The 67,436-nt window shown below is 38.3% G+C and overlaps 2 protein-coding genes across 2 annotated transcripts in view; both read right to left on the bottom strand.

Annotated features, from left to right (window-relative positions):
• Window positions 1-9,146: 9,146 nt before the first annotated feature.
• On the bottom strand, window positions 9,147-35,498 carry LOC149144083 (SUMO-activating enzyme subunit 2-like). Its single transcript, XM_089452027.1, has 4 exons — window positions 35,083-35,498; window positions 34,893-34,982; window positions 9,602-9,685; window positions 9,147-9,410 (listed from the first exon to the last, which is right to left on the bottom strand). Exons 1-4 carry the CDS (start codon window positions 35,113-35,115, stop codon window positions 9,147-9,149), a joined length of 471 nt encoding a protein of 156 aa, XP_089308153.1. The 5' UTR covers window positions 35,116-35,498.
• A 31,884-nt stretch (window positions 35,499-67,382) lies between these two features.
• LOC149144082 (glucan endo-1,3-beta-glucosidase 3-like) overlaps window positions 67,383-67,436 on the bottom strand; it is a 2,685-nt gene continuing 2,631 nt past the window's right edge. The window contains exon 3 of the mRNA XM_089452026.1: window positions 67,383-67,436. This exon is cut by the window's right edge and continues 424 nt beyond it. The gene's annotated coding sequence lies outside the window, so the exon portion shown is untranslated.

Raw genomic sequence — 67,436 nt, 5'->3', positions numbered from 1 at the left:
GGCATTTTCTGTTGAGTGAGCCATTTCTGGCACTCACCCAATTGTATTCTGAAACTGCTTAATAATAAAACCCTCAGATAGCTGCACCAGCTTTCCTGCATTAGGTTTTTTCGGGACATTAGTCCAAAAATAACGGTGTCACTTGTGTGCTTGTTTTTCCTTCAGTTGATGATCTGTATGTGTTGAGATTGTACTTGTATTTATTTTCAGTATTTACATGGTAAATAACTTGTTAATTAACAGAACAAGTAGGAAGAAATAAATCAGAAAGTACAGGAAGGATTTCTCACAGTTAGACTTAGAAATTCCAACATGGTATCAGAGCATGGTTACAGATCACAAGATAACTAAGAGCATCAGCCGAGCTGAGCAGCAGCTGCAGAAACCGCTGTCCCGAGTGGCAGAAGCTGTTCTTAGCGGAAAAGCAACAAGGAAGGGGTGACACAGTTCCTGCATCATCACAGTTCAGCCGGAAGAGGATTGGCACGCGTGGCCAGGAGGTGCAGATTTTTCTGGTGTCAGGATTGCGCAGAGCCTAAAGGCTCTAACCTTCAGTTCACGGGGGCATAGGAGGCTGTGGGTAAGTTGCGGAGTGAAGCTGGTGGGCTACTGTAGTCAAACATTACCTAACATGGCAAGACCAAGGAGGAGGGAGTTGCTGCCGAGGATTTCTAGCCAAGAAATCTGGATCAGTGGTGCAACTGCACTAATGATCAGAGTAGGGGCATCTCGACATTGGCAGAGGGGTTTCCAGGAGGGAAATCGAGGCTCAAAGGGAGTCACACCGAGAACTTCCAAGAGGGAAGTAGAGAGACTCGGAAGAGTCGAATGAGGAGCAGCGAAATGGCAATGAATGGTGTAAGAGATCAGGACAAACTGGACAGAGCCTCAAACTTCGTAGTCTGGAAGGCCAGGATCTTGTCTGTTCTAGATAGGAATCATCTCAAGCACTTCACCTTGAACACGATAGCGATCCCAGTTGACCCGATGAGAATGAAAAGTACGAGGAGGCAATGGCGAGGGCCAAGAGCATCATCCTTGACGGGGTCAAGGACCATGTAGTACCACATATTGTCAAAAGAGACACGGCAAATGCGATGTGGGAGGCCCTGACGAAATTGTATCAGCATACTTCCATGCAGAGGAAGATGCTACTAGAAAATCAATTGCGGTCATACCAGATGCAGAAGGGAGAACAGATAGACACCTTCCTCAGTCGATTGAAGGAGATCCGGGATCAGCTGACTTCCATAGGGGCCACGCCGGATGAGGAGATGATGGTGAGTGTCGCATTGAACACAGTCTCAAAGGATTGGGAGGTATTTGTCCAAAGCATACTGGGCAGGTCGACCCTTCCAGATTGGGAGGAATTGTGGGTGGCTCTTCGTCAAGAAGAGATCAGAAGGCTAACCAATGCAGGAAGCAGCGGCAAGGGGGTCAGAATCAAGGAGGAAGAGGAGGATGCTGCCCTAGCATCTGAAGGAAAGCAGGAGAAACGAAAGAAGAAGGACCTCTCCAAGGTCAAATGCTTCAACTATGCGAGCAAGTGTTCGAGGAAGAAGAGCAAAGGAGAGGCTTCCGAACCAAGGCTACGCCAGCAAGGGCGAAGAAGGAAGTGAGACATATGATGACTGTGCCATGAGTGCTCACAGCCACTTGAGCGGAAGTGGGGAGACATCGAGTTGTAGTCAGACGACACTGCGGGCGATGAGGGACAAGATCCTTGAGGTACCCAACCTCTTGGATTATACCTAGCAACGGGAGCCCCGAAGAGGAGTAGCAGTACTGGTGGATGTCAGTAAAGAGATGCAGATGGAGCGTCAGAGGGAGCTACAGTGCAAGATTCCCAGGACATCGTGAGGCAGCAGTGCGAGATGCATAGAGTTGTTGCAGCAGCGCAAAGGTCAAAGAGGGAGCACTTGTCAGCAACAGAGGGAGAGTTTCAGCATCGAAGGTGTCTCTAGCCTAACAGAGATGTCGGAGTTGGGAGGTCAGTTACTTACTTCTCAGTAACTGAGTTGCAGTGCAGCAGTTAGCAGTGGCAGTGCTATGGGCAGCACGATGCAGCATGATGAGAGGGATTGCAATGCAGATGCAGCAATGGCAATGGTAGAGCCATAGGTAGCAGCAGTGATGCAGAGGGAGCTATTGTACAGATGTAGCAGTGGCAGTAACGGAGCCATGGGCAACAGTACAGGATGCAACAGCTTCAGAGGATGTTGAGCAACAGGCCTAGCATCAGCATAAGGACCGATGTCAGATGATCAGGGTGATGCTCAGTCAAGAGTATTATTAGAGCACAGTGCTCGCTAAGAGGGAGTGTTGATTTGGGGTAGCATCGGATGTGCTCTAGCCTCGAAACTTGGTGGAGAGGCTAAGGCACATGAGATCTCCCATACCCAGAAATGGTTTGAGTAAATTATAAACATTTTGAGAGATATTAAAATAATTAATATTTTTAATGGAGTCCCTAAGTCTAAACTTGGGGAAAATAAAATATTAAAGTGTATTAATATAAAACTGTGTTAGAAAGGTCCAAAAGTCAAGGATCAAGCCAAAATTAATCTTAGACGTTGAATAGGGACTTAATCTCAGCCGTTGAATTGTCAACGAGAAAAGTATAAAAGGAGGCTTGAGGGTCACTTGGAGAACACACCCAGTTGATCAAGAATTCGATTTTCTGGGGCAGGGCTTGCTGAGGAAATCGAAGGAGTGATCAGAGTTGCAGCTGAGTGGCAATGAATGCAGTAGCAAAGAGGTAGAGATAGTACTGGGAGCATCAGCGCAGAAGCCGGGAGAGGGTTGATGCAAAGCCAACTAGAGGCCACACAAAAGCAGCCAGAGGCCACGCAAAGGCAACCAGGAGCTGTGCAGAGCCTTAGGAGGGCCAGCGTGGGAGACGCAGAGGCTCCAGAGGTTGATGCAGAGCCCAAAGAGGCTGACGTTGGGCTAGAGAGGCTGACACTGGGTAGACGCTGGGCCAGAGAGGCTGACGGCATGACGCAGACCCTAGAGGTTGATGCTGGGAGATTTCGTGGGGCAAATTGGGGCTGATATTTGTCTCCGACTGAGAGGTACTACTGTCGAGGGCATTCTCTGTTGGGTGAGCCATTTCTAGCACCTAGATTGTATTATGAAACTGCTTAATAATAAAACCCTCAGATATCTGCACTGGTTTTCCCACGTTGGGTTTTTCCGGGGACATTAGTCCAAAAATAACAGTGTCACTTGTGTGCTTGTTTTTCCTTCAGTTGATGATCTGTATGTGTTGAGGTGTACTTGTATTTATTTTCAGTATTTACATGGTAAATAACTTGTTAATTAACAAAACAAGTAGGAAGAAATAAATCAGAAAGTACAGGAAGGATTTCTAACAATTGGACTTAGAAATTCCAACAGCTTCATGCGACATTGGAACATTCTCGATAACATCATTCTGGTTCAGGAGGCAATGCACTCTAGTAAAGAAGTAAGAGAAGTTGGAATGATTATCAAATTGGATATGGCAAATGCATTCAACCAGGTAATCACTCCTTTCATTTTCTTGTTATGGAAAAGTTAGGTTTTAGTAATTAATTCATTTTATGGATTAACACTTGTATTGGCTCCCCTTGGATTGCTCCATTAATTAATGGTCGTCTGGCCACCTTCTTCTCTGCCTCTAGAGGCCTTTGGTAAGGCTGCTCTCTGTCGCCTCTTCTTTATATTATCATGGCTGAAGCTTTGAGTTGTATGCTAGAAGCTGAGCGGATAGTCGGTTCTCTCCCGGGTCTTAGTCTTGCAAGGAATGTTCGGGAAATAAATCACTCCCAGTTTGCTGACGACACCCTCTTGATCGGAGGAGCCTCCCTGGCGATTGCATCAAGATTCAAAAAGATTTTGGATTGGTATCTTCTCCTTTCAAGGGGACTGATAAACAAATTGAAATGTCAATTGATTTGTTGGAATTTGTCAAGTGGAAATAGTGAAGGCAATTGCTCTCTTGATGGCTTCCCTGTGGATGCTCATCGAACCTCCTTCAAATATCTTAGGATTCCCATCTCCCTTAAGCAGGGAACAGGGGAATATTGGAGAATGTTCTTCAGAAAATAAGGAAAAGGGTACATTCCTGGGGAGTGAGATGGCTCAATTTGGTCAGGAGAGTTATCCTCATCAAATCGGTTCTCTCCTCTCTCTCCGGTGTACCTCGATGTCGGTCTTTTAGCACCAACATTCATTAACCAACAGAAAACAAGTTAATTCAAAAAAAATTATGTCAAAGGAGCAAGGGCAACGATCACAAATTCCATCTTGTCAACTGGAACTTGGTAAAACAACCTAAGAATACGGGCGGATTAGCAATTAAGAATCCAGAACTTATGAAGCTAGCTCTGGGAGCAACACTGGTTTAGAGGTTCCTCTCAAACTCAAACGAGTGGTGGAAAAAGGCCTTTACAAGAAAATACTTCCACAAAAATCGTCTCATCAGACCGAAAGGAGAATTATGGGAAGGTAAAGGCTCAAAAATATGGAGATTGTGCAAAGCTTCGTCATCTCTCATTCTGAAACATCTTGGCTGGCAACCAGAAAATGAGTAACGCATCCACCTCTGGACTGATTTCTCGTCGGACCTCAATCCAAAATTCTTAAGCTGGATGGTGGCACATGGTTTTCCTATCTAACAAATATTTCTAGTTGGGATGATCAAGGTCTGTGGTGAGGGTGGTTGCCTCTGGACATGCCCAATCACCTTCTCAAACATTGGCATTCCTTGATCAATAGTCACAAAGGGTTTTGCTTTGATCATTACAAGCAAACTTGACAATGCGCCTGGATGGATGGTAAATCCAAAAAATATTATGTTAAAGATGGCTACGCTCTCTTAATCAAGAATCCCTCCTCCCCCCTCCCATCTAAAATATGGGGGAAAATTTGGAATGGTGATGGGCTTCCTAAGATTAATATATTTTGTTGGGAATTGGTTCATGAGAAAATCCTTACGGCAGAAAATTTGAGGAAAAGGAAAATTAGCAGCCCCTCCCGCTGTGTACTATGTGGTAATTCGGAGGAAACTATCAAGCATCTATTTTGCCAATGTCCCTTTATTGTGGATACATGGAACTTTGCTTTAGCGCCCTTGGTTCCTGCCCCCCCCCCCCCCATCGTTGATGATTGGTGTGAGATGTTCATTCAATGGAAACATAAATTTCCCAATTCCTTGAACTCTCTTTTAAGGCAATGTTGGATGGAAATTCCCAAATACCTATGTTGGTCGATTTGGCTTTGCTGAAATCAGGCTATCTTTTAGAATAAGTGCCACAATCCTAAAACCACAGCAATCAAAGGAATGACGCTTCTCTTCGAGGTTATATCTTCCAAGGGATTCGATGTTTCGGATATGAAGGACTTATCTAGCTCCGAAAAAGAGTGGCTCAGAATCTCCTCTTCTAATCTCAAAGCCCCATTGTCGAAGCCTTATGTCGTCCCTTCCTTCTGTATCAGACTGAATGGGGAAGAATTTGTTGAATGGCAAAGAAAAGTCGGAAAGAGCCAACTGTATTTTGATGGAGCTTCGAAAGGTAACCTCGTGGAGGCTGGAGCGAGAGGGGTAATAGTAAACCTCGAAGAAAAGACAGAAATAAAGTTCACATGGAACTAGGCATCGCCACGAATAATCAAGCTGAAGCTCTCTCTCTTTGGCAATTTTTGAATATTAGCGTGGCTAACGGTATCAAAAAATTGATTATCACTGGTGATTCTATGATGGTAATTCAAAAATGTTTGAAGCTCTCCGAGAATGAGAACCTCCTCAATGTTGAAGCCTCTTCAATCATTACCATGATAAATTATTTATTAAAAAAGTTTGAAAAGGTTAAAATGTTCCATGTGTTGCAGGCTAACAACCAGATGGCGGACGCGCAAGCCAACATCAGTGTGGCCTTAAAGCAAGGATCCTTAAGTATCAATCACTCCGTTAAAATATGTCACATTCCTTGATCCGTATTAATTTCTCCAAGTCGGCGTTGTTCAAAAGGGCTACGAGTCTGCAGCACACCAAATTGGTAGTGTTTAAGGTTAGATCCCCGATGGACCTTTGCAGCGCGTTGGGAGCTAGGGTGGTTGGTAAGGAGTTATGGAATAGGTGTGGCAGTCATAGATCGAAGATCATCTGTTGTGACAAGTGGGTGATGCGTCCTTGGTTATTTATCTGGTGTTTTAATATAGTTTCATTCATGGGGTGGGCAGGTACCATCGTAATTCGCTCCAAGCTAGTTTTGGCAGTGGAGGAGATGGAGGGTAGCTGCTACGCCATGATGCTGAATCGCTTAGCATTTATGAAGGACAAGACAGGAAGGAATGTCGGAATTAACCAGGCCATTATTTATAGCAGCTAGTTGTGAACAATAAACCAAAAGATTTTCTCAATACAAGGTAGAATCGCCACAAGATGGCTTCTGCAAGCAACGGAAGTGGTGGGAGAACAAGGCAGGGACGCTCCGAGAATATAGAAGGTTTGGTTGACAGTTCATGCAAGCAGGTGGTAAAGGAAATTGTTAAAGATATCAATGAGAACATGGTGGTTTTGTATGCCCAATTGTCGGGACTCAGCAAAGACATGAAACTACTGCAAAAGACTATGGAGAGCATGTGCATTGACGTGATGAGTCTGCAACAAAAGGTGGAGAACATTGAAATTAAAGTGGAGACTGCAACGGTCGGGGTGTTAAAGGAAGTTTTCGGATTTGGGGACAGTTATGTCCCTAATGCTGTCGATGCTGCAGTCGTTGTTGCTATTCGGGACCTGGAATCTAGAGTGGGCGGTGCTAAAGAATTGGCTAAGACAATGGAAGAAGCTTCGGGAGAAATTGACCTTGGTAGCAACGAGTAGTTGTTTCTTTTTGAGTTATATCTATGTTTTGTCGATCTATAGAATATGGCGGGGTTTTTTGGAAATTTTACAGTATAGGCTATGTACAAAGCTCATATGTAAATAAGGTTGGTAGCAATAGGGTCCTTATTCAGTTTAAAACGATGAATATTTTTGAGAGCTTGCTCTCCAAGATTGTATGGGCCTGGCCCTTATCCAGATTATCTAATGAAAATGCTACCTGTTTCTTTAAAAAAAATAATAATAATAATAACTAAACCGATTTTTATATTTGTAATATTTAGATATATTACATGGATTTTGCATGTTCATATCAGCCTTTAGGGTAAATTAGTCCAAAAAATCCTCAAGTTTCCATATATAAGCAATTCAATATTTGAAAATAAAATGAATGAAATTTATGTTAGTGTCAATTAACAATAGTAGTAGGTCAATAAGCCTCACATTTACAGCCAGTCATGATGCAAGATAAATAGTGTCCAAGGAATGTCCTACCAAAAGAAAGAAGGAAGAAAGCACATATTTGAGCCAGAGAACCAGATAAAATAAGCTAATTTTATCATGGTCCAGAAAAGACCCAAAATGGGTCAATCGGACTCAGAAGTACAATCCAGCAGTAACATTCTAAAGGAGTGCCAAAGCATCTCCTATACGTTAAAAAAGTAAGGCATAAAATGAAAGAAGCTAAACTATTGTATGAGAAAAGTAACCAACGTTGTGACCCAAGATACAACCAGATAAGATAAAAGTCTACCTAACATCCAGTCGGTGCAAAAAAGGAGGGGGAAGAGTTAATTCCTACAACAACATCAAAAATACAGGTGGAGGTGGAAGTAAAGGAGGAAGAGGGAAAAATTGATGTTGCACGGAAGGAGCCAATATATTGTCTGATGATGCCTTCTGTGGAGAGACTAGGCCTGAAAGTGTCAGCTTGTGAAGCACTAGGAGGAATTAGAGATGAATTTGTTGAGACTCTCCTGAAACTCAAGGGTGTGGGAAAGAACCTGATGATAATAAACTGGTGTAAACAGGTGCCCTGAGGGGGCAAGCAACTAGCCTATGCCAAGAGCTGAGCTGTGATCTGCAAGGAGCTCAGGAGCTAGAACTCCTCAAAACTCTCGTGGGGGAAGCTCTGACAATTAAAGGCTGAGATAAGCCCCATCGTCTCCCAGTCAGAAGTATCTTGAGTCTATGTCTGCCACTTGCTGCCACCAGCAAACTGACTAGAAGAAACAAAAAAGAAGTGATCCAACTGATTGTGTTTGTCAACAGATGTCCCTTCAAGAGCTAACACCTTTGTACTAACATTTCTCACATAAAAAGAGCTAGGCAAATCTGGTCTATACAGAGGAAGAAAGCAGAGAGGATACTCCCAGTAAAGAAGGTGGAACTTCATATGATCTCCTACTAAAGGGGACATCCGAAGATGAGGTGTCCCTTCAACTTAACCTTTTACAAGTGACACAGATGGCAAATAGTCTCCAACCACAAGATGTGATGATCTGTCTCAATTCAAAAAATCAGTTTACTTAACGATTAAAAAGATGTTTTTTTGAAAAATCACAAAATGATCAAGTAAATGAATTTTATTCCAAAGGCAAACTTTATAACAGAGAAGTCAAATGCCTATAATCTTGAGTAACAAAGCAAAATCAAGCTCAATAACATAACAATATATATATTAGATAGAGCTTGGTCTATTCAAGCTCAATAACATAACAATATATATATTAGATAGAGCTTGGTCTATTCTACAAAGAGCTTTATATATTCACAAAAATATTTCATCTACAACATACATCTATTCAAACGCACTTGTCTTATATATACAGAATAAATGTGGTCTCTGACTTATGTACTCTGATGACTCCAAATTCTACCATGTCCAGTTCTTGAAAGAAATATTTATGTAGCGTCAATAATCCAGCTATAACCGCCCAAGGCATTAGCTCAACTGGCAGTATCCAATGTTGCTCAGCATTTAGCTACTTCCATGCTAGCAGGTGCCTGGTTCAAATACGTGTAGGATAGGCCAACTAGTCTACATTGACATGTTAAAAGGGACGCCATCCACAAATGTACGGGAGCATCCCTTAGGTTCCCCACAAGATTTATCTTGGAAAAGAAAAATCCAGCTATAACATTAACTTTGTATATTACCTAATAGTGAAAAGGAAAAAATGTTATAGGTAAATGTGAATGCTTTAGCAATGTAAACCAAATAACATGTAATTGCAAACCTAAATAATAAAAGCTTTTCAAAATATCATTACACGAGTTACAGATTGTACAATGCAAAAGTTCCATATAACACTTTCAATACCTGTCCTAAATACCCAGTAGTTCCACTTTCTACCAGAGGAACTCCTGCAGCCAAGCAAAGCCTGTTCACATGTCTGCGAGCATCCAGATTGTCCAACCCATTTAATACAACATTAAACTGCTTAAAAAAATCTACACCAAACTCCGGATCCTTGACATTGGCATGGTGTGCAGCAATCTTCATATCAGGTCTGAATTTTAAGACAGCCTCCCGTGCCACCTGCTAAGCAAAGCCTAATAAGATTTTTTTTTTATACAAAAATTCAAGAAAAGTTGCATTGCATAGATCACATCAAGTGATTTAAGATTGAACAATGAGACAAGCTAAAAACACTTAAGTTAGCATAATCATACACATTAGACATCTTTAAATAAGAGAAGTTAGAAGAAACAGCAATATTGAAACCTTACACTAGCTTTTGATTGCCCAACGTGGCATTTACGAAATAGAAATTGCCTGTTTAAATTGCTAACTTCAATTGTATCCATGTCAATCTGCAAGAAAACAACAAAAAAGGAACAACGAAACTTTATCAATGTCTTTGAAAGGTCAAAATGGACTGAAATAAACTAAATCTGTACAGAAGAATGAGGAGTACATAATTGATCTGTCTCCAATTTTAATCACATCAAAGGTAAAAGGTAAACTACACCCTCTAGTATCATTTGCAACAGCAACATTATGCATTATGTGTAACTAAAACTTCAATGCTGGTAAGAAAAAAAGAGCAGGTAAAAAAAATACTATGTTAGTGTATGTAGTCTTTCATCCTCAATGAGAATGGTTCTTGTTTATCAACAACAAGCCTTGGGTGAGCTTACCCTCTCTGTCCAAGTGTAGCAGAAGCTTAAAGCAAGGATCCCGCATAATAAATGCTCTAGAAAAGGTCAATGGTAATGTTAGAATTTCAAACCCTAGGTGATTAATGTCCTTATGATCTCAATCAAACAAGTAGATTGCTGAGTTTAATTAATGTTGAAATTAAATTTCATAGCATAGCATCAATCACACAATAGCTAGAAATTAAACAGCAGAAACATAAAAATTAATCTCACATATACACAAGTAATTACTCCTTCAAATCAGCTTTTCATTTCTTTGAAAAAACTTACAAGGAAATCTCCACATGCTGTCCAAAACCAGCACTGTACGGATACCAAAAAAACCCTGAATTGAGCTTGTACAGCCTGTTAAAAGACCAGAAACAGCAGAAAACTGTTGTACAACCTGCGAGACAGACAGTTTGTACAACTGTACAGACCTGTCTGTACACCAATACAGGCCGCTGTCTCGAACGGCATGCTGCCTGGGAATGCCTCTTCCCTAGCTGCCTGCACTCTTTACCTTTTTGTTTTGCTCAACTGCTCAAGTATGTGTATGATAAAAGTCTCTACCTTGCCCTGTCTTTAAGTCACAGGTTTTGCTGAACTTGAACATTGGGTTTCGAAGTTTGGCAAGCCTTAGAACAAATTTCAAATTCAGCTCAGGTTCAGCTAGTTCAATTCAAGTTCACGCTGTTCGGTTCAACCTATTCAACATGCCCTCAGACCTTGGGACCTCCACACAGCCATCAAATGTGCGGTCAAACAAATGTTAACGAATGTGCCCTCAAACCTCCATACAGCTGTTAAATGTACACCCAAACCTAATACATATTTGTGTGAGTTGAAAAATTCAAAGGCAGGATGTGAAACCTGCATAGCATTTTGGCCTCCGCATCAAAAATAACCAGTGAACCCTCTGGCAGGATTATGAGCTACTCCGAGATCAACACAAACAGGGTGAAGCCCACTAGCAGGGTTATGGGTTACTCTGAGGTCAAAACAGACAGGGTGAAGCCCGCTGGCAGGTTAGAGGTTTAATAATATAATGATTAATAAGTTATATTTTTACATTTTAATTTTTTATTATATTTAATATGAAAGGATAAAAATTTTAAATATATTCCACCAAAGTTATGAGTCATGACAAATATTTGGCTGACAAGTTGTGGGTTATTTATAAATTTATATTAACCATAAATTTCTAAATATCATTATTTCATGTATAAGGCATATTGTAAATTGATAAACGTTATATTTATAAAAATATTATGCACACACACATATATACACGAACTTAATGGAAAACCTCATTCGAACCTTATTGGAGAATTCAAATCAAATCAATCTTTAATTGTTATCGAAGCTGAACCGTGTAGCATAGCTACCTTTATAGTTTCAGCAGAGAATCTACTTTATGATTTATCCTAGTCTAAGCCATGCATAAGATACAATTTTAAATTCAATTGTTAAATATACCAGCCTAGATCCATTTTAACTCTGAATCTATCAAGCGCCAAGAGGGATCAAATCTCTCAAGGTGAAAACCTTGTTTTTTAGTGCAAAAATTGAGAGATTTGATCTCTCTCAGTGCTTGATACATCCAGAGTTAAGATGGATCTAGGCTAATTTAATACACACACACACACATAATGATAAATTTTATTTTTATTTTATTTCAATGACTATTAATTATTATTTTTTATTTTTTATTTTAATATTATTTTGATTTTTATGTAATTTGACCGAGTCAAAATGTTTACATAACAAAACATCACAACGTCGCTTCTATAATGGGCTGGAGAGCACCACTCGTGCAAAGACTTTCACTTTTTCTACCAAAGTGAATTACAAAATAAAATTACTTTTCCAACAATAAAATTACTTTTCGAGAATATCTTGAACCATTTCTCGCATGTTCACACTAAACATATGTGGAAGTTCCTATCCAAGCTATATTTCTCAACACTCACTCTTAGTGAGGAAAGGATTCTATACCAATCCAAGCTTGTCTTTGGATGTGCCTCAAACTTCCTTTTCACCAAGAGCTTGGTATGAATATCAACAATAAAATTACTTTTCGAGAATACCTTGAACCATTTCTCGCATGTTCACACTAAACATATGTGGAAGTTCCTATCCAAGCTATATTTCTCAACACTCACTCTTAGTGAGGAAAGGATTCTATACCAATCCAAGCTTGTCTTTGGATGTGCCTCAAACTTCCCTTTCACCAAGAGCTTGGTATGACTATCGACTACATGTTCACCTGTGTGAATATGTTGGAGCTTCATTTATCCCTTTTGAACCTTGCCTCGAATGAAGTGATATATGATCTTGATACACTTGGTCTTGTCATGAAACACTGGATTATCAAAGTATTTGATACAACTCTATTTATCACAATAATTGAATGCAGGCTCCAACTCCTTATCAAACAATCATGCAAGTAACTTGCAAAGTCAGATAGCCTCACAACTAGCAATACTAGTTGCCATGTATTTTGCCTCCACTAAGATAAGTGCCACGGAAGTTTGCTTCCTATTGAACCAGGATACCATCATTCATCCCAAGCAAAGTAGCAGCAAGTTGCTTCTCCTGTCTACTGCATTGCCTGCCCAATATGGGCCTCAATAACCCAACAACTTCACTTCACCATCTCTGAGATATCTCAAACAATACACCATGCCCCTCAACTGAGCATGTGTTTTGCTACTACCTAATCCTCTTTCCTTGGCTCCACCATGAACTGACTCAATGTGTTTCATTGCAAAATCTAAAATTTATGCTACCCAGAAGGTGTTAAAAACCTAGTTTATTATTCTTATTACTTATACATAGCAAAATTTAAATCTTCGGCTGAAAGTAATGAATAAAAACATAAATAGCACCATTCACCAAATAAAAACTCAATGGAATACAATAGAAATCAATCACACAAATGAAAAACCCCAATGTGGGGAAAATCAGTCTTCAATCTGAGAGTTTTATTAATAACTTCGACAAATTTGCTAATTGGAAATTACATAAACTACTACGACAAAACTCTGACAAATTTATCTTCACCACTGTTGATTAAATCGAATTAGGAAAACCCCATGGCTTCCTTTCTACAAATCGCAATGCCTCTCCAGCAACTCACACAACTTCCCTAGTAATTTGCACTATTTTCTGGCTAACTCGCACTACCTCTGAAAAACTCACGTAGCCTTTGGAAACTCGTTCTGGTAACTCACACTAGCTAATCTGGCAATTTGCATTGCCTCCGAAAAATAACTCGACCTTCTCTGCACACAATAAACTAGCCAGTAAAACTTCCTCTAAAACTCAAAAGTTGGAAGTCTTCTCGGATGAAGAATAAACCCTACAAATCTTTGCTCAATTACTGTTGTTGAAACTCTCCTGATGTCTTACTGAAAACTCATTCAACTCAACTTGCTTGATGTGTCTCCAAAGTTGCCCATTGACTTCCCTTTATAATCTCTCATTCACAAATGAATGGCCAAAATTAGAAGTTAACTTGATCCAATCGATGGCTAAGATCAACTTAGAAACTTTCTACAAGCTTCTAGAAACAAATCAATCTTATCCCAACTAATGTCAATTAATTATCCACTTTTCCTAAGTTTTAACTTAGGAAATATTTAAAAAATCACTAGTTGACTTAATTAACACATTTTCCCTAGGTGAAACTTAGGAAAAATTACATGAGCTTGGAGATAATTAATTCCTCTGAAAAACTCACGTAGCCTCTGGAAACTCGTTTTGGCAACTCGTACTGCCTCTAGCAACTCACACTAGCTAATTTAGCAATTTGCATTGCCTCCGAAAAATAACTCGGCCTTCTCTGCGCACAATAAACTGGCAGGTAAAACTTCCTCTTAAACTCAAAAGAGGGAAGTCTTCTCAGATGAAGAACAAACCCTACAAATATTTGCTCAATTACTGTTGTTGAAACCCTCCTGGTGTCTTACTGAAAACTCGCTCAACTCAACTTACTTGATGTGTCTCCAAAGTTGCCCATTGACTCCCCTTTATAATCTTTCATTCACAAATGAATGGCCACAATTAGAAGTTAAATTGATCCAATCGATGGCTAAGATCAACTTAGAAACTTTCTACAAGCTTCTAGAGGCAAATCAATCTTATCCCAACTAATGTCAATTAATTATCCACTTTCCCTAAGTTTTAACTTAGGAAATATTTAAAAAATCACTAATTGACTTAATTAAGACATTTTCCCTAGGTGAAACTTAGGAAAAATTACATGGGCTTGGAGATAATTAATTCCTCTATGTTCCTAGCCTCAATGACACCTCTCAAGGCTAGAACACCTGTTCGAGCTACAATATTTAACACTCCCTCTTAGCGAGGAAGGTGTTCTCCACAACACCCAACTTATCCCTGAAGAAAACAAACTTTCATTTATTCAAGGCCTTCGTCAAAATGTCTGCCACTTGTTAATCTGTAGGCACATACTATAGTCAAACTAATCCACATTGTACACAATCCTTGATGAAATGGTATCTGATGTCAATATGTTTCGACCAGCTATGAAATACTGGATTCTCAAGTAGCTTGACGCAACTCTGATTGTCACAGTGAATGATGGTCGACTCTATCTCTTGACCAAACAGTGCCACTAGCAACTTTCGAAGCCATATGGCCTCACATGTTGCCATGCTCGCTACCATGTACTTTGCCTCTGTAGAGCTTAATGCAACAAGCTACTGCTTCCTGTTGTAGCAAGGGCCAACCCCTGATCCCATGTTGAAGTAACATCCTGAAGTGCTTCTCCAATCCACTACATTACTTGCCTACTCTGCATCAATGTAGCCAATCAACCTGACACTGTCACCCTGAGTATATTTCAACCCATACTCAATTGTACCTTGTAGATATCGCAGCACATGTTTTGTTGTTGTCCAATGCACTCTCTTTTCTCCACCATGAATTGACTTGCAAAGCAAATGTCCAGCCTTGTGTTGATCAGATACATGAGAGAGCCAATAAGCTATCTATATAAGGTGGGGTCCATTGCCTCCTGCTTTGATGCATCAATCTTCCTCCAATTGGTTATCATAGGTGTGGACATGGGTCTACAATCCAACAGCCTAAATTTCTTCAAGATCACCAAAGCATATCTCCCTTGACCAAGAAAGATTTCCCCATCTATCTACAACACTTCGAGACATAGAAAATAGTGCATCAACCCCAAGTCCTTCATCTCGAACTTTGTTGCTAAGTCCCTCTTGCAATCTTCTATGAAACTTGGTGACCCAATGAAAAATAGATCATCCACATACAAAACGAAAATCAATAGTTCACCTCCAACTATAAGATAGTAGAGGTTTGAATCTACCTCACTATTCACGAAGCCCATCTCCTGCATGTAGTTATCAATACGACCATACCATGATTTGGGAGCTTGCTTGAGTCCATATCGCTCTCTTTAACCTCCTCTTTTATGACTTCATTCAGGAATGCCATCTTGACATCCATTTAATGAATCTACCATCCCATTTGCGTTGTAAGTGAAATCATGACCCTAATGGAAATATACCTAGCCATGGAAGCAAACATCTCCACATAAAATATTCCCTCTTTTTAATAGAATCCCTTGGCCACAAACCTAACTTTGAATTTGTCTATGCCGCCATCTGTAGTGTGCTTGATCTTACAAATCCAGCGAGAACCAACCACAATATTGTCCAATGGTTTAGGCACCACCTCCTAAACATCATTCAACATGATGCAGTTGTACTCCTCCACCATAGCATCCTGTCACACCTGATGTTGTGCAACCTCTTCATAGCTAGAAGGCTCACTATCAATGAGCTAACTCATCAACACCTTGTAACTTGAATATCTCTCTGGTGGTCTTTTGTGCCTGATGCTCGATCTAGGAGCTCCTGCAAACTCTTGTGCATCTCTCAATGTCTGAAGCACCTAGTGATTCCTTCTCCCACTTGTAGTGGGTGGAGCTTCAAGCTCCTCATCATGTTGTTGTTCCACATGTTACGAACCCTCCTCAACACCTATATTGTGCCCATACTAGTTATTGTACTGGTACTTGTGCCCTGAGGTTGATATTGTTGTTCAACCCTTAGAGCTTCATCTTGTTGACTTTGATCAACTACTCGAAACTCGTAAGATCTCCTGAAGGCTTTCTCCTTCTGAAACATAACGTCCCATCTCATGATGATCTTCCTACTTGTTGGAATATAGATCTTGTATGCCTTGGATGTTTCACTATAACCAATGAAATACCCCTTCTCTGCAATTGAATCCAGCTTGGTGTGTTTCTCGACTAGAACGTGACAATAGTGGTACTGCCAAAAATCTTGAAATGACCAACTTCTGGGTTCTTCCCTATAAATGCCTCCTCAAGTGTCATCTTTCCCAAGACCTTATGTCGGACCCTATTTTGAATGTAAACTACTATGCTACATGCTTTTGCCCAAAGATATCTAGGCATGTCTTGATCATATAGCATGGCCCTTGTTGCTCCAACTATCATTCTATTCTTTCGTTCTGCAACCCCATTTTGTTATGGGTTGTATGGAGTTATCCATTCTTTCTTGATTCCCTCCTTGGCACAGATTTCCTTGAAGATTTTCTCAATATACTCACCCCCATTGTCTGTACGAAATACCTTTATCTTCTTTCCCATCGAGTTCACCACAAGAACCTTAAACTCTAGGAAGCTACTGAAGATTTCATCTTTTAACTTCAAGAAATAAATCCAGGTCTTCCTAGAGAAGTCATCAATAAAGGTCACAAAATACTCATAATCCCTAAGAGACTTAGTGCACAATGGCCCACAACTATCATAATGTATCAAATCTAGAACACCCTTGGTTCTACTGTCACTCCTTGGAAATGTTGCTTTTGAAAACTTCGCAAGTAAGCATCCTCTACATACATCATCATGATTGTACTCACTTCTAGAATACCTATTGTTGTTGCCGCCTAGCACACACCTAAGTTAGTGAGAAAAAGCCCTTAACCCCACAAGGTGTGGTTTGGTGGAAAAACTAAGAGATAGGGTTGTCACCGATTGCCTACTCTTTCTGTTAAAGCTCTCTCCTAGGTAAGCTAAGAGGGGTGGTCCCTAATGAAAGGTTATATGATATGAATTTCTAGGAGATTAAGTTAAGTGGAGTGTTTGTCAAAAATAACTTGTTTTCAAGAATTAAGCAAGCATATGAATAAATGAGCAAATTTCAATGATATATTCAAAGTATTAGACCAGTCTTCAAGTAAATAATAATAGCTTGCCCAAAAAATTAAATCAAGATACAATGATAGACAATCCTGCAAAATCAAATGTTAGACCAAAATGAGCATATAAATATCAATTGCAACTATAAAAGAGATAGTACTTGAAAGTAAACGCTCAAAAGACAAGATAATGACATCATTTACACATGAGCAAAATGACCATCAAAGCAACAAATATATGAAATAACTTGAAATATAGTTGCACCAATGAAGGATATTCCAAGTACAAGAAAGTTAATTGTTGCAAAACTAAAAGATCCAAACACTTGCACTATAAAGCAAATGTTTCTTGAGAAAATGATGATATTCGCAAATATGACTCAAATCAATTCAAGATAGCATATATAGGAGAGTTGCATTGCAAGTAAAGTGAAATTGTGATGTAGAGATGGCTCTTGGTTTATTTTATTAATTGTATTCTAAAACAAAGTTTCAATTGAACTGCAGTCCCAAAAACTCATCATCGCCCGGAAATCTGGATCTCACAATGAGTCAATAGGGGTGGAGGGTCCCTAAAGTCTATACAACCAACTTAAGTTGGAGGTTAATTTTTGGAAATGCTAATTAGTAATCAAATGAGCCTAAATAAGATGCTTGAGTAAATGTTGTAGTATTGGTGCTTGAGTATAATGGACAATGCTTAAGTAAAAATACCAATATCTTCAAATGGAAATGAAAATGAAAGTTCACAAGTCCACAATTGCTTTGCAAGAAATAGAGTCGGTGCCAAATTGCTTCAACACAAGAATGTTCAATAATAACCAAGATGCCACATAAATTAAATTTGACAATGATAAAGCAAAATGCTCAAGAGACTTGTGAAACCAAGATGGCTAAATTAAACCAGTTTAAGCTTGTCAATTGTGTAAAATACTTGCTTTCTTTTAGAAAAAAGGACATTGCATGTGTTGTAATAGAAGCTCAATGCAAGCACTCAAGAAATTAAAATAAACAAATGTCAAACTTGTGCTAAAATGAAAATGGATGTGAGTACCATGTCAGAAAATTAATCATGCATGAGTGAAATGAAATTAGCAAACAAGAACTAGAGTAACTAAACTAAGATGATTAGTTCACCCACAACCGCAAAGATCCTCCCTCTAAACGGGGAGAATGGATACCATGGGAAAAATCCCAAGCTCTCTCACAAGAAAATTTAGGGTTTTATTAGTGAATAGTTACAATGAAAAGAGACCTCTTAAGGGACTTCGAAAAGAAAGAAGATCTTTACAAAATGTGTGTTTGTGATGCACTAGACTTCCTCCTTAGATGCCCAAAGTAATTGGCAAATGAATGGCATAAATAAAAGACCTTTAAAGCCTGCAAACTTGGAGAAATGTTTACATGTAAAAATCAGATCGTGAAACTCCCCAAATCTACCCAATGTGTGGACTATTTTGGTATTCACCAATCAGCCACTTCACAATCACAATGCATGCAAGAGGAGAGAGGCTGAGCCTCCCCTAGCTCTCGACCCTTGAGAAAAAAAAAAATAACAACCCTCACAACAGCCCACAACCTCCCTTGAAAACTAGTCTTGATGTGAGAACCCAAGGTCCTACACACAACTTGTTAAAAGTTTCAAACAATGAATCTCGCAAGCTACCAGAAGAACAAGTTAGAGAGGGTTGCAAAACAAACCAAGTGTTAGTTATGAAATTAATCAAGAAATTACAAATGTATATGTACAATAGTCTACAAAAGCTAAGCTAAAAAGTATGAGTAAACTCTCCTCCTTGCTTAAGCCATAATTTGGCTCTAAAATAGCAAGATTATAGCAAATGAAGCACAATATTTTGAGAAATAAATATTAAATGGATTATGCTTGAGATATGAGCCCAAAGCCCAAAAGAAATCCCTACAAGACAAATTCGAAAGATGAGGCTTTGGAAATTGACAAATGTGGGTTCTCCTTGAGTATTTCAAGAGTGGGTTGGTTCCTCTGAGAACTTCCCCTCATGCTTGAAGCTTGATCCAAAAAAATATTTTCTACACAACTTCACATAGACAAATTAGATCCATATGGATTTAATCACATGCAATGATGAGAAAATTTTAGAGATATATTGGACATCAACTAAAGCATTCTCTATCTAGAGCAAGTAAATAATCCTTATGCTAATGTAAAATAGTTATACATCAACACAACTTGAAAAGCATAACGGAAATAATAACATAATGAAATAAGTAGAAAGACAAAAGCAAGAATATCAAGATATTATCATACAAAAGGAGAAGAACTCAAATGTAACCCTAATGTCTTTTGTATTAATTTGCAAAAGAGTGTACAATCCAACAAAGTATCATCAAGCCCAATAGCTCGTATTAATCATTCATAGTGAGAGCCCATAGCTCTATTATATAGAAACTTGGGAGTCAATCCCAAGGCAAATGGTGACAATCCCAAGACAAATAGGTGACAATGCCAATGTTTTTTCATGCAAATTTAAATTTCCCAAGTGGCAACTTTATTTCTTCCTTAGAGGCCCACACAATCCTTGATGAAGAAGCTCAAATTAGATGAGAGGACATGTGGGAGAGTGAAGTGGAGTGGTAGGAGACCACTCTCTACCTCACTCGAGTAAACTCTAATTCAATCTCAAGTCAACTCATGATATCACCTTGAAGCTCAACTTAACTTCCTCAAATCGTGGATCTTGTCACTGGAACTTGTTGTCCTCTCAACAAATAATTTGATTTGCTCGATTTGTGGCTTATGTGGAGTCCACATCACTTGGTAACTCAACTTTGACCTTTAGATGAATTTCCACCTCATTTCCACATCATTTGAGCATGTGTGGATATTTATTTTTCTCCATTTATTTAATTGTTGGGCTAATTTATTGCCACATTTTCCACAAAACTTAGGAAAAATGGGTTTTGAGGGTCTAGAACTTATTTTTTACCCCTCAAAGTGTGTCATAGTAGAAAGTTGAGGGTGAAAGGTGTAATTTTGAGCACACATACTCCATACAACTTCTCTAAACATCACTTATTACATTTTACATTCAAATTTTATTCAAATTTCCACCCTGCGGGAAATTTAAAAAATTAAAAAAATGACCCCTAGACCTAATCAAATTCCACGAAATTTTACGAGTGATCTAGTATGGTAATATACAATGACTCTAGACACTAGGACTCACCCAAGGCCTCATCATCAAGCCGCACTCTGACTTTGGGGTTATGCTTGGAGGAAAAACTCAATTAATTATTAAGTCCCCATAAGCACCTAATAATTAACCATGTGAAAAAAACCTCCCAAATAACCATGTGAAAAAAACCTCCCAAAGTAGACTCACTTGATGACAAAGTCCCAAGTTACCTAGACCTATTATATGACTCAACTCATCATACTAACATCACTTTACATCATCCCTGTAGGGCTTCTGGAATCTAAGTACAATAGAAGAAGATGAGAAGGAGAAGTTAGAGTTAAAAAACTCTGATGATATATGAACTTTGATGGTACATGAAGCCTCTGACATATCCTCAAGCATGGATTCATTAAATCTTCAAGTACATTTAAGTAGTCAACACCTGTCATGGTCTCTTTGAGCAACTTAAGTGCTCCATAATGGATATGACCCATCCACCTATACCATAGTTCTCCCATATCTCTGCTACTGCTAACCAATGCCTTTGGAGCATTTAGCTGCAACTTGTACAGCTTGTTGCTTCTCACCCCAATCTCCTTTACTAATTTCCAATCCTGGTGTTTTAGATACACCTTTTGTCCTGCAAAGTCTACATCATTTCCCTTGTCATGAAGAGCAAAAACTGAAATCAGGTTCATTCCCATACCTAGCACATGCAACACATCTGTAACATGGATATTTTTGCCCGACTCCCTCTGAAATGTGATTGTTCCTCTCCCAACTGGAGTACACTTGGACTTGTTTCCCATTTGTATCTGGAAGCATATCTCCTCTACTTTGTAGCTGGAGAAATATTCTCTAACTCTTGTCATGTGACATGACGCCCCACTATCAATGTACCAGACTCCTATGGTGGTCGAGCTAGATAGGCAAGCTATGAGAGCGAACTCATCTTCAAGTCTTGAAGACAGTTCATCAATGTTTGTTGAAGTTGTTGTCTGTTGTTGCTTCTTCTTTTCATCCTTCTTTTTGTTCGAACATTGACTGACATAGTGTCCTTGTTGACCACAGCGAAAACACTTGATTTTACTCGTATCTTTCTTTCTTTTCTCTCCCTTGGAGTTAGGCCCTTTGCTTGAGCTTTTCTTGTGTTTGCCATTTCCTACAAGAGCAACATTCTCGTCATCCTCATCCTTCCGACCTTTACTGTTGCCTCCATTGGCAAGGTTCAACCCAAGCTCTTCCTGAGTGAAAACGCTCCAAAGACGATCCGAACCAGGCGGGTCTTGACAACCATTAATCACTTGGACAAAGACGTCCCACTGCTTTGAGAACCCATTCAACGCAATTCTCACGAGCTCGTCGTCATATATTTTCTCTTTGACAACTGCTAACTCGTCTTTGACTTGTTTGGCCCTCGTGAGATAACTGACAATGCCTTCTCCCTTGCTTTGTCCGGTGTTTCAGAGCTTCTCTCTAAGGATAAATTTCCTTTCATAGTTGCACTCTGGAACATCGTCAAGATGGCATCTCACATCTTCTTACAAGTATCCAATTCTGCAAAATGGGGAACAATATGATCTTTAACCCCTTCTTGGATAATATGCCTAGCTTTGGCATCCTCCTTGCAATAGGTTGGTAACTGCTTTAGATCTATATATACGGGAACAACAAACATTGCATATTCCTTCAATCCATGCTCCTCCAGCAACAAAGTATCATGGATTTCCAAATACCAAAGTTTGATGCACCATCAAGTCTATGTTGATCCCTCAAACTAGTTGAAGCTATTTCTGAAACCCTCGAACAATAAACCCCAATAAATCTGAAGAGATATGAAAATCGGCCTATGTGAAAACCTTTGATTTCTCTTTCAAAACCCCCAGGCTCAAATTAACAATAACCTCAGTGCTTCAATGTTTTGACACCATGTGAAATTCCTGCTACATAGAAGGTGTTATTAACCTAGTTTATTATTCCTATTACTTATACACAACAAATTTAAATCTCCAACTGAAAGTAATGAATGAAAACATAAATAACACCATTCACTAAATAAAAATTCAGCATAATACACAAGAAATCAATCACACAAATGACACAAGTATTTTTCGGCAAACGCCCCTGGAAAAACCCTAATGTGGGAAAACCAATCTTCAATCTAAGGGTTTTATTATTGACTTCAACAAATCCACTAATTGGAAATTACATAAATTGTTCCAGCAAAACTCCGACAAATTTATCTTCACCATTGATGATCAAATAGAACTAGGAAAACACCACGGCTTCCCTTCTGCAAATTGCACTGCCCCTCCGGCAACTTGTACAACCTCCTCAGCAATTCGCATTGCCTCTTGACTAACTCGCACAGCCTCCCGGCAAACTCGCACTGCCTCTGTAAATCTCACGCAACCTCTAGAAACTCGTTATGGCAACTCGCACCAGCTAATCTAGCAATTCACACTACCTCTGGGAAAATTCACACTGCCTCCAAAGAATAACATAACCTTCTCTACACACAATAAACTATCCAGCAAAACTCCCTTTGAAACTCAAAAGTTGGAAGTCTTCTCGGATGAAGAATAAACCCTGCAAAACTTTCCTCAATTACTATTGTCGAAACCCTCCTAGTGTCTTACTAAAAACTCACCCAACTCAACTCACTCGATGTGTCTCCAAAGCTACCCATCGACTTCCCTTTATAATCTCTCATTCACAAATGAATGGCCATGATTAGAAGTTAACTTGATCCAATCGATGGCTAAGATCAACTTAGAAACTTTCTACAAGCTTCTAGAGGCAAATTGATCTTATCCCAACTAATGTCAATTAATTATCCACTTTCCCTAAGTTTTAACTTAGGAAATATTTTAAAAATCACTAATTGACATAATTAAGACATTTTCCCTAGGTGAAACTTAGGAAAAATTACATGGGCTTGGAAATAATTAATTCCTCTATGTTCCTAGCCTCAATGACACCTCTCAAGGCTAGAACACCTATCCAAACTACAATATTTAACACAAAACATATGTTTGGCATGGTGTTGAACAAATACATCAAGGAACCTATTAGTTGCCTATACATCATGGGATCCACCAACTCTAAAATTAATGCTGTCGCCTTATTTAGATTAGTTATCATGTGTGTGGCCATAAGTTTGCAATCCTCCATATAAAACCTCCTCAAAATTTGAATTGCATACTTACCCTACCCAACAAAAATCTCTGCTAGTCTCTACCAAACCTCCAACCCCAATAAGTAATGCATCAATCCAATATCTTTCATCATGAACTCAACTGTTGTGTTTGCTTTGCACCCTATAAAGAGCTTCTCTGAACCAATCAGAAACTCATCTACATCTAGTACCAATTTCCAAAATAGGCAAATCAATTTGAACAAAGATATAATATAAGTTAGAATCAGCTCACTTTTAATGGAGCCCATACTCTACAAATATCCATCAATCCTAGAATACCATGCTCTTAATGCCTACTTAAGCACATACAAGGCTTTCTTAAGCACTCACACATGAGACTTGTTACCCACCACCTGTGGGTGACACCCATAGGAGAATTTTTTCTCCTATATTGTCTTTAGCCGGCAGCCGGCAACCCCTTGCAGCCACCAGATAACTCGATGTGCCATCATCTCTGCCACTTGAGCTAGTCATTACACATGCTTGCCCATCTGTCATGATAGTATATTTAAAGGTGGGCTTCCAATCCGGAAGGTATGGATTTCATTATGTGGTTGGGTATTTTTGCTTACTTATCATCGACACTTCTAGGCATGGATTAGTGGAGGGATTCAGCAGAAAGAATGGGCTTGGTTTGTACTCCTGTCCCCTTGTCCAACTTGATGGTTTGCCTTGTATCCTAATCCCGTGGGATCTCCTTTATTGGCTACTAGCTTTAAGAGTGGTACTACATGGGGAATCCTGATTTTGGTTGTGTGGTCCCGCCCTCCCAACACCACATACATCACTCCCCTCCGCTCATTATAAGCCCTCTCCACATATTTCCCATTTGGGTCTACTATTGTCCATTGGATCCACAAGGAGTTGACCTTCCCCTCCCCTTGTCCACACTTTGGGTCGGGCCTAACACGATGCCCCGAGGGTTGATGCAGCTAAAAAGAAAGTCAAAAGCATAATTTGGCCACTTACAACAGGAAATGTACCATAAAATGCAAAAGATGGCCAAGACATAAAAATTTAACACATGGACAAAAGCCAAGCATGAGCTCTTCCCCTTATCATGGCAATCACCCTAGTTCCTAGGGCCCTTATGTGAGCCCCCTGCATCACTAAGGATGCCCAAGATTGTCCCAACCCCTAGTGTGCAATGAACTACCCAACCTTAAGGGGGTATTCACGGCTATATCATTTACATCATGCTTTCATTCCCTGGAGCCCCGAACAGTTATAAAAAGAAAAATCAATAAAAGGCAAAAGGCATATGAAGAAAGGTGGAAAAAAAAGGATGGGGTAACTCATCTACCACGATTGTTCCCTCCAGCATCTATACATCCATGTGTGGGCCGTCCTCATTATAGCTACCCTTGTACCATGGCATGTGGCATAGAGCCTTCCCCTACTACCCCACTCTGTTCCATTATCATTTCACAAGACACTTGCCATTTGATGAATGTACCATGGACTTGTCATTCGCTTAAAGGTTGAAACCACCTAATAGGGTCCTTTATTAACCTCCTTCTTGAACCTAGACACACTTGTACATTCTAAAGCCCATTATGGAAGGGCATGCCACTATGAAGTGCCCACTTGGTTCCATGATTTGTAAGCTCATTTGCTCAATTGCACTAATGAAATTGTTGCATTGGAAGGTGAGGAGACGCATTGGATCTTATATATAGGATTGCAGGTGGGTCTTCATCTTGGGCTTTGGTCTCCCTATACAGGGCTCAAACCCCCAGAGGGTTATATCGACATTTATACGGTGTGCGTTGAGAACCATGGGCCTCCACTATAGCAGAGAGCAAATAGCCATGCCATGGGATCCTTCAACACCATTCATTGCTCGCTCGTGTCCAACTTATTTGATGATGATGATGTACCTGGACCACCTTGCCCAGTGGGCTACACACTTGGTAGTTGATCCAAGACCCAGATGGAGTTTTGTCTCACCATGGGAAACAAGGGAGGGTTTGCATCATTGTTCTAGCCTTTTGCAAATGGGATACATGCTTGTTCGTTTCAGTTGGAGACCCCTGAGGATGCATTTGTGCCCCCACAGCCACTTGGGAGCACCACAAGTCATTTGCTTGGAGATCAAGAACCCCTTCATCATTGTTAATGGAGCTTTCGTATTCATTATGGCACATGAGGGACTTCACTAGGCCTTCCAAAGGCCCTCCTAGCTATTGCATTATCATTTTGCCCTCTTGAGAGGCTTATTTTTCACATTATGGAGCTATTTAGTGGGCTTGTCACCAAAAGGATGTTATTTTGCACATTATTTTATTGTAGGGGCATTATTAGGCCATTCAAAGCCCTTAGAGGATTATCACTTGGATTTGTATCTCTTTGGAGAAAAGAATTCGGACCTGCTATTGTTAGACAAATTGGATGTTATTTGATACATTTTGATGTTTTGAAAACTGTTATCTTATCTTGGAGCTTCATTCTTGCAATTCTAATGGATGGATATAATCTCTTTGTCATGTCAGTGCTCTTTTATGCAAAGTTTTTTATGTTTATTGTCTAATGTATAGAACATTATGCTATGGTTATTTTTGTGCCCTAATTATTGATGTGAAACTCATAAACACTTGGTAATCTTGGCTCGTTGCATATGTTATTAATCTTGACAAAAATATCAAACTATTCTTAGAGGTGGGTTAACACCTTATACCTTGAAACTCCATTAATTTGCCAATTGAAGTATAAATCCTTATTGTGACCTTGTAGTTGCTTATCTACTGCATGCGAAGTTGCAATTAAGCTCCTTGGAAGAGTGAAAATCCAAAATCAAAACCACTTTGACTCCATTATCCATAATTGGCTAGGCATTGGTCTCAAGTCCTTGGTGATCACCCTAAATTTTCCTTCTTTCCACAATTATTCTACCCTAACCTTAGACGACCAAGCTAGGGTATTCAACAAATTCCATTAGAGCCATCATCTTGCTCAGACTATGTTGGGGTGTCCTCCACGTGCCCTCCAAATTTGAAGCAATCTCAAGGTCGGTTTGTGAGATACACCACGCCCTAGCTCCAAAACCATTTGGTTCTTGATCCTTTTAGGTTAGCAACCTTCAAAGGGATCTATATTTCTAGAAAACTCAAAGGAAGATCACTTATTGTTGATCCCCTTTCCTCCCTTGAAGATTCACCTGAAACCCTAGGTTTGCCTTGGGTCCTCTTGGGCTTGTTTGCGGTCCTATATCTCCATCATTCCTTATCTCACAAGGCCACTTAGAAACCTTACTTCTAAAGGAATCTTAGGTCTAGGGCATCCCTCATTAAGGAATACCTCTAATCCCTAGGTCTAAGCCTCCCTTGAGCCTTTCTTAGAGAGCCCTTCACCTTGCTTCTAAAGCAAGCAAGCCCTATTATTTGAGTCTCTTGTGAATGGGCCCTAGAAATCACTACCTATCCTATCATTGATTCATCATTCCTAGTGATTTCCTTATACCGGGACTCCTCCCATCAATGAAAGTCCGTAAAGAGCAAGGGACATCGACTGAGGTGACAGTGGGTCCTTGTCCCATTGTTGCCACTTGATCTAGTAGTAGTCCCTTTGGAACCCCTCGTAGGGCCCCTGCTAAATTGAGCAGTAACAAGACTCTTTCCCATTTACCTCAGAGCCATGAGGCTACTCCATGTACACTTCTTCCTCAATGATCACATTAAGGAAATTTGTCTTCACATCCATATCCTCCATCACATAAATGAAACTAACAACATAACAACTCTAATAGAAGTGTACCTAACAATTAGAGCAAATGTCTCCTTGTAGTCCACTCCCTCTCTCTCGGAAAACCCTCTTGCCACAAATCTCGCTTTGAACTTCTCCATGCTACCATCTACAACATGTTTGATCCTATAGAACCACCTAGAACTCACAACTGACTTCCCCTTCAATCTTGGCACTATGTCATAAACATCAATCTTCATGATGAAGGTGTACTCCTACACCATGGCATTCGCCATACCTATTGGTTTGTTGCCTCCTAAAAACTAGAAGGATTACAATTTAGCACATTGTTCATCAATGCCATATTGTTTAGGAACTTCTTTGGAGGTTTGCTCTCTCTAGAAGTGCTCTTAGGAGTCCAATATGGTTCTAAGGTGTCACGTCTTGGGTTACTAGTGTCAGACTAGTCTTCAGCAGAGAAAGTACAAACCACCCTTCTTAGTCGCATCATCAAGTGCTCAGTGCCCCAAAGTCCATTCTTGTAGAGTTTGGAATTTATCTATTTCAACTCAACACAATGTTTGGCCTCATCTCACTCTTGCACCTGATTCGAAGTTTAGCTAATACAACAAAGGGCCAAGACCAATACCCTTACTTGGCATATTGCTCATAAAAATCCATTGCATCCATCAGTTCTCCGGCTCATTCCTGGTGTCAGTAAGCTGGTGTCTCAGATCTTCTAGCTTTTGTTGGCATTAAGATTGATCGCCTCCCCCCTTCAAATATTTTCCCTGGACGCACCTGGTCACCTTCTACCTACATGGCAAGAGTCGACACGATCAAAGAGGACACCTACAGGCAGTTTGTGAGGGTCACTTGGATCAACCCCCATGGTGGGTTATGCCCAAAGATTGCCTTCAATGCTGAGCACTTCATGGATATGAGAGATGGACTTATTATCCAACCTCCTTATGCTCTTTGAATAACCCTAGGCCAATTTAAAGTTGGGTCTCATAGATTACATATTGAGACTGACCACCAAATTAGCCACTCAAACAGAATCTACCAATATGCCATCATCGGGAGGTAGAGACTGAGGAGCACTTCATCTTCCATTGTCCAATTTATTATGAGATTTGAGGGCAGTTCCATTGTCTTTTCTGTGAGATACGAACACTTTGGCCTTTACATATGTAGGAGGCTCTTCATTTTCACGCTTCCATCCTTCAACCACATCCACTCCAAATATCAGCTTCAACTCAACAACTTACCTCCTTTTTTTACAATGATCTCGATTTAGGGCACCAAGCCTTGGATGGAGAAAGATGATTCTAGATCAATGAGGACATGGGGATATATTCATATCTCAGTGAGGTCCCAAAAGCGCCCCCAAACCAAACCTCATTCTAGCATTCAGTTCAGTTACACATTGAGATCTTCTAGACTTTAGCGACTAGATCTTCCTTATAGATAGTCGCATTGTATTCGCCTAAGCACCCCACAATGTTATTCTTCAAAAGAGACAGTGATGTTAAGTTTTCTCCATTCGACCTCGAATGTTAGGGGAGAGCGCTCTAGTGATCCATGATCGCCTCTTATGGCTAGTTCCATAAGCCAATGAGCTACTCATCTTGTACATCCATCTCCTAGATCGCCTCTTCATTCTTTGGAGTTGGTCATCTAGGCTTTTAGATTAATATTCTCTTTTACTTCCTGATTTTTGTCGTATATAGAAGACACTTTAGTGCTCCCACTTCGGACTGACATCATTGTACCTAACACAGTCCCATTGACCTACTTTTGTGGTCAGTCGTTGGACATTGATACATTTATCTTATCTCAACATGCTCCTAAGCATCTCTCAAAGTTTGACTGAACCATCGAGGCCAATGGGCTCCAATCTTACCCTCTTCACCTAAAGGTTGTTGAACTACCCTAAAAATCACTAATGACCCTGGCTCAACCTTCGAATCTTCCTGCTCCTCGTCTTATGTAACTAGAATAGGCTCATACGACTTCTTAGTTGCAAAGTCTTCATAAATAATACATCCTGGCTCTATTGTCTTCCTCTACTCTACAATATAGACTCCAAAATCCTTTTAAGTATCGCTCTCAATAAGAGTGTAACCCTTACTTTCCATGCTACAAAGTTCATGGCACCATCCAAACTATCCTCAAACCAGAGGCCCATTGTTGTCGTCTCTAAGAACTATTACACAAACTCCCAAAAAAATAGAACTTCAAAATTCTCTTATTGTTGGTCCTACTTCAATACAATAGGTTCATTGAAGCAAATCCCTAAGAATCTCAATTAGAGATCAAGCTATAATACCATGTTAGAATTTCAAGCCCTAGGTGATTAATGTCCTTACAATCTCCATCAAACATGTAGATTGATGAATTTAATTAATGCCAAAAATTAGACTTCAAACCATGGTGTCAATCACACAATAGCTACAAATTAAACAATAGAAGCATAAAAAATAATTTCTTGCACATACAAGTAATTGTGAAAATTCCTTGAACTACAGCAATTGAAAATTATTCTCCTAACTTTAACAATTTATTTGTCTTTTGTAATTATTATTATGGCAAATAGCAAATAATTCACACTGCAATTCTTCACAATAAAACTACATTGCGGAAACAAAAATATGGAACTGAAAAATAGATGCACACGCACACAACAAAATTAACCGTTATTTTTGGACAAGTGACCCAAGAAAAACCCTGAAGGAAAAATCGGTGTAGCAGATGAGGGTTTTATTATTATGCAGCAATTTGAGATAATAATTACAACTAGTTGCCCAACTAGCAAACCTCCAGCAATATATTGGAAAAATATACTGGAGACACCCTTGTTTCCTCAACAACGGATCTGGCATCTCTCTCTGAGCAACTCACACCCCTATCTAGAATTCACACTCCCTCCAGAAATGCGCATTGTTACTCAAAATAATTACGCACATCCCCGGAACTACCTCCAAATGGGAAGTCTAGCCTCCCTCTACCTCTGGAATGAATTCGCTCTGCCTTTTGAACATTGATCCGGCCTCCGATAACTAAAACGAACTTCTTTCAACTACTCGAACTAGGGTTTCTAGCTATCTCGCACTACACAATACGGCCTCTTTTGCAAACAAATTGGCCTCCTCTTTCCTACCTTGTGGACACTAGAAAATTGAGGAAAATCTCCTCTAGATCTCTGCTCCCAAATCTTTGTTGCCCCTCTTTGATGATCTGCCCTAGCTCGAACTATGCCCTCACTGAATATTACGAACTGCCTTGCTCACACACTGTAAATTGCATCTCCTCCACGCCCCTTCAACCTACTCTTATAATCTCTCACTGGAGCATCAATGGCCAAGATCTAATCATGATCAATGGCTCAAATCATTTTAAACTCCTTCAAATCACTTTTTTGGAAGTCTCTAGAGCAAAATTGATTTCCTCAATTAATACTCGTTAATTAATCAATTTTCCTAAGTTAGACTTACGAACTTTTTAATTATTGATTAATTAATATTAATTTAATTAAGGGGTTTCTATGTGTTTTCTCTCGAAACCTTTTATGGGTTTTAGAGACCTCGTGTTCCTTATCCTCTCTGACACCTTAGAGACTAGAACACATGTCTGATGTTACCATATCCATAAAAAACTAACAGTAATTACTCCTACAAATCAGCGTTTCATTCCTTCGAAAAAAACTTACATGGAAACCTCCACTCCTATACAGCACCCTAAATTGAGCTTGTATAGTGCACTGAAAAACCAAAAACAATAGAAAACTATTGCACAACCCGCGAGACAATCTATACAGCGTATACGAACCTGTTTGTACGACTATATAAAATTGTACATATTGTTGCCTTGAACTGCATGCTGCCAAGGAATGCCCCTACCCTAGATGCCTCCTCTCTCTCTCTCTCTCTCTCTGTATTAAAAACCTCTACCTTGTCCTATATTTATAGTTTTAACAGAGAATCTATTTTAAGATTTCTCCTAGTCTAAGTCATGCATGAGATGCAATTTTAGACTCAATTACTAAATATAAGACTTTCATTTTTTTAGTAAAGTGAATAACAGAATAGAATTACTTTTCCAAAAATATAATTACTCTTCAAAAATTATCTTGAACTACTTCTTGCATGTTCACGCTAAACATATATAGAAGCTCTTGTCTAAGTTATAATTCTCGACAAAAAGAATCACTAATAAATGTCCATGTGATATCTCTGATAGTTGATCACATTAATTACGGTTCTAATATTAACTATACAAGACAAGTTAAACTCAGTAAAAAGTCACTTATTTAGCAAAAAAAGGAATCTTCAATTGTATCACATGGCAAACAAATGAGTCAGAAGCAAAGGCACATACACAAACCCATCCACCCATCAATAACTCCATTTGCACTCATAATTTTGCATGCTACAATGTTAGTATTTGGATTCCCATATGCAATCTAAGTATAGAGATATTTGTCCTAGGAGGGTGTAACCTGATTTAGGAGTAACTTTTGCATTGTGAACATGAATTTAGCTCATTTTTAACCTCTTCTACATAAACCTACAGCAAAAGAGCAGCAGTCTAGTTTTGAAGAAACTTTGGCTTCAAAAACTTTAGATTCAACCCATTGTAACCACTAGAAGAAAACAAACAAATGGAAAAAGCACGAGATGCTTATAGTGGCATTTTTTGAACTTGTAATCAATTTCACAAGCGGGGCCATACACATAATACAAGTGTGCTCAACATATGTCAATTGGGTCTAGCTCTAGTGGTTGTGAGGAAAAATGTTATCTTCTCCACTCAAGTTCAAATCCCATTTTGACATGTTCACTCTTTGTGAACCAATTGTTGATTGGGCCTGGTAAGGTGCTCGCAATCTCATTCTCATTTGTGGGCTTGAGGGTGGGACAAGATTCACATGTTTCTAAAAAAAAAGGAGTGTGCTCAACATATTTCTCATTTGGAGATCAACATGGATAGATTTTCCTTGCATTTTCATGAAGTGTTTCAAGCTGAAAGTTTGCTTGATGTGCCAAACTTGTTTCCGTCTTAGTCTTGTTTTCTGACTAAAACTCAGCAGCTATTGTCCTTATTTTATGAAGGATTTTGGCAGTGTCATAATGCAGACACACACAATTTAGAGTTGGCATCATGATACATTTACAAAGTTAAGCTCCCCTTTGTGAGGTGACTGCTATAAACATGGGGGCCACTCGAGCATGCATACACACTTTGTCTATTTATTCTAGAAATAATCCTTTGGGTTTAAACTTTAAAGGAAGCATTGAGGAGATGCAAGTGGCATTAACTAGATGAATCGGCAATATAAAGAATATTGTGGCCCAAATATGATGGAATGTGGAAAACGAAAACATAATTGGTAAGATGGATTGTAAAAACTTTAAGTAATTCACGAAAGTGCAAGAGAAATTGACTAAACTACAACCCCTTCCATAGTGCTCCTTGCACGTGATGAATGGCCTACAAAGTGGATGTTATCATAGAAAAGATTCAATAATCCAAAACAAACTTCCACAGGGCTTTGGCCATCCTAATGGTGTCCATGCAAGAAAGGATCCTCCCCTCACCCTGTGATGGAAGAAGTCAATTTCTGAGTAACAAGGTATCCAACTAATGAAGCCCGAGAAAGAGAGGGGGGCAAGGCACAACGGAAGTGCCCTCTTACACTTTTGGTTTTCATTACCGTCTTTTTCAATTTTGAGGTTTTGCTTATGTTGTTGAGAGCTTGCACAACTTTAATCTCGCAGAATGTATTTGTGTTTTTGTGAGGAAAATACACAGTAATTTTCTTTCTAGGGCAAGTATTAATGAAGATCAAGCACAAAAAATATAAGGAATCAAGCTAGATGATTATAAAAGAAGCAAAACCAACAAAGGCCGAACCATATTGACATTCTCGTTATCAAGAATGTTTGGAAGTGAGTCAAGGGAACCTATGTTGACACCCAAAAATTTAAGTGAGAGGCGAAATCATGGAAATGCATTTGCCATTTAACGACAGCCAACCAACACTATTAGAATACAACATAAAGATATTCTAATATGTTCAGTACTTGGACAAATATACACTAACCTTGAAAACGGTAAACAACGTACATCCCTACAAATATATGACAATTGATCTATAGTAAGAAGAGAGGAAACAAAATGAAAAACCGAGACAATAACGAAAATCACATCCTTGCAAGTCAAGCTTATCAGTTTATAGGAAGAAGAGAAAATAAAAGGTGAGCCCAAGATGAGTGCCAATAGGGTCATGGTTCAACGGTAAAGGCAAATGACCCACCAAGTTTTAATCCCCATGGAAGCACAAATACGCAGTTGGGGCCAAGTATAAACCCTCAGTGATCTCGACGGAAAAGTTCCCACCTGTCGACGGAAAAGTGCTGATGATTAATGGCTCACCCTTCAAGGGTCATCTCACAAAAGAAAACAGGCCACTTGTGATTGCTGATGTATTCGAGGCAATTGTAGTGTTTCTAGACTTTATAGAAAGCACTTTCAAAGAGAAAAAGGAAAATATGAGTAAGCATAATCTTCAACCTTCTAGCTCAGGTAAGTGACCTTCCCTTCACTCCCAATACTCAAATAAATAAATAGAAAATGACCTTACAACGTTGCTTTTACATGATATGCTCAGCAGCTCAAATATGTGACCTTTGCTTCGCTAGACTTGGATTAAGCCACAACAATCTGTCTATAGTGCATCCTGAGATAACCTTCCCTTCAGAGGTCCTTAAAAATGGCAAAGTCCTGCCTAGTTGCTAGTAACGGTACCTCATCATACCATTTCTCCAAGAAATGGCCCAGGAACAGCGTTTACCTGCTAATAGCAGAATTCGAAAAACACAGCCAAAACATTTTATAAGAAAAGGCAAAAATAACACACGTGCATTATGTTGTGAATGCAATTTGACTTATAACAGTGACATTATATTTGTGGTTTATTTAGAGGCTTGAAAGATTTTGAGTCACTAAAATATTTCTCCTGTGCACAATATACATAGTACAAAGGTATGGTTTCTTCGCCCGAAACCCTCTCTGGCCCTGTTTCTCGTTTCATTGTCGTTCTGCCGTTTCATTTCCTGTATCTCCTGTCTGGTAGCACGAATGTCCCGGCGCTAGCTGCTTGAGCATATCGAAGGTAAGTACCTAAACCATGGAAAAGGTAAGACCTTAACCACGCAAAAAGGTCGTACCTTGCCTGCGCGAAGATGCCATTACTCATCTATCTGAGTTCTGCTCAAGCGAGGCCTTTCAATTTATTATAGAACATTTTAAATAAATAAAAAATCTCACTATGCACTGACTGAAATAAGTGATATGAAAAACAGTGTCAGATGCAATTTGGTGCAAGTGCATACAATCCATTGAACAGAACTACAATGCTCCCTTTTGCCCAAAAAGCTATAGGAGTTGCCTTCAGCCCATATCAATTGGGTAATTGTAGAGCAACTTCGATGGTTATTAGCTTTATTCATTGTAATTGAAAGCTAGAACATAAAAAATTTGCACACTACGCTGAGCTTACGAGCATAAATCAACAGTCCTCCAAATTCTCAACTAGCAGGGGAATTGAACTCACGACGTGGACATCTTTGAAGCCCGTAAGTGCGAGGGTTTTGAGAAGCTCGCATCCAATGCCGCCGGCACCGACCATCAAAACTTTGGCACCCTGTAAGGGTTTACACCATTAATGCACGCTCGTGAATGACTGAAAACTTCACTACGGTGCTTCAGAAAATAATTCTGGGAAAGTTTAAGAAAATTCATACCGCAATCGCTTTGAAATCGTCCGCGGAAGCCATTGAGGTTCAAAAAAAAAATATGAACAGCTAAAATGGAGGAGAAAGGGCTCTCAGAACATGGTGGTGGAGAAGACGCCCGCCCCGGAAATTAAAGGGGAAGCTGGGGAATTGGAAATGGGAATAGTTTAAGGATGCGTAGGAATCCCGCTAGGAAACGAAAGAGAAGTTTGGTCGCTGTACTGCCGAGGGTTTTGTTTAATGCACCCTCTTCCGCTGTCTCTGAAATTTCCCCACACAGGAAAAAGAGGGAAAAATTATTGTAACTTCGCTCAGAGAAAACATGAAGGGGCTAATTTAATCAAATGTTGAAGGCAAAAGCCATCTAAGTCAATTGCGTTGTGCTCTAGTATATGAGACTCGAAGGTTTACGGCAACTACTTTGCTTTATCGCCATGCTTAGTTCTTTATTGTTTGTTTTGAAAGATCGATTATAGTGACCTGCTATGTTTTTAATTTTAAGTAAAAGCAATAAATGGATGGCCGTTTTTTATTATTTTTATTATACTAATTTGAAAAATTATATCATTAGTGTTGGTTTTTTTTATTTTTAAATATTTTAAAATGCTAGTGTTTTTTATTATTATTTAAAATGTATTTTTAAATATACAAATTCGTTTATTATTATTTAAAATGTATTTTTAAATATACAAATTCGTTTATTATTATTTAAAATGTATTTTTAAATATATAAGTTTTTTATTATTTAAAATGTATTTTTGAATATATAAATGAATTTAGTATTTTAAAATGTATATTAAAAAATATTAAAACAGCAAAATTTTACAAATTAAATCTCTTAAGCTTATAATATTTTTGTTTTTAGTTTTAGATTTATATTTTTTTAATAAAACCAGTAAATAAAGTGATTGGATGGTTGTCTTTTTTTAATTAAAATTAATTTGAAAACTATAAATCATAGTTTTTCAAAATGTCTACCAAAAGTCAGATGATGTGATTAACCTGAAAAAAAATTATCTCAAAATTATAAATCATTTATTTTTATGAATGTTGAGAGATCTTTATGTAAAAATCACATAAAAAAAATTAGTTTGGAATCATATAGTGTGGTTCATCTTGAAGACAAAATGAAAAACCAAATATTTTTAATGTAAATAGAGTAATAATGGGAAATTAGTTGGAAATAATAAATTAAATTAATTTTATTAGTATTATTATTTTAATCAAAACAAGGTCCAAGAAGAATAAGGTGAAATTTAATTATTCTAAACAATAAAATATAAAATAAATCAAAATAACCAATTAATTTTATACTTTAAATCAAAAGGAAAGTGCTTATAGAAAAAACTAAAATTTAATAATAAGGTTAAATTTAATTATTTCAAATAATAATAATAATAATAAATAAATATGAAATAAAGGGATACCAAAAATTCCGATTGAAAAAATAAATATTATAAAAATTTAGGAAGACAAGGTAGGGATCCAATACCTGCTAACACTCCAACCATCATCTCTATTTAAATTTATAGGCCTCCTTTCAATTTCCAACGCCTCCCTAAACTTACGGGGATGAAAATGATCAATCATTCCAATGACCCTAGCCTCTTCAATGCATATGTGATGTTTTGTCTTTTTCTGCATGTTCTGTCAAAGCGGAGGAGCGGGACATTTCATGTTTATGTTAGTTGCATGCTCATGAATCCTCTGATTAATTGAGCAGTCAGTTTCACCAATGTACGGAGTCCCACAGGAGCATGGGATGACATAAACATGTTTTCCATCTTTAGGGTTCACACGGTCCTTCACTGATCTTAGGGAGCATCAGATAGTGTTTAGGGGCCAAAATGTCAAACGAACCTTATGCTTCTTCAAGATCTTAGCAATTTTGTTCATAGTTCCTTAGATAAACGGAAGATGCGCCCCTGAAAATCGATCTTTAAGATCTTTTTTAATCCTGGGACCTTTTTTAGCCTTAAGGTAGGCTCTAAGACACTGGCACCTACTATAACCATTCTTACTAAAAACATTAAGGAGATGGGTTTTTCCATCATTAAGGTGGTTTTCATCATAAACTCGTAATGCCCGAGTGGCTAAGGTGTTGGAACACCTAGCTTTTGAGCGGGCAAATGATGCGAATTAGTATGAAGATATTGTTCAGTATGAGTTTTATTTCGAAAAACCTCATGGGAGGAAGAACCAATATCTATTTTTGAAATAAGAACGTCGAGGAAAGGTAGGTTGCCATCGATTTCACATTCCATAGTAAATTTGATGGAACTATATTGATTGTTAAGATGCTGGAAAAAGAGTTCCAAATTTTCCTAGCCATGAGACCAAATGACGCAAGTGTCATCCACAATCATTTTCCAATGCTTATGTTGGATTTGAGTTAAGGACAAGGCCTTAGATTCAAAATCCTCCATTGGTGAAGGACCCTATGAACCCTAAAGATGGAAAAGGTGTTTATGTCATCTCATGCTCCCGTGGGACTCTGTACATTTGTGAAACTAGTCGCTCAATTAATCAGAGGATTCATGAGCATGAAACTGACATCCAACATGGAAGTTCTCGCTCCTCTGCTTTGGCAAAACATGCGAAAAAGACAAAACATCACATCTGCATTGAAGAGGCCAGGGTCATTGCAAGGATTGATCATTTTCATCACCTTAAGTTTAGGAAGGCCTTGGAAATTGAAAAGAGGCCTATCAGGCGATGATTGGAGTATTAGCAGGTGTTAGATCTCTGTCTTATCTTCCTAAGTTTTTATAATATATTTTTTTAATCAAAATTTATGGTATTCGTTTATTTCATATTTATTTTTTTGTTATTCAATTTATTAATTTTTGTTATTATTATTTTAATTTTATTATTATTATTTGGAATAATTAAATTTCACCTTATTATTTAATTTTCATTTTTCCTATAAGTACCTTCCTTTTGATTTAAATAATAAAATTAATTCATTATTTCCTTTTGATTTAAATAATAAAATTAATTCATTATTTTGATTTATTTATTTATTTTTATTTTTTTTATTTTTTTTGTTTATTAGTTTTATTGTTTAGAATAATCAAGTTTGACCTTATTATGGTTGGACCTCCATTTTGATTAAAATAATAATACTAATAAAATTAATTTAACTCATTATTTACGATTAATTTCCAATGTTACTTTATTTACATTAAAATTTTGAATGATAATTCGTTAGTTAAAACTAGTTGTTATATTCTAACAACAAAACATCTCTATACAACATTTTAATTTGATGTCATGATATGGTTCTTCATCTTGCCCTGAAGATGAACCATACTAAAAGTTTCCTATGTGATTTTTACCAAAAGATCTCTCAACATTCATAATATCGATCACAGGTTATTTTTATTTTTAAATATTTTAAATTTAATTAAACAAATATAATTTCAAAAAATGGTGGTTTTGTATTTTTAATATTCATTAAAAGCAACAAACGCAGTTATTGTATGCTAACATTTTATTATTTTTATTAATATTAATTTTAAAACTATAATTCATTTATATTGGTTTATCTTTTAGCTCTAAGACACTGGCACCTACTATAACCATTCTTACTAAAAACATTAAGGAGATGGGTTTTTCCATCATTAAGGTGGTTTTCATCATAAACTCGTAATGCTCGAGTGGCTAAGGTGTTGAGAACACCTAGCTTTTGAGCGGGCAAATGATGCGAATTAGTATGAAGATATTGTTCAGTATGAGTTTTATTTCGAAAAACCTCATGGGAGGAAGAACCAATATCTCTTTTTGAAATAAGAACGTCGAGGAAAGGTAGGTTGCCATCGATTTCACATTCCATAGTAAATTTGATGGAACTATATTGATTGTTAAGACGCTGGAAAAAGAGCTCCAACTTTTCCTAGCCATGAGACCAAATGACGCAAGTGTCATCCACAATCATTTTCCAATGCTTATGTTGGATTTGAGTTAAGGACAAGGCCTTAGATTCAAAATCCTCCATTGGTGAAGGACCCTATGAACCCTAAAGATGGAAAAGGTGTTTATGTCATCTCATGCTCCTGTGGGACTCTGTACATTTGTGAAATTGGTCGCTCAATTAATCAGAGGATTCATGAGCATGAAACTGACATCCAACATGGAGGGTCTCGCTCCTCTTCTTTGGCAAAACATACGAAAAAGACAAAACATCACATCTGCATTGAAGAGGCCAGGGTCATTGCAAGGATTGATCATTTCCATCACCTTAAGTTTAGGAAGGCCTTGGAAATTGAGAAGAGGCCTATCAAGCGATGATTGGAGTATTAGCAGGTGTTAGATCTCTGTCTTATCTTCCTAAGTTTTTATAATATATTTTTCTAATCAAAATTTATGGTATTCGTTTATTTCATATTTATTTATTTATTATTCAATTTATTATTTTTTGTTATTATTATTTTAATTTTATTATTATTATTTGGAATAATTAAATTTCACCTTATTATTTAATTTTCATTTTTCCTATAAGTACCTTCCTTTTGATTTAAATAATAAAATTCATTCATTATTTTGATTTATTTTATTTTTTTATTCATTTCTTTTTTTATTATTATTTTTTTTGTTTATTAGTTTTATTGTTTAGAATAATCAAGTTTGACCTTATTATTGTTGGACCGCCATTTTGATTAAAATAATAATCTAATAAAATTAATTTAACTCATTATTTACGATTAATTTCCAATATTACTTTATTTATATTAAAATTTTGAATGATAATTCGTTAGTTAAAACTAGTTGTTATATTCTAACAACAAAACATCTCTATACAACTATTTAATTATGTCATGATATGGTTCTTCATCTTGACTTGAAGATGAACCATACTAAAAGTTTCCTATGTGAATTTTAGCAAAAGATCTCTCAACATTCATAATATCTATCACAGGTTATTTTTATTTTTAAATATTTTAAATTTAATTAAACAATTATAATTTCAAAAAATGGTGGTTTTGTATTTTTAATATTCATTAAAAGCAACAAACGCACTTATTGTATGCTAACATTTTATTATTTTTATTAATATTAATTTTAAAACTATAATTCATTTGTAGTGGTTGATTTTTTATCTTTAAATATTTTAAGTTTATTTAAAAAAATATAATAATTTATTAAAAAAAAAATATATATATATATATATATATAAAATGCCCCCCGATCGAGGTGTGTGCAAGAGGATCATCCCACTTGGGACCCAAGCCATGAATGATCTGATGGTTATTAATGTGGGAGGGCAGTCGTGGCAAGTGCATGGTGTGTATGACAGATATGAGGTGATGCGAGGAGGCATGGGAGAGAGCAAGTTGGGCAGCAAGGCGTGTCGAGAATTAAACAGGGAAGTGGTGGAGGATATTGTCAGTTCTTTGCATGCAATTTGGTTATGGTGTATTGCGGTTCTGGCAAGGGTTAAAGGGAATAGACAACACATACCCTAGAACCATCACCATGAATCCTGCGCCGAGACCCTTCCGTAACCAAGGCATGTTGTCCAAACTTGCCGCAGGAAAGGAGCTCGACCAGTGATCCTCAGCTTCTTCCCAATACCGGCCCCTGGTGGCTCCTAAAACTTTCACGGCTTCAAAACGTATGCAAATGACCTCTGATGGCTGTAAGACCCGCACCAATGGCTTCAGAAGGTCGAAAATACCCAAAATCAAAAAAAAAAAAAAAATCGTCCAAAACCGACTTTCCTAGCCAAAGTTATGGCCATTTACTCCTGACTGCCAGTTTGGCCTAACAAAACCCCAGTTACATTTAGTGACGGCCAGTTAAGCCCGCCAAATATGGCGGGACCACCAAATTTGGCGCTCCGCCAATTCCGCCGCTAACTAAACTGCTGTTACAATTAATGTTGCATGTGACCAGCTGGCGAATTTGCTTCGGATTCCGTGCCGGCAGTTAGTGCACTGGCTCCTGGTTCCCGGGCCGAGGTCACATGGAGGGCGGGGCTGGCCCCCTTTGCTTTCCCACTCCTCAATTTTTAAACTTTATTAAATAAACGTTCCGCCCATTGACCAACGGATCATGCTGTGGGCTAACGGTAAGCTTGTGTATTGATAATGTAGAGGTCGCGGGTTCAAACCCGGCCCTTGCCAAACTGACTTTTTAACATGCGCCCAAAATGCTCCGTCATTTGGGGCCACGTGGCGCCCTCGGGCCTGCCACGTGGTGGCCTGTGATTGGCTGCCGTAAGGGAATATTCCCTGGAATATTTTGTGGAATATTCTGCGAAATATTCCTTTTTTTATTTTTTTATTTTTTTTTTAAATTCAAATTTTCTAATGTTTTGGGCAAAATATTCTTTTGGCCATATCTTCCTCATACGGCGACCGTTTTTCAAACCGTTTGCGGCGCCGGAATCGGGAGGACGAGCACTTTCCAGTCGTTCAGCTTTGAACCAGTTCTGAGCACTTTGAATTTTGAGCATTTTTACGACACTTAGGACATGAACACCTGATCACGCCTCCCCATTGGGAAGCTTTTGGACCCCAAAAGCCTTCAACTACCTGTTAAAGAGGTGAGGGTACAGCTCCCTCACTCTGTCCACCTCCATCCACTTTGCCTTGTTCGGTTTGCTGCCTTTGAAACCAACCCGAACATAATCTACACTGCCCCTCCTTGAAGTGCGTGTCCTTCTGTCAAGGATTGTATCTTCTTTCAGCTCATCTAAGAATTCTGGCGAGAAATCTTCTATAGATGGAAGCTGAACAACACTTTCATGATCAACAATCAAAGGAGGTTCATACAAACGTAAGTTCTCCACATTGACAACAGAATACATTTGCATGTAGGAAGGCAAATCTAATTGAAAAGCATTATTTCCAACTTTCTTGAGGATTTTGAATGGACCATAACGAATAGGCTTCAGCTTTTTACCTTCTCCTTGCATCCTTTCCTTACTAATGTACAGCCATACCTCATCCCCTTCTTGAAACTTGTGATCGACTCTATGCTTGTCGTGTCTTTCCTTGTACTTGCCTTGACTCTTCTCAAGCTGTTCTTGAATTTGCTGATGTATTTGCTGAATTCTTTCAATGAATGAACGAGCTTTGTCAATATCACTATGTCCCTCAATGGCGACATCTTTCTCAAGAATGAAATCAAGAGGTGATTTTGGCAAGTAACCAAAACAAGCTTCAAACGGTGAGGTGTTTGTGGAAGAGTGCTTGGCACGGTTGTAAGCATGTTGTATGTAGTGCAAATGTTCATCCCAAAGCTTGGGATGCTTGCTACAATAACATCTCAAGAGGTGCACAATGGTTCTGTTCACAACTTCGGTTTGTCCATCTGTTTGCGGATGGAAAGCAGTGCTTTTCTTCAACTTTGTGTCCATCATCTCCCATAGGTTGGACCAAAAATTCCCCACAAATCTGGAATCCCTGTCACTAATAATGGAAGTAGGCAAACCAAAGTGAATCCATACATGATGAAAAAATAATTCAGCAGTTTGTTCCGCAGTTATAGTTTTCTTACAAGGCATAAGTATACACATTTTGCTGAAACGATCAACTACTACATATAAATAATCATGCTGCTTTCTAGATTTTGGCAAGCCTCCTACAAAATCCATAGAGATGCTCTCCCATGGTCTAGAAGGTACCGGCAAAGGAGTATACAAACCAAGCTTCCTATTGCTAGGCTTGCTTGTAGCACATAATGAACAACCTCTTATGAACCTTGAAACAGAATCTACCATGCGAGGCCAATAGCAATACCTCTGTAGATGTGCAACTGTTTTGCTCACACCAAAATGGCCAGCAATAAGAGAAGAATGAGCTTCTCTTATGACATTTATCCTCTCCCCCTGTGGTATACACAACTTGCCCAAATGAAACAGCAAATTGTTATGCATGTGATAATCATTTTCCTCTACATGATTCCCTTTACTCAAGTTAGCATACACATCTTTAAAGTCATCATCAGATGCATATTGTTCTATGTAACTATCATGTACAATGGAATCATTCTTAAGTAAAGTAACAGCACCAATAATAGGCCTCGAAAGCATATCAGCAACCTTATTCAAAGTACCTTTCTTGTACCTTATTACCAAATGGAACTGTTGCAAGAAGCCCATCCATCTGAAATGTCGTGACTGTTGTAACTTGCTTTGTGATTGCAAGTACTGTAAGGGCTGATGGTCGGTATGTATAACAGTTTCTTTGCCCATCAAATAGTGTTTCCACTTTTTGACGCTTTGTACCAACGCATACAACTCCTTATCATATGTAGGATAATTTACAACATCACCATTAAAAGTTTCAGAATGAAAAGCAATAGGCTTACCATGCTGTAGAAGAACTGCACCCATAGCATAATCACTAGCATCAGTTTGTATCTCAAATGGCTGTCTCAAATCCGGTAATGCAAGGAATGGAGCTGAACTAATCTTCTCTTTCAAAGATTCGAAAGCTTTTTGCTGCTTGCCTCCCCATTGGAAAGCATGCTTCACACTTGTCACTACATGCATAGGAGCTGCTATAGAAGAGAAGTTAGAGATGAACTTCCTCCAATATTGAGCTGCACCCAAAAAACTTCTTACCTCTGTTATGGATTTGGGATGAACATTAGATGGGAATGTGGTTGAATTTGTTGCTTCTAGACAGGTTTCAATCCTGTATGGTATTTTATTGCTTCGCATGGGAATGTATGGTGTAGTATGGACCTTCTGCCTTTGCGGGAAGGGTATTTGTCATTTTCGGCATGATTGTTTCTATATTTGGTCAAATTGATTTACAATTAGGACCTGTAGGATGTTCGTTTTGGTTCACTGCTACTTTGAATTTCAATGTGGGAAATGGCCTGAGGAGCGAGCTGGCAATCCCTTCCTCAGAAGGAGATCGACCCACCATGGTTTGTATTGTTTCAATGTGGTGCTAGAGCACGAGGTGTTAGCAGATGGAGAAGAGTACCAATGGCAGGGGAATACCCAGTTTTGCTGTATTTTTATCAGAAATAAACCCAATTTTATATGTCCCCTCTTTATGTTCTGTGTTAATGCACCATGTGTTAGTAGGTTGAAATCTCGCCCAGTCTACGAGTCGTGGGCTTTTGGTCGATTGGCGGTTTGCCTCAAATATTGTTTTGTTGTTTAGTGGGAGTTGGCAAATATGGCTCGGCCAACCGCAGTGAAAAAAGAAAATGATACAAGAGGGCGAAGGCATCACCGAAATGCGGCACCTCAGGAGGGAAGAGGAGCTTCCTCCTCGCAACCACTAATGCGGATCGGCTGGAAATCACAAGCTCGACATATCAGTGCTGCGACTCAAGCTTATGTCACAGGCAACCCTGCCCAGGTGAGACAGATGATTGCAGGTTGGGAGGTGGACCTCAACCAACGCGCCGAGCAGGAGATACAGGAGGAAGAATGGAGGTTGTTGGTTCCGGATCCCGGCAATACTTGTGGCAGGATTACACAGTATAAACAAACAATTCATCTCTACTGGATGATGAAGAATGTAATGGGCAAGGTAATTATGAACACAAAGGGTTTCCTGACGATGAACCACACCGGTTGGTTCGAAACGCGTCGACAAAAGATTGATTATGTGATTTTGCCGAAGATTATCCAGACAATGTTATGGATCACAGAAGTCTAAATTCCTTAACAAAGGGTTTCATTAAAATTGATCTAGGATTTTAGGAAATCCAAAAGGAATTCCAACTTGTATAATTCCAAATTCAGCAGTAAAATGTTCAGATGGGTTGTATTGAACGGCACATTAGGTGCCCACCTCAGTCAGAGATTTCGAGTTACAGTGCAAAGGAACCAGCTCCAGTGGATTCCTCGGAGGACTAGCTCTAGATGCTTCTTTTTTTATGGTTGTTGTTAAATTTTGATGTTGTATATGTCGTTAAGTAGTACTATTGTTAGTAGGTTAAGAGTGAATTGGGTTTTAGACATTCAGGCCTATAAAGCTAAGTTTGACACACTTGAGAACTTCAAATTTTGGATGGTGAATAACGCATTCCGATGGACAACAGACTTGGTTTCCCGATGGGTAGGTTGAGGCCATGGAATGCCTATTATGGCTATAATCTGCTTTTTATGAATGAATGAAAGGTCCTACTAAGCATACAATTTTTTTTATATAAAATGCTAATTTATATTTATAAGCAAGTCACCCATGGATGAGATACACTCTTTATTGGAATCCTTTGCCAAGCACAAATTCCATAGGCTGGACGAGTGGATAGTTGAGTTGTTCATGCATTTCTTTGAACTTATGGGACAAGAACTCTTAGATATAGTTGAATAATCTCATTGCAGGAGATACATTTCTGAAGCTATAAAATCAACCTTTATCGCTCTTATACCAAAGGTATCATCACCTAACACAATCTCTGACTTCAGGCTGATTTCCTTATGTAACATAATTTACAAGCTCATATCTATGGTCATTATTGGGAGAATAAAGGATATATTTTCATCTCATATTTCCAAATAACAATTTAGCTTTCTACATGACAGGTAAATTCATGATGCTATTGTTATTGCTCGGGAATGCATTCACACTATACACACTAAAAAATTAGATGCAGTAGTGATGAAGATTGATCTAAAGAGGGCATATGACTGTGTGGACTGGGCCTTCCTTCAGATTATCCTCTTGAAGATTGGTCTAGAGATATACAATCTTCAATGGGTCATGGCATGCGTTAAAGATGTATGGCTTGTTGCCTGATAAACGGTTTCCTAATAGATTTTTTTTCAGTGCAGGAAGAGGATTAAGACAAGGATGTTCATTATCATCACTTCTTTTTATTCTAGTTAAGGATGGCATCGACAGGAAGATTATCCAAGAAAAACAATTGGGGAATTTCAAGGGAGTGCAGATGAAGCCCGAGGTTAGTATCACTCTCCTTTTCTTTGTTGATGATATTCTTACATTTGGTATTATCTCCAGGACATAGTGGGAGACCCTCCACAATATTTTCCTCTGTTTTGGTGCAGCTTCTGGTCTCAATGTGAATGGTATGAAATCCTTTCTTATCCATTCAAATGGTGACATGAGAGAGATACAACACATTGCGACCATTTTTGGGGTGGACACTAGGCGACTATAGGATGGCTTCTCATATTTAGGCTTCACACTGAAGCCTTACGGGTACCAACTAGAGGACTGGACATGGTTGATACATAAATTTGATAGGAAGCTCAAAGGGTGGACCTATCTCTAGCTTACTTTGGGTGGGAGATACATCCTTATCTAATCTGTCCTTCAGCAGCTGGCCACATACTGGATGCATTTGTTTATTATCCTGGCTTATATCTTATCCAAGATTAGATCTATTATGGATCGTTTCTTATGGTTTCGTGTTGGGAGAGAAAATAAATATCATTTGATCGCCTAGGATACCATTGTGAAGCCAAAATGGCTCGGAGGCTAGGGGATATTGCACACAGCTGCCTTTGGCAGATCACTACTTATCAAGTCACTCTAGTGGGCCTTTTCTGGAGAGGGTATCTGGGCACAACTTATCTCAACAAAATACCATTTACACAGGCTACAGGAAATTGGCATTAAAAGGGGCTCATACATATGGAGGGGCTTCCAAAAAGTAAAAGAATGGTTTCTACACAGAATTTGGTGGTCTTTTGGAAATGGTTATGCGCTTACTATTGGAAGGGAATTGATTGTTGGTGTGTCAAATTCATTTGCACTAAAATCATATACAATTGAGTCATTGCATTGGAGGGATTTACTAATGATATATTAGACCATCGAGGGGTGGCATGGAGTTCATCCTATTTGGAAATCCGCATCTCAAATTAAATTGTCAAGACCACATTCACAGAAATGGGATCAGTACATTAATGCCCTCAAAAGGGCTGGCCTTTATTAGAATGAGAGAGGAGACTATCCAACATGGAATGGACCACTTAAGAAGGCAGTTGTTGTGGTCACTGAAAACTACTTTTAGATTATGAGCGATGCACAAGAATCCACATTGGTGAGGTGGTCCATGGCTTTGTGGCATTTGAAGGCCCCCACTAAAAATCACTCTATTTTGTTGGTTGACATGGAAGAATAGTATTTTGACTTGGGACAATCTGTATAGGAGAGGCTTATAGGGTCCCGGGTGGTGCTCCCTCTGTGGTGAGGAGCAAGAAATTATTTTACATCTCTTTCTCTTTTGTAGGTTTGCATCTTGTATATAGGAGGCCATATTTGCCCACTTTAAAATTGGTATCAGACATTTCTCATCACTTGAACATTGCCTTTGACGGGGGCTGGATAAGAGGGGCATTCACTATTATATCCCCTTATTTGTCATCTGGGAAATATGGAAGGCCAGGAACCACCTCATATTCTGGGGGAAACAAATTAATTCTCCCAACATTTGCTCCAAGATCATTACTTGGACAACATGTATTGAACCTGGGGAGAAGATTCACAAAGATATGATGGGGAGGTGTCTGAGCTCACAGTTCATTCTGCCTGTTGGATCTTTTATGGTGCAGCACAAAGGGGGTGATGTGGTTGCGGTGCCTGGCTTCAAATTTCTGAACACTCTCACTATAAGCTACATTGGTATGGAGGCTTGGGAACCAATACTAGGGCAGAATTGGTGGCATTATGGCGCCTGCTATGGTTTGTCATGGAAAAACAAATTCATAGCATTCATGTATATGGGGATTTGATGACTGTTATTCAGGGCATCTTGGGTACTTCATCATTTGATCCCCCATATCTCAGGGGATGGCGGAAGCGGGTGGATGCACTCATTCAGTCCTTCACAAGCTTAAACATCCAACACATCTACAAGGGAAAAAATGTCATTGTCGACAACTTATCCAAACAAGGGTTGGAAGATATGGAAGGCTTCATATACTTCTCCTTTATCTCTGATGGCGTACCCAATGTAGAGGGGCGAAACATTCTTCCATAAATTGCTAACATAGGTTTTATTTTCAACATACTGTTCAGGCATATGCTGTTAGTTTTGTCTTTTTGGAACATTGCCAGTTGTTTTACCTGGGACAGTAAGACAGTTAGACTTTTTATTTGTTACATGATAGTATGTTTATATTTTAAGTATGATGAATTTATATGGATTGTGTATCAAAATGCAGCTAGATGACAGTATGTATATGTAACTGAGTTTTTCTAATTAAATAAAATCCAATCCATTTTTTTTATTTGAAAAAACTTTTAATTGGAAATAGGAAATTAAATTTATTATTAATATTCACATATGAAGATATATTTTTTGAGTTAAATATTTTTTCCTTTATTCCCTATATGTATGGAAAAGATGATGTCTTGTTATGTTATGTATATATTTTGACTTGGTCAAATTACACAAAAATAAAATTAAAAATAAAATAAATCATCATCATCATCATCATTATTATTAATTAAAATATTTTGACTCCATCAAATTACATAAAAATAAAATAAAATAATTGTAATTAATAATCAAACTAGCCTAGATCCATCTTAATTATGGATCTACCAAGCATCGAGGGAGATCAAATCTCTTTTCACTCTAAAAGAGGCTTGCACCTTAAGAGATTTGATCCTTCTTGGTGCTTTATAGATTCAGAGTTGAGATGGATCTAGGCTGGTAATATATCAAATTATCTTTATTCTTCATTTTTTCGCAAAAGAAAAAATCATTACATATTACAATCCAAGAGGACTAAGTGCAAGCCTATCAAAAGTCACTATCACTTGACCACTTAATAGTAGTTAATTCCAAAAACTCAATTAACTACCAATGTTTTTATACAAATCACCTTCTCTGACAAAAACCTCGTTTCTATTTCGATCTTGTCAAAAAGTTGATACACGACTTGTTCATCCTTAAAAAAATTTGAAGTATAAAACTATATAAAACTTACAAAATTATAAAAATAAATTGATATATAAATACAAGGTCGTAAAGATAAACTAGAGTTGGGCTTTTGACCATCCCAAAATTCATAGAGGTTGGAAGATCCTATGGGCAGAGAAAGAACTTCCTTAGAAAGCTCATCGACCTTTGGTTCAATTCTTTGTAAATGTGCTTGAAAGAGTACCATTGAAATGATTGCAGGGAGAAGAGGACATCCTAAAGCAGGTGGTTGAAGCTAACAATTTCAACCTTTATAGGTCAGTTGGTCCAATTAATCACGATTTTAGAGTCCCCTGTCACCTAGATTTTATTAACACTTTTATTCGGCGTAAATTGGAGTTACGTCGAGAGTGCTACAACTTCAGCATTTGTGTTGGTGCCTCTGCTAGGGAGCATAACACACATTAAAGAAATGGTTTTGATTCAAGAACATAACCATTCCAACCGTGCACCTAGTAAGGTCACCTTGGCTAGCACCATTAAACAACGTTGAGGGTATATCATAGTTAATATGAGGCATGATTGAAGCCCTTTGTTTCTTCTACTTTTGCTCTTATCTATGTTCAATAGGAAGCTTCTCTATTAAACCAGTTATCACTTCCACATGAATCATAATATCCTAAAAAATGCAAGAATTATAAGCTCGCCATAAAAAGACATGTTCATATACAAGAAAAAAAGCCAAAATCAGCCCCAAGGGATAGTTCAATTGGTCGAGTTCCCTTGCTAAGTACCTTGCTAATTGGGAGGTCACAGGGTCAAATCTCCTCGACGCCCTTGGGGTTAGGCCTGACCATATAAGCCGATAGGTAGATCCCTTCAGGTGGATTTGCCCGGATTATTACTCGTGGATGTAGTGGCCACTTAGTGACCGTGAACCACAGTTGAAAAAAAGAGAGAAAAAACCAAAATATTTAACAAGTGAATATAGAAGCTAATCCTGCATCCATGCCCCAATAGTAACCTTCTTCTAGGAGGCTCGGAGGAGAAGATGCTCCACCAACACCCAAACCTAGGCTGCATAGCAACAAGAAATAAATAAATGAGAAACGAATTGAACGTTTACGTTACGTTTCCTGCATCCATGCCCCATGAGCAGCCATCTTCTAAGAGGCTTGTGGGTAGAAGGTGCTCCACCAACACCCAAACCTAGGTTGCATAACAACGAGGAATAAATAAAAGAAAAACAAATTCAACATTTACCTTATGTAAAAGGCAATAATTAAAACTAAACCATCCACACTTTAAACCATTATCCCAAGTTATAAATTAAATTATATTCATTTTTATTACATTAATAAATAAAAAAATATAATTTCTATATTCAATATTTTTTTTACATATATTTAAGATAATATTTGAAATTTATAAAAAAATAATTTTATATGTGCTTATTTATTTTCTTTAATTGATTAGTTGCATTTGTACAACGATGTGCTAAAAGAATTGTCATTCTTTCACATATATTTATATACGTTGTCTATCCATATTAGACACTTTTGTTACATAATTTTCAAAACTATGTTCAGTGTGCCATGCAAGGATATCACTTCCCATTCACATAAAATGTATATAGTGATAAACAAAATGTTTAATTATCAATGATTGAAATTTTAAAAATTATAATGGTTGTTATTAATTTATTTATATTTTAAATTTGAGTAGTCTTTAAGTGTGATTTTTTGGAAAGTTTTATAGTTTGTTTTCTGATCTAATTTGCCCAGAATCCGTTAGGGATTCATTGAAATCACAAGTTTGACAGGTGAACTCTTCAAAATCGAAGTGCCCCAGGGGTTTTATAGGGTGTTGAATCCATATATGAAGTCAAAAAACCAGTTTAAACAACACAAATCAAGATTTGACCACAAATTTTTTCGTCGTATTCTTGCAAGAAACCCGCCGAAATATCTAAAAAGTCGCACTTAAAGACTATGGATTTTTTTTTTAACAAGATAAAAAAATTATTTAATAAATCATAATTTCATTATATTAAAATTATGTAATCTAAGAAACTTGATAATATCAATTATATTGATAATATGGAATGATTTTTATTTTTATTTTGTTAAACTTGGGAGGTCCATTCCATTTTCTATTATATAGTAAGCAAGTTTATACCACACAGATTAACCGGATGGCCTCAAGTTGTCCCGAGGGGAAACCAAGTCTGTTGGCCATTGGTCAGCATTATAAGCCAACCAAAAACAGAATTGTTTCAGTCTTTCTAGCCACGCTAGATATGTATCTATCTCATGCCCAGATACTACATAACTGTAAAAATTAACATATGTAATATGCAAATTTAAAGCTAACCACATTAACCAAAATTATGCATGGGGGAGTCTAATCCTTATGTTCCTCAGAGGCAGATGCGATGGGAGCAGGGTCTTCAGTAGTAGCCCCTGGCATGCCATATAGCTCCAGAATGCAAGGGATGTGGCGGTCAATCTTGTCCATCCTAACGTCCTGTTTGTGCAGCTGGAAAAGAATTTTCTCCATGTCTTTCTTGTAATTCGACAGTCCCTGGACTGTCATCGCCATCCCCACAGAAATTTGCTCCATCGCCTTACCAAGTAGACTCTTCATTAGGTAGTACATGTAGAGTGTTTGTTTAAACTGTGTGATTCTCCCTCTAGTATTCCCTAGATCTGGAACAAGCGTTCTCCAATTGTCCAGCTCTTCCTCAGTCTCGCTTTCTTGCTTTACCTCCTCTTCCTAATCTTCCAACAATTTTTGAATGTCCTCATCCTCTCGCTACTCGGGCCATGACCTGTTTAGCAGAGCCCTGATGACACCCAAAAGAAGTTAGATTCGTCAAACTTTTCTTAACACACCACCTTATCCAAACATGAATTTCCTCTCCTCTATACTTGTTCGCGTGTGTGCAGGGGTATCCCAGAGCCCGCAAATACCATGTGGGGGGGGGGGGGGTCTCAGACTCTTACCCCAGGGCCCGTCATTATACCCATCCCCATTACTATGGATTATATGTCGGTCGTCCCGCTGTGTCTCAAGCCGAGCCCACAGGCCCTTCCTGAATCTGGCAGGACGCTTGCATTGATTTCGTCTTCTTGCACCCTCAGCCCGCAGAGAGATGTCATGGCCTCGCTTGTCCCTCCATTAAGTTTGCCACACAGGGTTCCTAGCTTTGTCTACAACGCCATACGGGTTCCAGCTCTCCCAGCGATTTCTCTGCAAGCCACTGCCACGGTTGTAGCCCCATCCCCCTACCCTCAGCTCTTCCCTGCGTCTCTCTACAACTTCCAGCCCCCCTGGAATTGCAGTGCCTCTATCACATGTCCCCTTGGTCTTGAAAAACTAAGCTTTGACCCGCATAACTGTTGGGTGTGGAGCCTGATTATCTTCTATATTCAAAGGTATCGCCACATAGGACCCCAGTTCGAAATGGGGGCGGCAACGCCGCCCGTAAAATATTCGCTGCAGGGGGGGTCCAGGGGGGGCGGGGGGTTTCGGGGGCAGCGCCCCCGAAGCTAAAAACAGCTGTAAAATTGCCTTGTAAAAGTATAGTAATTTCTAGTCAATCTGGGCCGTTCATTAGGCGGATGATCTGACGGTAGAACTTATGTTTAGTTTAGGGTTTTTTGCCCTAGAAGGCAACCCCTCTCTTTGTATGAGGGTATTGTATTTGAGGCTGTGAGATAGATGTGTATTCTGTGAGCGAGAAACAGAGAGGTGAGACTGTGGATATTACAGCGAATTTGCTGTAGGTTGTGTCTCTTCATTTTGCTGGATAATAAAAAGGAAGGACTGGCTGTTCGGGGTGGACGTAGCCCAAACTGGGTGAACCACGTATATATGTGTCTCTCTTGTTTTGTGCGTTTTCTGTGTTTATATTTCTGCAATATTTTATGTGTTCCATTGCTCCGTAATATATAATTTTCTAACAATAACCCCACAGCCCATTGTTGCCCCCCCCCCCCCCCGTAGCCATGGTTTTGGTCCAATTGGGAGAAAATATATATGCAAAACTAGGCCATGGCCTACAATTGCCGCCCCCATTGCCACCCATAACATTCTATTCCCCATTGCGTTGGACGCTTTCCCCTCCCTTCCCCCTAGCAGAACCCCAACCACACCATAGATTCAATACTGAGGCAGGGCCAAATTACATACCTGGATTCAAGCGTCTGTCTGCGACCAAGGTTCCGCTCTTGCCATCAACCTTCCCCGTCTCCATATCTCCACCATTCTCCACAGCCTTTCTCACCTGTCCTACACGTCGAATAACCTTGCCTACTCCACCACCCTACCTCAATCCCTTCCCCACCACCTTGCCCACTTACCAAACATGCATTCATTCCAAAGGACACCGCACCCCCTACCTTGAGCATGGGGGGGGCGATGGTGATTATGGCCCGAGTACTACACATCTGCACCCAGCGTGGCCTGACTAACAATGACCTGCATCCCGATCGAGGGAATATGGAATGAAATTTTATAATATGAATAATATTATGATTTTTTTGGTAAAGGAAGTATTATATTTATGGATTTAAGAAGATATATTAAAATAATATGAACTCTCTTTTGACTTGCCATGAGGGAAACCAAACCAGAGATCGAACTTCAATTTTAGTAGTAGCTAAATAAAAAGTTTGTTGATGTTCATCCAAAATACAAAGGAAAACAACTTATTATGTAAGGCCTTTAGGGTCATTCATGAATTGAAAATATAAATAAATGTAGATAGGAATTTAAAAGAGAACACCATAGAAATTATCATCCAAACTTATTAGATTCAGAGGAATCCACAAGAATGGACTCCTTGTTACCACCTAGAGACCAACTTGGGTCAAGATGGATGCCCAAATGAGTCTATATTTGTGACAAACAAAGTTAGTACACGAATAAATATTCAAAATATTTGGAATCTAGAAATATCCATAATAGGTTATATATATATATATATATATATATGATTTGGAATATGGAAATATCTATAATAGGATATACAGACAGAGAGAAAATGTACAAGTGATACGTTTGGTTACAAATGAGAGCTCTGTTTATATACTAAGCAAGGTTCCCCTTCACGAATAGTTATGGAAATATCCATAATAGTATATATAGATAGAGAGAGAATGTACAAGTGATATGTTTAGTTACAAATGAGGACCCTGTTTATATACTAGGCAAGGTTCCCGTTCACGAATAGTCATTTCCTTTAAGACATGCCTCTTTAATATACTAATTATTTATTAATTATTAATTATATATTATGTTCATAACAATGTCTTCTCCGTTAGAAAAGCTTTGTCCTCAAAGCTTATTGATGAAAAGGCTTGATATCTTCTTATGTCTCGTAACGTCTTCTCATCTTTCTTAATTCTTGAAACTATCATCTTCGACGATACAAGATAATATGAACTTATCAATATGGTACTAAATTGTCATACTGTGAAATGATCTTACCATCCCAAAGTTATATTTTGTGCAATGTTACGATTATAGGCCTTCCAAGATGAATATTATCATGAGACATGATGGTATTAATATTAGTATTATTTGGGAAGTCATTTCTGAATTCTATTCAAAAGTGAAAGGATGATGGCTTAATTACGAGGCGTGCTCTGCAACTTGATCTTAGAGATAGGGTTTTGACGTTGGATACCATGGCGGGATGCACAGGAGGGAGTGATGCTCCCTCCTACAGTGAAGTAGTCATGGATAGAATCAAAGACGCAAGAAAGCAAAGGTTCAAGAAATCGCTAGAGAAGACAACAGTGGCAAGTAACACGAACATATTGGGAGGAAACAAACATCAAGCACATGAAGGGGATCAACATGAAACAAGTAAGGAACAGCATAAAGGAGGCAACAGTCAAAAACCCACTTCTATAAAGATAGCTGGGGTCTGCAAACCCAAGTCAAATATCATTCCTCAGGTCATCTTAAGTGACCCAGCGATTCAAGCACATAGAGATCATATGACAGAACATGCGGTCATATGCAAATTCATGGGGATATGGCTGACGGAGAGGGCACTGCATATATGGATAAGGAGCCACTGGAAGCCAAAGGGGGAAATACACCTTCATCTGGGATCCAAGGGCCTTTTCACAATAGTATTCATAAGCATAGATGATAAAGACAGAGTGTTCAAGGGAGGACCATACTTCTATGCTGCGGTAGGGCTCTACATGCGGCCATGGATGTTGAACTTTGTTCCGGAATGCGAGACATTTACAACAATATCGGTATGGATCAGAATATACTCCCTTCCTCTGGATTATTGGCTACCGGAGTCTCTAAAAGCAATAGGCAACAAGCTGGGGCACTTTCTAAAGATCTCATATGCGACTCCGAAAGGAAAATACACTTCCTTTGCCCGGATATGTGTGGAAATGGACTTTTTAGGATCACTTCCGGAAGCAATAATTTTAGAAGTATATGATGAAGAATGGGTATAGGCGGTGGATATGAGCACATCCCATTTAGATGCCGCAAATTCCATGAGCATGGGCATCTATATAGAGACTACCCAACAAACAACATGGAACGAAATGTGAAAACCACAGTGGATAAAACTCCTGAGGGTTTCACCAAGGTGGGGGGTAAAGAGAAAGGTGGAAAAAGGTCGCAAAAGAAGATCAATGAGGAAAAACAACCAAGCCATAACAGCTTCAAGATCCTTGAAGAAGAAGAAGGAAACAAAGAAACAAACTAGGAAATGGAGAACACTATCATTGAGAAGGAAAGAGATGAAAGCATGAAAGAAATCATAGAAACCATGATGGAGATAAATAAGGACCATGAGATGGCTCCAAATGAGGCAGGAACGGAGGACCATGAATTGCAGGAGACTCTAGAGAGGGAAAATATAGATCTAGAAAAAATTCTAGAACAAGGAACGACCAAAGGAGTGGACTCCCTGCCAAAAGAGGAATATGACAGGGTTCAACAACTATTCCTATGGAGATCACAATCGAAAGGAAATGGAATCAAAAGAAATCATGAAAGCTAGGAATACAAAGGGGTCAAAATGATGGAGGAGACACAGGCACTATCTCCGAAGAACCCAGGCAGGAAAAGAGGAAGAAAAAGATAGAAGGAGTTGCTGAACGAATGTGGAAAACTATTGATTAACTCAGGTAAGATGAAAGAGCTTACCAGCTACTCCTTTACTAATCTTTCTTAATGAAGCTCACAACCTGGAATATTAGAGGCTTAGGAAGTAGAAGGAAACAAAGAAATCTCAGTAATAGAATAAAAGAAGAAAAACCAGATATGGTGTTTATTCAGGAGACAAAATGCTCGATGGATAAGATTAGAGAAATACATAATAAATGGCTAATCAAGTATGAATATCTAGAGGTTAAAGCAAAAAACTCAGTGGGGGGGATTCTCACACTGTGGGATCCACAAAAATTTGGAATACTAGATGCTGAGGCATCTAGGAACTATCTTTCTTTGGTATGTCAACCTTTAGGGGATAAGGAGATATACATGATCACAAATGTATATGGCCCTCAAAAGCAAGAAGATAAATTCAAGCTTCTTACCTCCCTTGAGGAACTAAGAGCAAGATACCCTAATATGCCCTGGATCGTTGCAGGAGACTTTAATATGATAAAATCTCTTACAAAGAAAAAAGGGGGCAATAGGCAACTAAGTAGAGACTCCACTGATTTCGAGAACTTCATAATGAATATGGGGTTAGTGGACACAGAAACAATAAATGGGACCTTCACATGGAACAACAAGAGGGGAGGGGCTTCACAAGTCGCCTCTAAATTAGACAGATTTATTATCTTAGAGGAACTCTTTCTCTTAGGCCCGGCCATGACAACTTCTATTCTTCCCTTTGGAGGTTCGGATCATTGGCCTATTCAGTTGGAAGCCACTTTTATGGGCATACCAAAAAACAGACCTTTCAGGTTTGAGAATGCTTGTTTCTCTCATCCTGAATTCAATAATAATATTGGAAAATGGTGGAAAGAGGATCTAAACATTCAAGGCACCAAAATGTACATGCTCCAATAGAAATTTAAACATATCAAAGCCAAGCTTAAAAGCTGGAACAAAAAGGAATTTGGAAATATCTTCAAAGCCAAAAGAGAAGCTGAGCAGAAACTCCAGGAAATCAATAGGATCAACATCGCAGAGGGCTTTACTGAGGAGTGGAAAAAGCTAGTTGAAACTTTGCAGGAAGAATGGGAAGATCGGTGCTTACAAGAGGAGATTTTTTGGAGGCAGAAGTCAAGGATACAGTGGATAAAAGAGGGAGAAAGAAACACGAAGTTCTTTCACAAATCCACCATGGATCACAGGGCACACAACAGAATTACAAAGCTCAAAGACTCTCAAGGGAGAGAAATTTTCTCTCACAAAGACATGGAATCTCTCCTTGTACAACACTTCCTCAGTATTGCAGAGGAGCCCCTGGAGGACAGATCCAGGTTCATCAACCATTTCACACAGTACATCCCTCAGCTGGTCACTAGAGAAGATAACCACAATCTTAACAGGCCAGTGTCGGAAGAGGAGGTCAGTGAGGTGATCAATGAAATGCAAAATGGAAAAGCTCCATGCCCGGATGGGTTTAATGTAGACTTCTTCAAAGCATGTTGGAAAACAGTCAAACAGGATATCCTTGAGGTGGTGGAAGACTCAAGAAGATCCAAGAAGGTACTGAGGGTGTTTAATGTTTCCTTCATAGCTTTGGTCCCAAAAAAGGAAAATGCCACGACTCTAGATGGCTTCAGATCCATAGCCTTATGTAATGTGGTGTATAAAATTATTTCCAAGGTGATAGTCAATAGACTCAAGCCACTTTTACCAGCTCTCATCTCAGAGGAGCAAACATGATATGTGGAAGGAAGACAAATCCTCAATAATATTATCCAAGCTCATGAGGTGGTACACTCTCTCAAAAGCAGCAAACATGCTGGTATGATCATTCAATTAGATCTAGCGAAAGCTTATGACAAGCTAAGCTGGTCTTATATAAGGGCAGTTCTAAAAGCCTATGGCTTCGACCACAACTGGATAAGATGGGTTATGGCACTAGTCACCATGACTAGTTTCTCCATACTGCTTAATGGCGCTCCTTCAAGACTCTTCACACCCTCCAGAGGTCTCAGGCAAGGGGATCTGCTCTCACCCTTCCTCTTTGTTCTCATGATGGAAGGGCTTGGTAGAGCATTTAAAACAGCTAATGTTGAAGGAAGAATCCAGGGCATCAAACTCACCTTGGATGGAGCGGCAAATACACATCAACAATTTGTGGATGACACAATGCTGCAGGGCTTACCCACTGTCAGGGAAGCCAGAACGATCAAACAAATTTTGAACGATTTTGCTATGGCTGCTGGCACAGAGGTAAGCCTCAACAAATCAAAAGTTTTTTTCTTTAACACTGACATTGCTATTCAACGTAATATCACCAGAATTCTTGGGTTTCAAAGGGACCAGCTACCTTCGAAGTATCTGGGCATACCTCTCACAGATAAACCTCTCAGCAAGGAAGTGTGGGAGCCAATTGTAAATAAATTGCAGGACAAGATCTGAAAATGGACATGCAGGTCTTTAAATTTGGCGGGGCGCCTTGTGCTCACACAAGCTGTACTGCAGGCCATTCCCATATTTATGTTCTCAACTCTTCCCGCTCCTAAAGGAGTCAAGCAACAGATCAGGAGCATACAAAGGGACTTTCTATGGGGCAAAGGAGAGGTAAAAAAGAAATGGGCTTTAGTAGCATGGGACAAGATCTGTAAACCCAAGAGCCACGGTGGCTTGGGGCTTCATGATCCAAAAACCATCAGCAAGGTCTCGGGAGCCAAACTTTGGTGGAGATGGATCAAGGAATCGGCTACTCCCTGGGCTAAGCTATGGAAGGAAAAATATGCAAAGAATTGGCAGGAGAAAGATCACATCAGAATGTCCAGGCACATAAAGGGCTCCCACATTTGGAACCTTGCCTGGGACAATAAAAGTATTGTTCAGCAACATAGTTTCTGGGAAATTCGAGCTGGGAACCTAGCATGATTTTGGGAGGATAACTAGCAGCAGGAACCCAACTTGTACAAGGATGAATTAGCAGCTCTCAAGAATGACACAGATAACAAAGGTCTACTTATGGTAAAAGACTTTTGGGACCATGAAAGGAATAATGGAAAATGGAGAACTTGGAAGGATCTAGGTCACAATGAAGAGAGTCCTATGAGGGCCTAGGAAAACTCTCTTACCCAAGATCTAGAGCATAGGAGAATTTTGTTATCCTCCTTGCCTGACCAACTAATGTGGGGAAAGAACAAGGAAGGAAACTTTAACCTCAAAGAAGCCAAACAAGTAGTAACATGATTTAACTATCCTAATCCTGATCAACTTTGGAAGAATCTTTGGCAGAGCCCCCACTGGATGAAAATAAAACTATTTATTTGGCTAATTCATCATAGGAAAATCTTAACTTGGGAGAATCTCCTAAAAAAAGGATTCATTGGACCTTCCAAATGCTACCTTTGTGACTCACAAGAGGAGACGATGGATCACCTTCTTAAACTTTGCCCGTTCACCTCCATCGTGTGGGAATGGGTGGCCTCAATCTTTAAGCAAACTGATAGGGACAGGCTCAACATCTCCAATATTTTGAAGATTTGGAGGAAAAACTTCTCAGGGAATGAAATTATTAATAGAGCCTGGACCCTGGTTCCAGGCTTTGTCATCTAGAATGTCTGGAAAGAGCGCAATAGTCGAATCTTCAAGAACAAAGCAAGCAAGCCACAGTACATAATTGACCAAATTTTAAGGCAGCTCAAAGACATAGTTAGCAACTTGTTGAGGACACTTCCTAAGGACCCTCCTCTGCCCCAAGATGCGAGTATTCTTCTACATTTGGGTCTTCAATCCATAAGCCCATGGGGCATTATCAAGGGAGTGAGCCAAATAAATTCAGATATAAACATTTGGAAGCCTCCTCCATATGGTTTCTTAAAGGTCAATATAGATGGAGCATCTAAGGGAAACCCAGGGTTAGCTAGTTTTGGGGGTGTTATAAGAGATGAATAGGGTCAAATTAAGAAAATATTTCATGGCCACTTGGGAAAGGCAACTAATAACATGGTAGAACTTATGGCCACTTGGGAAAGGCAACTAATAACATGGCAGAACTCATGGCCCTAGAGCAATGCTTGGAAATATTGGTGGATTCAGATTCTCATAATGTCATCATTGAAGTAGATTTAGAACTGATTATCAGAGCAGCCAAGAAAATATGTAATGGTACATCACCGGATAAAGTGTCGAAACACTGGAGGCTCTCATAAATATTTCACCGTATCTACTCCCACCTGCAAATCCTAAAAACTATAAGCTTTGTCCATGTGAAAAGAAAGCTAACATGGTAGCAGATTGTTTGGCGAATGAAGGTGTGATTAAAAAGGAAAGGGACACCTGGTACGTCTGGGAGCTGATACCCCCAAGCAAACTATTAGAGGATTGTCTAGGTCAGGCTGCCAAAGATATGGAACAATGGGAAAGGTCGAGATCAGAGGAGGAAAATGAAGGAAGCAGGGGCGTAAGGACAAATTCTGGAAGTGTGGCAGGTTCGTCACAGTGATTCAGCGAAAAGCAGAGAAAATGGGATTTAAGCATAAATCCATCGTAAATCCATCCAAGGAGCAGGAAGTGTCTGAAGGGTGGATCGATGGTCATCACTCGGCAGTAAAGTGCGAAAGTCCTTTCACGAGGAAGTGGTTTCTTATACCACAAGTGGTATTTCGGAAGGGGCATAAGCGGGAACTGGTATTCATAGGATGGCTTCCGATTCCACTCGGCAAGCGACACGTAGCAGTGGGAAGGAAGAGGATACCGCTTTTTGGGCGGGTATTCCTCGAGCTACATGTCCACCCGAAATATATGTAGACCGTTGGATCCACAAAGGGATGATCAACGGTGGAGAGTCGGATGCACGGGGAATGCGGACCTGCCTTTTTATGGTCGCGAATGTAATTATTTTGAACTCCAAACTTTTAGGTAGTGGGGTCGTGTGTTTTTTTTTTTAATATTGTTTTACTTGGGTTAGCCATATATACCGATTGTGGGGTTGGTTCCAAGTGTTAAAGGTTCAAGCTCTTCAGTTAGGTCATGTGGGCCATTTTTTGGTAAACGCAAGGAAGTTTGGTTTACCTTGTAAAATATGTAATGTAACTGTTTCGGTTAATAGAAAGATCCACTCTTATTTGACCAACAAAAAAAATATCAGTATTCTTTGGAAGATATGTTGATTGTTTTTCTCCTGATTGAAGTTGATGCACTGACTGATTAATGTACATGTTCTTGTGATTAGGATGCCAATAAGGAGTTCTTGTGCCTTGCTTTCCTTTTAATGTACTTGTAACATTCTTTTGACTTATTTTTGGCATATATCCTTCATCGTTGATCCAAATTTATAAAGGAACGAAATGAAATGCATAAGTGAAATTGAACTTCAATTAATAAATAATAAATGTTGAAAAATATTTACATGCAAAATGAAAACAAACTAACTCAGGTGATGGTAGCTTATCTACGAGAAGAGATGTGTCAGCTACATGCCTTCTGAACTATGTTACAATGAGGCTCAGATACCTTTTCTTATCACGAAGAAACAATGAGAAACCCTAAACATCCAAAAACCTAACCCTAGGAGATGAAGCATCGAGAGTTATGGGCCCTGATGGGGTTAGTTGGAACGTCAACTTGTCGGGTCATAAATTTGGCATATGATCTATGTTTGGTGTGCACGATAGCTCGTTAGAAAGGTCTATTAGAGGAAAACAACTTTTGACTGCAAGCATTTATCTTCAATCCACGTTTTCCCATTTCCCCAAGAAACACCATTTAGGGCCTCAAAATGACTCCATAAGTTAAGGACTCAAAAATTGCCAAAAAATGAAAACTGTTGAATTAGGAAAATACGCTAAAAAATAGAAAATTGATAGAAAACGATGTTGGGGGTCCAATTTAACCAATAATATTATGGAGAGTTATGATTCGTACCTTGTGGAAATGGCCTTGGTGTCATTGGCCTTTTTTAACTGATAAAGCACACAAATTCCATACTTCCTTTCACTTCTTAATACACACTTTTGAGTTATGACAATGAGGGGAACTTGTCAATTTAGCGAGTCTCTTCATAGATGACACATATTTCTACAATATTAAGCTTTTTTGTGCATTTAGGGCAAAATATGGCTAATGCCCTTTCTACTACGCCTTACTTTTTCTTTACTTGTGGAGTATCCAACTATAGGGCTAGTGAGTGCACAACTTTTATTTTCATATATTCCAAATTTCTTGTTATCCCATTTTTTGTAATTGGAGAGGAAGGAGAAGAATAATTTACCAAAGTTTTACCATTCTTTCCCTTTTTCTTACTTTCCCTAGAGTAGTTCTTGAAAAATTGTTTGATGTCTCTGTAGTCCATCTAATAGATGTCCCCATGTGATAGGACATTTAGTGTCTCCGTGAATTCTCCCCTGGCCCCTCTTAGTAGAGCAAGTTTAAGTGAATCTGCTTCTAGGGTGCAATTGTGTGTTGTTTGTAGGTGAGTTAAAACCTTTCTTTGTAGTAATTTAGAGATTCATTTTCCCCTTGGGTCATTCTAAAGATTTTGTCTCTGCTATTTATGGCTCTATAATAATCTCTATATTTGTTGTTGAAACTTTGTTTCATTTGATCCCAACTAGAGATGTTGTTTCCTTCCAAGCTCATGAACCATCTTAGAGTTGAATCTTTCAGTGTTGAGGGAAAGAGTTTGAGCTTTGTTCATTAGCTATGTAGTCACAAGTCCTGCACACATCAACAAACTCAAACAAGAAGGTGCTAAGGTCTTCAATAGGTAACCCACAATAATGAGGGAGCACAAACGATTTGGAGCACATACAGTTTGATGTTATTCATTTTTTCTTCCCCATTAATCCCCCTGATAGGAAATTCAAAAACCTCTGGTTGTTCTCCATCTTCAACCATGATATAGTGAGATGGATCTCCTTCCTCTTTAGATAGATTCTCAACTTTTGTAGTTTGTCTCTCCCAAAATGTAAGATATTTTGTCTTTGTTGGAAAGGAGGTGTCACGACCAACTTGCTTTTTTTGATAACTAGTTTGTGATTTAGATATGGGGGTTTTTGGTAGAAATTATCTTGACTTATATATAAGCCAAGGCATGCATGTTATGTATAAATGTAGTTTTTATTTTGTGTTAAATTTATGAAACAAGAGCTAATGCAAATTACTTGATGATAAGTGAAGAAAATGTAGGCTTTTAGCACCTCTGTCGCAATGATGCTAAAAAGTGGTAGGCTTTAGAATTGCAACAAGAGTGTTTCCCTTCTATAGTTTCCAACTTTAATAGTCAACCCAGGGTCCATACAAACTTTAGAAGTATTATACACTATATGTGCAAGCCACACTCTCTTTTCCTTATCATGCAACTACCTATGTTAATGACCAACTAATGAAGGGGCAAATTCCACCCTAGGTCTTACTCTAATGTTTTAGGTAAAGGGAAATCAATTCATGGGTGCTACTAAAATTCTATATAACTCAATTGCAAGGGAAACCAACCACTTTTTTAAACAAAAGTCTACTTTATCAATTATATCTAATTCAACTTGTAGAAATTGTCGGACATAAAAGGAAATGCTATTCATATAAATTGTAGAAAGTGAAATTCAAAATGCAAGGAAAGCATAAACACTCACAACAAGAAATTAAAGGAAGACTAATGTTGATGTATTTTTGTACTCCCATTTTATTTTCCCTATCCCCAAATTTTCCTTGACTTAGTCTTTTTCAAGACAAATGTTCAGAAACAATTTTCACCGTGCACACTAAACATCTCTATTCTAACGTTTCCACATTTCCAACACTTGGTTATTTTCCTTTGTGTGTGAAAATATTTTTTGTAGCCAAATCTTGCCCTCTTTTAGCACTATCTATGCAAATTCTATTTTATGTGGACCCTCATCCTATAATAGCTAGTCTTATTCTGCCTCATAAAATTCATCCCCGCCATGCTAATCTACCCCTTACATTTAATCTCTAACTCAATCATTCGAAGTCTCTAATCAAATTCATTCTCCCTTTGAATCATCTTAGCATAACAATGATATTAACCACATTTGAATCATTTGAGGGTTATTTATTGGATAATGCTTAAAGAGTTTAAACAATAATGGGCAATATTAAACTATATTAACTAATGTGTCATATCAATAGAAATGCATTTTAATATATGATTGTTTCATTATATAATGATACACACATCATATCGGACATGTATTAATAGACACACATATATGTTTAACATCCATCCAAGCAATGATTAAGAATAATAACACATATCAATAACTAATGATGCCCATAAAAAAGGGGGAAATTATATGATGAGTTATAAAAGGCTTCTTATAAACCTTTTGATACACTTGCTTTATGAAGTGGAAACTTGACTTTATATATATATAGACGTTGTTTAAACATGTTATGTTTTGGACTTTTGGGTGGAATCTGGGGAAGTTTTTTTTGGGCAAACCTTATTTTTTTTTTATTAAAATGGGCTATTGATTGCATATATAGATTCAACAGCCAGAAAAACCCCTAGCATGCTCAGATTGTGGAAAATTTTCACCTCAAACTTGTGATTCCATAAAATTCCTACTCAATTAGCAAAATCTTCTAAAATGTAACACATATATATAATACATGTTATATATAAAACATAACTTCAATTAAATTATGATATAAAACATGTGAGTAAATATTTAAATAATATGAGATAAAACTTAAGGATTAAAATCCTTATTACTTTTTCCCGATATGAATTTTTTTTAATGGATGATCAAAATAATCTTTCACCTTTGAATTTCATCGGAAAACATTTTTCAAAATTTAAACCCGTGCTCTAAACATCTTAATATGTATATTACAAATTTCAAAAAAACATTGTTTAAAACTTTATTAAAATTTATAAAATATTTTTTCAATACACGTTAATCAAATAAAGTTTAAAATCCAGTTTTTAAAACATTATTTAAGTAGACGTGAAGGCCCATTTCAATGCACATATAAACCCCATCACATCCGAGCAAGGGATCAATGCACCCTTGATTTTACATGAATTGCATCTATCCATTGCAAGTGGTATTGACCCTTCGATCCCCTAAGAGCTCATCTTCTACAATTGAATCTCTTACCCTTCATAACCTGATACCAAATATTTTAATGTATCATATAAGGTTTAAAAAATAATTTAATAATATTATTAAATTGATATGCATGGGAACGCACTTGATAAGGAACATGAGTAATGCAAATCATATTGGATCAGATTATTCCTTAAAAAACCTTTTATTATTCTTTATAATTATTATCTAATTAGTCTATGCATAAGATCCCACCTCATATTCACATGTGAAATTTTATTGGATTAAAGAGAGAGGTTAATTCACGAACAATTTCCCATACAATATAAATGAAAGTCGTTCATCCCTTGGATCCCATGGAATTCGTATGTTGGCTGTAAAACTTGAACACACTCAGCCTCCGATATCATTACAAACTATCCATTAGTCCCTTCGAAATTTATTGACTCTTTTATCTAGTTTATTGAATAGCATTGAAAGTCCCTCTCCGAATTCATTTTACTTTTGAAAAATGATAATGTTTCATATTTTAGGGTTTTCATTATAGTTGAGAAGAAAAATTTACCAATATTTATGGCAAGGGTTTAAACAAGAAGACAAGTAAAACTAGCAATTGTCCCAAAAGGTACAAGGAGAGGCCGATAGGATTATTTAATTGGAATTTTTGAATTTTTCTAGAAGAGTTAATTGGTTTGTGGAAAACCTTGTTTTCTTGGACTGGATCATTGTGCAATTACTTTTCTTTAGATGTTTTGTTTATATCTATATTACAAGGAACACATTGAATGTCTTATTTCATTTCTGCTATCCTTACTAATATCTTGTCCGTGCTTTTTCTTGATCAATTTGATGAAATATTCCATTATCCTTTGGTCAAAGTCCTCACCTGCATATTAGTGTACATCCTGGTAAGTTCAAAGCTCGAAAACCAACCAAAAAAGTCAATCATAACCACCATGCACGTATTCATATTCATAATGTAAAACTGTGCACGTATTCAAATTCATAATGTAAAACTGCGAGACAGAGTTCAGACAGAGTACCTCCAAGATAGGTATCACCGTTTGTAGCGAAAACCTCAAAAGCTTTGTTGTCAATAGTCAGAACACTGACATCAAACGTGCCACCGCCAAGATAAAAAACAACAATATTTTCCTCTCCACCCTTCTTGTCCAAGCCATAAGCTATTGCTAAGGAAAAATATTTACAAAGCTAATAGTAAAACTATACTTGCAGAGTGATAGTTCTACGTGATACAGAATGAAAGTTCTACATCATATAAATTATGAAAGGCAAACCAAACTACAAAAGACCTGAGACCCAGTACTCTGAAAACCAACCAGATCGATACAACCTGAAACCAAGTACTCTCAATACCAACCAGATCGATACAACCTTTTGTATGAGCTGAATATCCATGTATAAGCAATGAAACAATAAAACAAGAACTGTCCAACAAGGCTGCAATTTTTCTAATTAAAATATCTCCCACAGCAACGAGTTCATAACAGAAATTTAATGGCACTCCCCTGCACACACAATTTACATATTAACACTCGATTGCATGCATGCCTGCTTCTAAATGGTGTCCAGTCCACACTCTTTGCTTAAATGCCAATATCTATTAAGAAAAAACTACTGCACTATTACCAATATATTGTGTTAACAACATATGACCAGGCAATTGGGTATTTAGATATAGCTGTTGGTTCCGGTGAAAAATACATCCCCACCAATAACGCACAGGAAAATGCAAAATACAGCTAAAATAAATATTTGAATGAAGGTTAGCAAGAAGATGAAGATGAGATACCATTCTTTTAAAACAGTTTTATTATCAAGGCCCACATCTCCATAGTTGTCAATTGCATTGTTTGATGATTGATCCATCCAAACAACAACATCCGACCCCAGAAGATGAGCATGGCTTTGAATACAAGATGGATTTTAATAACAGTGATAATGATATACTTTGTTTGCTTGAATACCAAGAAGCTCCTAGAAGAAATCTACTACACTATATCATTTATTGGATTTTAATTGATACAGGCATTTAGGTCTTCAGAACTGGCTGCTGCTAGCATTTTTGCTTCTACCAACAATGTTCCAACACACAGGAAGATGCAACTGAAATAAGTAGTTGTTGCCACATAGTGCTCACACCTCAGACACTCCTGAGGCAGGACAACTGCAGAGCTATTCTGCTGCCAAAGTTTGTTAATTAAATTCTTAATTCCGAAAACTATGGAGTATAGCATGAAATCAGGACGCTGGAGAAAATGGACAATTGTTTGCTCTTGTAAAGCTTTTACTTGATAGTGAACTAAAAAATGTGGCACCAATTTG

Source organism: Pinus tabuliformis, chromosome X (assembly GCF_031772625.1).
Source record: "Pinus tabuliformis cultivar Carrire ecotype Pingquan chromosome X, CPIR1, whole genome shotgun sequence".
NCBI classification, from domain to species: Eukaryota; Viridiplantae; Streptophyta; class Pinopsida; order Pinales; family Pinaceae; genus Pinus; species Pinus tabuliformis.
Note: the sequence above shows the minus strand (reverse complement) of the source record. Positions and strands in the feature narration are given on the sequence as shown.

Bases quoted from the DNA above. Each gene is read 5' to 3' on its own strand.
- LOC149144083 (XM_089452027.1), bottom strand. From the start codon at position 35,115: ATGGCTTCCGCGGACGATTTCAAAGCGATTGCG. The intron at 34,983-35,082 runs GTATGAATTTTC...AAACCCTTACAG, and splicing joins ACGATTTCAAAGCGATTGCG to GGTGCCAAAGTTTTGATGGT. The intron at 9,686-34,892 runs GTGAGTTCAATT...GTTTTCTTGCAG, and splicing joins GCTTCAAAGATGTCCACGTC to ATTGACATGGATACAATTGA.